This window comes from Dromaius novaehollandiae, chromosome 3 (genome assembly GCF_036370855.1).
Source record: "Dromaius novaehollandiae isolate bDroNov1 chromosome 3, bDroNov1.hap1, whole genome shotgun sequence".
Classification (NCBI taxonomy): domain Eukaryota; kingdom Metazoa; phylum Chordata; class Aves; order Casuariiformes; family Dromaiidae; genus Dromaius; species Dromaius novaehollandiae.
In genome coordinates, this window is record NC_088100.1 from 40,602,966 (window position 1) to 40,675,054 (window position 72,089).

Genomic DNA, 72,089 nt, shown 5'->3' on the forward strand with positions numbered 1-72,089 from the left:
GATCCTTTGAAATGAGCAGACTCTTTCTGTGTCATTGAGTGGGCTTTGGATCAGCCATTTGGGACCACAAAGAGATTTGAAGTGATTTTCAACCCTTCTTTTCAGCTCTAGATGAGCAGAGATGGGAACCCTTTAGCACAGCCCAAAAGCAACACATGGCTGAGTGCACTCTCCTCAGACAGCTTTTGAGCGTCCGCTTAGACTACTCCGTCATCCCCCACACATGCCTGGGCCTCTGTCCTCAGTGGCAGCGGCCAAATCTAGACTAACTCTATGTTTGTCTCGTATCTTTTATTACATTTACATCTACCACTAAATAATTTAGGTTTTTGTTGTTATTCGCAGCACTATTTTAGTTTGCATTCATGCTCTTCTGTGTTTTGTTTTTCCATAGTATATGGGTTTTTCTTAATGTGACATCTTTGTGCAAACATATGCATCTGATGAAGGCAAAAGAGATTTATTGCATTTTGGCTAATATAGAGGAAAGGGGAAATTGCCCAGATAACGGAACAGGAGATTCAGTTTTAACTATGTCATTTCTCTTGTCTCCATAGTAGTGAATACACAAATATATAATCTACCTCCTCCCTCAAAGATATCAACATACAATTAAAACCCACAAGGCTTGACAACCTGTTGTCAAGTTGTTTAAGCAGTTGTTTCAGAATCTGACAGACAAACTTATAAACAAAACGTAGAGCACCAGATTGTGGCATGAGGCGGCATCATCACGTGGCTTCCTCAGTCATTTCAAAATTTGGAAGACAAAAAAAGTAGAGGAATACTTTTTTTCCTTGAATAAATAACAGTTTAATTACATTATAGAAATAAAATATAATATGGTAGTAATACACTGGAAATCTTACAGAAATGCTATTCTGCTACTGGTAGGTAAATGGTCAAAGCTACTTTTAATGACAATCTGAACAGTACTTGTGTACAAACTATTATACAGGTTGCTAACGAAAGATATTGCAGCAGTTGCAAGGATGTTACCAGCTCAAACAAACATCTAATGATACAATATTCTTCTAAGAGGAAGTAATAATGTTAGATTTATAGACAATAAAGAGTTATGTTCTCCACTTCGAAACACTGGAAATAAAAAGCTCAGGTAATCCATTTTCTTTACCTCATATCATCACAAGGAAAGATTTTCCTTTCTCTATGAAACAGCATCCCAAGAGGCCCTGTAAACAGCTTATTCAAAGGTAGTATTTGAGATGTCACAGCAACTTCAACAATTGTCCTAGTCTACAATTACAGACTTTTTAGGCCACTGCTTGTACAGATGACTTTTCTATTTTTCACTTATTTACATACATTCAGCCCAATAACAGCAGGTAAAATGCGCTGTCTATCTCACAATAGACACACTAACATTTTTGTCAAAAGGCCAGTGCAAGAAAATATGGATAGTGATTGCACAGCATTGAGGAGATTATATTATACAAATATACAGTTAGACTGTTGAGAATCTTAACTCTGCACATGTGTGACATAGATGGTCTTCTTTATAGATACGCAACACCTGAAGTTGGTAAGTATACATAACTGGAACAATGGTTATTTGATTGATGACGGTATGGGTGGTTGTGGCACACAGTATCATTTGGCTGTGCTATCACTAAGTGAAGGTAGACAACTGCAAATTAGGAATATCTAAAGCAGAAATTTAAGTACAGCTAATCTTGGAACAGCAACGGATTTTCTAATGACAGAGTAGTTCTATTTAGTGTGCAACTTGTAGGGAAATTGTTGCCACTTCTTTAATAAATGGTTCTAAGTGAACCGACACAGTTCCCAGAGCGTTAAAAAAACTCATTATGCAGTGAAGATAGTGATGATAGACAGTAATGTTTCACAGGATGCTATTTCTTATTATATCAGTAAGCACCAAGTTAAGTGCCAAGACAGCCCCATTGTCCCATGATTTATCATGTAAAATTTAGAACTTGAATGCACAACAGAAATCTATGAAATTTGCATTTAGTTCACAAGAAGACAGTTTCAAAAATGGCTCTTAAAATACTTCTACATTTCAAGTGGGCTTTCCCCCACTCCTAGAGGATTGCTTTAGGATGAACTCTATCTAGATAGGAGAAAGATCTTTGAGGAGGGGGACTTGCATGTCGTCTGGGAATCTCCAGTTCACCACTCTTGACTGACTGCCTTGATGCCCTTACGGGCACCATGCTCTGCCCTACCTCCATGGCAAGCTGTGGGGGAGCAAGGCAGAGGAGGAAAATGCCCCTGTGCCTTTCAGCTGTTGCTCAGCACCTTGCCTGACAAGATCTTTAATACGTGCCATGTTACACCAAGTCTTTGCCCGCTGAGCTTGAACCTCCACTGCCCTGGTGTCACTTAGGCCAGTGCGCAGCTGCTGGCCGAAAGCAGCTTGGCCTTTTGTGCTACTGGCCGCTTTGACTCACATTGAGATATCAGAAAGGCCATGGGGACGTCAAGGCATCCAGGGACCCCCATGGCTGCCGCCATACTCGTTTTCCTTAAGTAACCCCCAAGGAAGGGCTGCAGGACAGCACAGATTGGGCTCCACTAGACGCGTGCCAAAAAGGGAGTCACCTCTCTTGTAGGAAGCGTCAGGCAGCTAAGCTGGCTTAACAGCGATTTTGGCAGAAATCAGCCAGAACAAGGATCAGGAGATGGTCCAAAATGCAAGGCAGCAGAAAACAAGGCCCAGTACCTCTGATTTCGGATGGAATTACAGAATATCCATGCCCCAAAGACTCTTCAAAAGCATGCTCTTTGAAAAAGTCCCAGATGGTAAAAAGCAATTCCATCATGGAACAAAGCTGCAATTTTCATTCAATAATTTCTCCTTCCTTGCCTTGAAGCTGATGGTGTCAGACCTTGCCAACTGTATCCTAGTTTCACAGTGAGACTCACCTCATTTCAAACAGCAAGATTTAAATACTGAAGAGCATAAAGAAATTGCCATTTATTTCTGGTGTTCTCAGTTTTCAGGAACATCTTCAATACCCATTTTCAGTTGTCAGTGCTGGCTCATGCCATGCTCTGCCTCCTGCTCTACCTCATTCTCAAGTGTAATTAAAAGGCTACTTTCCCTAACACATGCATGCATCTCAGTGTGGATCTGTATGTTCTTAATATGGTGTTTTCATCATTAGTCAGTTGGAAGAACTCAATTTTAGAAACAGAATTTGTGTGCAAAGCGTGCAACAAGAAATACAGTTTACATTTGGTCATAGTGTCCTATCTTAATTATGCTACCATGACTCACACTTATTAGTATACTTACACACACACGCACACACACACACACACGCACACACACACACATACACACACATAGATATTTACTTATATACACGCTCACACAGTAAGAAAATGTCTAAGTCTGACAATATTTCCTCCTCTTTTAGTGAAGACCAGAGTTTGGCATCTCAGGCTCTGAGTCTGCTTAAACCTGGGATACAGGAATGCAACACACTTCAAGTATACACCAACTGCACAGTGATAGCATTACACATTGTGTATGACACATGCTGTCTTCAGAAGTCCAGCACCAGCATGGGACTAAAAACAGTTGCCCGTTAAAGAAGCCAATATCCGGGACCTTCTCTTTTCAGGTTCATATTCACACAAAGCCCAAGAGAAGGGCAAGAGTCTGTACAACAGTGAATGTCCTTCTGTATAAACGCAGTGGTATTTAAAAGTCTGAACCAGTGCATTCCTCTCTTACATTCCTTCTCTATTCCCTTGTTGCTGCTATTCTCATAAGCATGTGAAAGTAAAAGGTAATGGGGAAATAATTTGAGTAGAAGAACACAAAGCCTCTCTTCTAAGTCCACAGAAGACCACTAGAAGTGTAAAATTTCCAAAATAACTCATAGGAATTATTCAAACACAGTAGGTGTTTTCAATGGGGTTTACATACCACATGTTTCACATTATTTCCACATAAGTCTACCTTATCACTTTGTTTAATCAGACAAATATCAATAACACGTAATAAAACAGCATACAGTTCACAGGACACAACACATTTTACAAAACCTCTAAAACTCAGCACTGCTGCTTTTGGAAAAAAAAATTAAAAATGCCTATTACTTACAGACAGGAAATACATTTCACAGTGAAATGAACAGCATGATTACATGGCTTTTTCTTACTTGATGGTATTGTTTTAGAATGCATTAGTTTTCAATTAGGTTTCACAATTTTTCTTCACACCCTCGAAAGGAACTTCTGCTAATTTGATACTTTCACTGTGCTCTTTCACAAAACTCATTATTATTCGGTAAATACTTTTTGAGAAAAAAGCTTTTGAGAATTTAGTTTGAATCCCTAATTGTAAACTTGAAGAACTGGCTGATGGTAATGCTCTGAACACAATTATTGTTTAGCTTACAATGACAAACCAAAAAAGTATTACAGGAGGGTACAAAGACATTAAGCCATGGGTTTGGTTTTCTCTGTTGTTGTTGATTTTTTTTTTAACTATTTCCTTTTCACACAATGCTGAGAAGTCTCTGGCTTACAATGCTTCAGCAGTTGTGTCTGTGGAGACAGACATGGTAACTTTGGCAATCTTAACTGTGCTCTTAATGCAGCTCTCCGCAGCCCTGTGAACGTTACCTGTGTTGTTGGCATGCTTGTGCTGGCAGTCAGACTCCATGCTGTTATCGAGAGGCTGTGCAGTTCCTTCGCAGGTGGGGAACATGCTCCGGAAAGCATGCCGCAAGTCCTTGCTCCTCAGAGCGTAGATGATGGGATTCACTGTCGAATTCAGCAAACAGAGCATGCTACAGAACGCAAAGACAGTCTTGATGAGCTTGTTCATTTTCCCAAAGACATCATACACCATTATGGCGAGGAGAGGGCCCCAGCATATGATTAAAACGACTAGAATAAGGACCAAGGTTTTGGCTAACCTGATGTCCATACGAGTTTGATCAGGCCTAGTGATCTGTACTTTCCCATCCTCCGTAGTCTGAATGATTATGCTTTTCTGAGTGCCACGCTGAATCATTCGAACAGCATGACTGTGAGCCTTCCACAGTATGTACATGTAGGCATACACAATGAACAGCAAGAGTACGCTGGTGACCCCAATCCAGAACATCAGGTAGGTCTCGTCGATGAGGGGGAATATGTCTGAACAAACAGAATTGAGTTTTTTGCAGTTCCAGCCGAGCAGAGGAAGAACAGCTATTACAATAGCGATGGTCCACATCACACAGAACGCTACGACAGCCTTTGGTCGGGTAACAATCCTTTTGTAAGCTAGTGGCCTGTGTATAGATATGTACCGGTCTATTGCAGTGAGGAAAAGGCTACCTACGGAGGCAGTGAACGAGGCTGTAACTCCACCCAGTTTGAACAAGAAGACATTAGGGCTGTCCTTCCGGTGGAAAACATGGAAATCAACAAAACTGTAGACAAAAATCACGCTGCCCAGGAGGTCGGCCACAGCCAGGCTGCCGATGAAGTGGTAGGAGGGTCGACACCGGAGGCTTCGGGAGTGGAGGATGACGCACAGGACAAGCAGGTTCTCCAGGACAGTGAAGGTGCCCAGGGTGAGGGACAGAACTGCAATAGCCAGCTGCTGGCTGGGGTTCAGGATCATAAAACACTCCATATCCATGAAGTTCTCTCCACACTGGATATTCTCATCATTATCCTTAAAGGTGGACAAGGACTTGTTGTAAAACTCTGTGATATTGATCTGATCAGATGGAATAATGCTCAACAGGGGATCATCTCCTGCAGTCATTTTTTCTTGGAAAGGATCACCCCTGAAGGAAGAGAGAGGGAATTTCTGGGGATAGTATCCCAGTTTGGATGCCATGTCACCCTTCATGTCTTCGTACTGGATATCGTTGGAGCCCGGGTAAAGGAGATCTGTGGTAATTGTTCGGAAAGTTGTGTCCGCGAGGCCATCTAGGATTGACTTCATAACCCCAGTCTTGTATTATGTTGGTTTCAGAGAGACTTGAGAAGGGAAAAATGCATTTGAGGAAATCCTGGAGGGGGAAAAGATCAAACTTCATTAAGATAAACAGGGAGACAAACTCCACAAACAACTTAGTTGAACTGTGTCAAACAAAGTTGACCTTTCTCCTGCATTCAGTGCAGGTCTAGCCACTGCCACCTGCAGTAGCCAGGATGAATCGAGCATTCAGAAAGAAAACATCTGAAATTTACCAGAATCTGAATTTCACTAGAAAGTGACTCAAAAACTGAAGGTGTAGAGAGTGGAGTATTCCACAGGAAAGTAATTTTCATTTCTCATCAAAATGCTTTGAGCCACTCCACCAGAAAGATATTTTTTCCTAGATCTGAAGTAAGGTTCTGATTGCAAAGTACCTTGTAGACCAGTATTCCTTGGGCTTGCTTCATTTAGACAACACCAAGTGCCACTGCAGGAATAGCCTTAAACTTAATAATCACCTTCACTGCGTCTCTTTCAAAAGGCATCAAGAGTGTTGAAATCCTAACAATACAGACAGAACAGGGAAAGAGCCATGCACTCTAAGTTTCACAGTTCACCCTGTATGCCTGTCTATTCACACTGCCCTGTTACAGTAATCCAAAGTCTACTAAGATCCTAGATTCGTTATTGCAAATTTATTAGCAAGTTGTTTCAGCTATAAATAAACAGATTTGGATAGAGTTTCATTACTCTATTCCTTATTTCTGCTAAGAAAACCAAGACAACTAGGATGCTTGGACTACATGGAGGAGGTAGTTTTTAACCCAGCTCTATCCACAATTCCAGGTAAAGTGAACAGCGCTGTTAAATCTGTGGGTGTGACAGAGACCCACTTTGTTCAGATCTGAAACCCCAATCAAGACTGTTCACTCTCACCTAGAAAAACAAGGCACAGTGGTGTCTGAACCAGAGTGCAACTCTGGTCAAAAATCCAGGCAAAAAGGACTAGAAGCCACTACTTATGCAAGGCTTATGGAAGTGTAACTCTTCCCATTGGGGATACTCTCAGAAAGATTCTGTCCCTTAGAAACTGGGAGCCCAAGAGAAGTACCCTGGGTAGTCATAGCTCTCTAAGTCCCACCATGCCCATCCTTCACTTATGGGTGACCACTTGTGCAAAACTTAAATCCTGATGGGGCTGCTCTTGGAGAACATGCTCACTGGCATCTGAGCATCTTACATGCATTGACATGGAAGAGATCCTACAGCTCTGCTTATACTGCTCTCCTTTATTTCACTTTGCACATATAACATGCCTTTAACATGCATTGAACGTCTCCTTTAAGGTGCCTTTCCATGGTCAGGGTGCATAAAGTGGTCTTAATGTAAAGAAGAGACAGAATTATTGCTTCTGTGTGCTACAGCACTTCTGCATCTGCTATGGGAGATTTAGACAATTACATCAGCAACAGTAATACTAAAAGCTTCTTCATGCATTTACAATGAAGGAAATTGTTTGAAACACCCAAGAAATCACTTATACCATGTACAGTCTCGTACTGATTTAACCTGTGCACTTCACACAGTTTGACAATAAATGACCGGAAAGGCCATGAGATATTAGAAGCCAAAATCCAGAGTACCGATCACCTCAACTCCTAAAGAGGAGACTTGCACAGTTACTGACGTAGCTCAGCTCTTCCTTAAAAAACAAAAGAAAGAAGAAAAGGCTTCCTCTCTACAACAATACAAATACCTAAAAACAGACAAAGTGGTTAGCATTTCCAAAACAAAGCAGAGATCATCTGGCTGGTGAGACATTTTTACTGCACTTATACTTGGCATCTGGACCCTCAAGACTTTTTACATAGTTCACTAATACGAAGCTTTCCATTTGATTCAGCAGGCCTGGACAGTGAGTCTTAAAGGAAGTGCATGAACCCAGGCCTCCAGAAAACATTGCAACGTCAGTGGTGCAAACAAGGCAAAGTATAAACAACACTTATCAGGATAGTCTAATACACAACACAGACACTCGCTGCGTCAACTTTTGCAGGCCCGTTTGCTCAGCAGAGCAATAAAGTAATTATAAAACAGACAGACAATCTTAAACCATATTAAGGAATTTAATTTTGAGGGTTTGAGCAGTGAGTGAGGGAAATGTCACAGAACTGCGCATTGAAAGTGAACGGCACTAAACTGATATGTAAGGCCCTCTTCTTCCAGAAGGTGCTTTACAGCTGCTCCTAGTAGATTTTGCAGATTCTACATGTTGCAAAAATGACCCTGCTAACAACTGACAAGTCTGCTTTGGGGTGAAATCTGGCAACTTTAAACATGCCATAGTAACACTAGTTTAAAAAGAGAAGTGAAGAATGTGTTATTCATTTGAAAACAACAACAAAAAAAAAAAAAATTCAAGGAGTTCTTTAAACATGTGAAGATGGCTGTGGTATTCTCTGTTACTCCAGCTAACTTCTGACAGAAAAAAGACAAGCATTTCAATGATTAAAGCCACAGCCCCACGTTGAGAAGATTATGTTTGAGTAAAGCTTCAAAAATCACATGCAACTGAGCACTTCTGTAGAGAGACAAACAAATTATTATGAGGTAGACAGTCCCTGCTGGAGTCATGTTAAGTATATACTTTCTTGTAATAAGGTGCAAACCATGGTTCTACCTTTGTTTGAAATACAAATGAAAGAACATGAATTCCTGTGCGCTCCTTTAAAGGTGTCAGTGAGTTATGTGACAGTATCACTATGCATGCACATGCTATGCTAACAACATGGTTAATGGGATCAGGAGAGGCAAGGCTTACTTTGAATTTCAATGATTTTTTTCCCTCTGTATTTTTACGTTGAGATTATTACAGTAATTTTTACCTTATTGCCTCTGCAAAGGGAGTTTTCTTTGAGAGTGCTTGGGAGTTCATTAGTGGTGTAGTTTAGGCTTTGGGGGATGCAGCTGACATTAATTTTCTTTTTGTTTGCTACTGGGAATATCATAATTGGAAATTTCTAGCAATATGTGTGCATGCACCTATTCAAGTAGCAGTTGATTTTTATTAAAGTTGCAGTAAAACAGCTATTCACATGATCTGGAATTGTACTTTACTGGAATTTAGTTTATTTTAATTTAGATACTAGCTTGCCCCAGTGTAAACTACAATACTGAACTGCACAGAACTGATCAGCAAGTTTTGTCATGACTGACTAGTGAAAACAAGACTGGACTTCTGGCTGCAAGATGTATCAGAAGGTGCCAGGTTACAGTCTGAGGTGGGTCATGATTTGACATTGTCTGAAAAGCTGATCGGAGCTTCAGAAACACCGGTCACTGTTCCTGGCCTTCTTCTTTGCTGAGAGGCATGTGTCAGGGTTACCCCGTTTGGGCTCCCAGCTGGCCTGTCTGAACGCCATGGCTGGACACCTGGGCGGAGGGCTGGGACTGCCCTGGGAAGGGGATGCCACACGCAGCCGGCAAGGTGCCATGCGCCCATGCTGCTCTTCGCAGCTGGTTTCGGTGCAACCCAAATCACGACTGCCCGCAAGCCATTGGTACCTGGTACGTGGAATACCCCGGGAGCCTCCGCAGCTGCTTCTTCTCCAGCCTCCCTAGGGGACAACGGTCCCCAGCACAAATCTCTTGTCCTTGGAGGCTACCGGGTGACGGCTCTGCACTGCAGCAAGGGTCCCTCCAGGACAGTGTGGCGACACGCTAAAGGGCAGCACGAGAGAGTCTTCCTGTGCTGTCTGGAGATACGCTCTGAACAGAGGCTGAGTCTCCACAGCTCTTAGCTTGGTCCCTGCCTTAAACGAGCTCGGCAACCTCACTTATTTTAAAATGGCTTTAAAAAGAACAGAAACATTGACTAAAAGTGAGCAAGAGTCAGCACTGGCACCAGCATGCAAAAATTTCCAGTGCAATTACATGACTGCATGCAGCAATTCACAGTAGTAGTGAATGTCAACCATGGATAAAGATTAAAAAAGAGATACAAATTTCAAGCATCTTTTATCTTCGTGAATAAAAACAAAAAAACACAGCTGTATGCTATTTTAGACTGCACTACTTTTGCCAGAAACCTGTGGCTTTTGATTGGCACTGCCAGGCTGGCTGTACAAAGTGGCTGCCACTAGATGGAGAGGCTTTTGCGAATGCATTGGTCAGCTGTCTTTCAGATGCAAAGATTTAACTTTGTCCAGCCTATTTTTCCTGCCTCCTCTACCGGGATTCGAACATATGAGGGGGTAAACACCTGATGAGCATTGAAGACACTCACAGCTTTGTAGGTCTTAGCCCTCAAACCAAAAGAATCAGTGAAGAGTAAGTAAATCTCACTACTACCCTCCACTGTGTGGTTACACATAGCCTATTAAGAGGCCCTGGGATGCAATCAGAATAGAGACCTCTTAGATAAAATGCCATATCGATAATACGCGAAAGGCTGCTAATTCATCACAGACATCATCAGGGAGAATTACACCTCATGCAGACTTTTAGTTGGTCCCCAGGACCAGTTTACTCAGAGAACAAGAACATGACTTTGGTAAGTTGCTATTGCCTATCTTCTCCTACTATTCTGGGCAAGAGGGAGAGCTGGAAAGTTTTTATAGCTATCCAAAAAGGGCTGAATTTATTATGTTTTTCAAAACAGGATGATTGATAGAGCAATTTTAATAGTCTGAATAGAAACAGTGAACATTTGACGTTCTTCCTCAGAAAGCAATTATGAGCAATACAATGATGCTACTGATAACTGCAAAAATGTTGATGTGGAAAGAAAAGGAATCAAAACAAGAAAGAAATCCACAATCAAACCTTCCTAGTTTCTATTTTAGAAAATATTTTGATCTCTGTGTTTATACATTTCTTCTATGACACCCACAGCTAATTAAGAACAGGTTAAAGGACAAGTAGGTATAATTGAAACATAGTTTATGAATGCAAAAAAAATATGTAAATGAAATCTCCTTACTTACACATGCCATAAGGCTTGTCAACTTAGGCTTGTAAGTCCTTCAGAGAAGGGCTATATCTTCTGGTAAGTTTGCATAGTGCCCAACACACTGCGACTCCAACCAAACTGGGTCCATAAAGTGCTGCCACAGTGGGGACAGCAGTAATTTATACTCATGTGCAGTCAACTGAAAAAGGGTGAAAGGAATGAGATCTGCTATAGTAAGCGTTGGCCTCAGGGAATTAGAACTGTCCTATAAAATGAAAATTTATATGGCTAATAATTGCCTTATCCCATATGGTGATGAACGATACTACTTTGAGAACAGAACAGGGTTTCCAAGCCGTAGAGAAGAAAATCAAGAGTCTGAGAAATGACGCTTTATGTCTCACTAACAAGAAACAAGAAAAAAAGTAGAAGAAAATGTGAAAACAACAGTACCCGTCTCTTATTTGTTGTTTTACTACTGCATCTCCAGTGCTGTGCAACTTTTAGGCTACAGATGGCAAATACCCTGTCACGCCTAATTCATGAAAACTTCTATTCACTTCAGCGGGAATTTTCTCTGAGCGAGGCATCAGGAAGGAGCACTGAAGCTAGGACATGTGAGTATCAGGGGCGGGATCCTCTTCTTGCAGCAAGCCACGATCAGTTGTGGGGGAAACCAGGGAATGCCAATACTGAACCAAGTTTCATTCTTATGTAACATGCTGGTATCTATTGCAAGTTGACTGTTAATTAGTAAGAAATCACAGCCACATGGTTAGTTATGTTTAATTAGTGTACTAACTGCACACTACCAGGATGGGAGGTGGACTGTTCTAATTTGGGGACAAACCGCCCCTAAGTGACAGGGGGGATGCGGAAGGGGGGCAGTGATGATCAGTGATTAATAGTGTTCTTAAATGAAATAACATTACTTCCTTCCTCCCTCCCAAGTTTCGTCAATGAGATGTGTGCACTAGTTTTAGCGCAGGTGGGACGTGCAGGCAGGAAGAACAAGAGGCTGTATCTTATCTCCAGCAGCAAATACACACATCCAGGCACAGAGAGGTTCAAAAACAAGGCTGAAGTCCCTGCTCTGTCCAATGCAGGCAAAGGCCTTGAACTTTGCTCTCCCACAACCCAGGTGAGCATGCTGGCAATCTCTATTCTGCCACGTTTCTGACTGTTTGAGTTGTTCGGTGTTTTCTCAATAATTAAATATCCAGAAAGAAAGGCACTAATTCATATTGCAGCAGCCAGGGAGCACACCTGGGATGTGACAGGCTTAGGTTGAAGCCCTTTCCCTTAATTAAGCAAACCCAAGATTAGGACTTTTTTGTCTCCCACATCCAGAAAAATACCTGAATCACTCAGCTGCAGGGGAAAGAGCAGTGAGAGCTACCCCTGTCTGCCCGTGAAAAACCGCCAAAGGTCTTGAGTTCACTCGATTCCCAGTCCTGAAACCTCAGCTTTTGAAATACAAGCCCCTACACACACATTTCCTACTGAGTTCTAGACAAGAAAAAGTACTGAAGTCACCAACGAGCAAAAGGGACCGACAGGGTTGTAGCGATGGAAAACTACAGCTACCCAGGCTGCCTGTCTTTTGGGGGAAAGGAGGGAACGCTAAGATGGCTAACTTAAAACAACAAAAATAGGGTACAAACATGGGATTTTAAGATCTTTCACTAATTACCTTATGCATCTTTACTTAATTTAAAGATAGAATTTTGGGATACGATGAAGAGGCTTGCTGAAGTGGGAAAGGCTCAGGTGAAAAGGAAACAGTGGAGCAAGAGTGACCTGGAATTTGCTTAAAATCAGTTCCAATTCAGGGACCCATTTCCCAGTAAAACAAAACGAATGGCAAGAAAACCAGCTTGATAAAATTCTATCTTCTATATTCACATCTAAGTAAAACAGAAGAGAATTCATTAAGCTGGTCAATTTTGAACTTGATCTTTTTCTTTAACATAGGGATTTATCTTGAATTTCAATGTTCCAACAAAAATTACTTTGTTTTCTGCATCTTTTCCAAGCATTCTCTAATGTCGAAAGGTGCAGACCCTTAGTACTGCTGAGCAGAATTGACATAAATTTTAAATGCAGAGACAGAGAAGCCCAGCAAGGTGCTGGGATGGGGACCAAGCACTGAATCTCCTGGATGTACCCAGAAGAGAGAGCAGCTTAACACAGAAAATGTAGTTGAAGTGACAAAAGTAATTTGAAAAGGCAAAGCAGGAGAGAAAAGACCCAGACTCCACTGAATGACAAATGTTAACGGTCTCCAGAAGAATGTAATGTCTAGAGCATGGAAAATGGGGGATGAACACATTTATTAGCAAAAAGAAAGCAATAACCACTCCAAGAAAACAGCTTCCGTGTAATGTCCAGAGTAGAACCGAAAAGGACATGAATTTGTCACGGCAGAAAGTACTACTGAACTTTATTAAAAGAGTAAATATTGGAGACAGAACGATAGTAAAAACATGATGCTCCAGGGGGAACTCTTAATAAACTGCAGAGAGTGCATGTCTCCCCCCGCAAAAGAAACTGTGGGCAGAAGCAAGTTTGCCAGGTAGTAAAGAGATGCTGAACGCAGAGGTAATGTAGGCTAAGTGATCAGTGGAAACAGGATTGGGAAGAGGGAGGAAAGATAACTAGCAGCCACATGCGGTGGTTAATAAGACACCTCCCAGTGAGACGGGAACAAAACAGGGAAAAGCAGGAGCTGAAGACCCAAGGGGAAGGTGCTGCTAGGAAGCAGGAGAGGCAGACGTCAGGGAAGAGAAGAAGAGCCTTTATGGTCAGCTTGGGGAAAGCTGAGCGGGTGAAGGAGAAAATTCTCACGTGAGAAGACTTCCCACCCCTTCTGCACTATGGGAACTTCAGAGACGCATTCACAAGCTCAAGGATATTCAGATCTCTTCGCCACGCAAGAGTAGACCTCATTGCTCTGCGGGCAACAACTTGCTCTTCTGAAAGCCCATTTCTGATCCATACGTGGGAGGTGAAGGAAGATGCAAAGGGCTCGGAGAAGCCATCTTGTGTAAGGACACAGAAAAGGACACGTATTGACACATGGGACTGAGCGGGGACAGCCAAGAGAGAACAGAGGCGCTGAGCTGATCTGGCTGGAGACATTAATAAAATCAAACTGGTTAAGAAAAACGAAGCACAGCATACATACCTCAGAGGTGAAAAGGAAGACAGAGTGCTCAGATGGAGCTGCTGAACGACCCGTAAAATGGATATAACACACACAAGGAAAAAGGCAAGAGGGGTTTATGAACGATGACAGAAAGTAAGCATGCAGAAGGTCAGCAGCATATTGCAAAGCCATATTCCTTCTACTTCGGTTCTCAGGAGTCTACTCCAAAAGTTGTTATTAGACCACCAAATACTGCCAGTCCTTAGAAGCTAGGATAGAAAGGCTTTTGGTCAACGTGATGTCCTATACCATCAGCATTAGCGAAGGATGAAAATAAGCGCTCCAATTAAAAAATGTAAAACACACTTTCATTTCTGGAGCTGTCTGGCCTTTCACAGAATTTAAATAAGCTCAGATAACTCTCTTTCTAGCTACACTCAGAATATAATGATATTCAAATATACTGCCTTCACACACACAAACAACTTGTGAAATTATTTGCCAGCATATTAAGCCACTACACCAGATTGCTTGGCAATGGTGCATGTCTTTGAAATATGCAGATGCTTTTCTTTTTTAAAAAAAGGGAGAGAGGGAGAGAAAAGGAGAAGAATTGAGAAGGAATTACAGTAGAATATGATATCAAAGTAGACAGAACAACAAAATGCAGAAAGACTCCAACTAATATTATAATTGGAGAAAGTCAAAAGATATTGAGGGATGAATTATGACTTTTTATTTTATACATATATATGCATAAACTTTCAGATAGACAAACACACACACGAACACATACACATGCCCACAGGAACAACTATGCAAAGTCTCACAAATGCTGCAGTAGTGTTTGTCATGCGTAAACTCAAATTCCGCTGCCAAAGGAGAAGCAGACAAGCTAAAAGTGTAGGTACAAAAAATACAGGCAAGATAACTGGAAAATATCATTTTAAATTCCCCCATACACAGCCTTTCTGAGAAAAAGCAAGAATCTAAAATTAGTATATGTATCACTGAGATCCTGTAAAAAAATATTATATATACATACATACACACACATATATATATACATATATATACACACACACTCCAAGCCTAGTTTACATAATTTTCCTACACTGAACTCCAGTCCTACATTGTGTTAAAGAGAAGCAGTATTGCCTAAATATAACGATTCTTCAGAATAGCAAGCACATTTCTCATTTTTACCAAAAAGGGGAGAGGGGAAGGGGCTAAGCCCTAAAAAACCCTAAGAACAAACTTTGAAAGGTTTCCTAAAATGCAGGCATGAAAATTATTCCAGCTAGGGCTGAAACAGAATTCACAGCATTCCCTAATCAACTGCTTCTGTTCAGTACTTTCTGGTGAGTAAACATGCTTTTCTTAAGAAGAATATACAACTGCCATAAAACAGGTTAGCACAGGATCAGGTAAAATTTGATGACATCAGGCCTTGATCTACAGATATAAGACAAAATCCAAAATGTATAAAGCATTCAGTTGCATTAACAGTCTCGCATAATGAATGGCATTTTATTAACTAACACAAAAGTGAAATATCTATTTTATCTGTACTCTGAATGTGGGTAGCTTGATCAAAAAAAGGATGTTCCCACTCAAGAGAGGCAGAACAGGGCTTGTTGTGTGCATATTCATAATGCCCCTGCATGAGGCACAAACGTCATAATAAAATGTGGTCCAACCTTATGTTGCAAACCAAATCATTTTTCATGGGTAACAATGGCACCTTCAGGAAAAAAAAAAAGTTCTTTCTAATGAGAAATTGATTTATAAGTCATTACAACCATTTCAAAAGGACAGGTCACTGCTGGTTTCAGTGATCATCAACAAAGCCAGATACTTCGAAAGAGCTTGAGTTCTGGGGGGAAATTCTGATCCCACCAGTAGCAATTAGATGTGTACTTTCTGCACCAGTTCGGTGTCAGTCTAGAAATGGAGACATAAAGAGCAATACTGAGAAGACAGGTTGTCACATTTTAACTTTGCATTAATAACAAATGCTGTTGCTGCCTATTCTGGCACATTTGCAAGCTTGCTTTTAAGTACAAGGGGCTGGCATGCATTTCCACCATAGATAGGAAAACAAGAGCAGCCTTGTTATGATTAAAAGGGTCTATTTCCCTCTGCCTTCTGTCTTCTGTGTCCATCTGCACAGCTGCTTTGAACTTGGCCAAATCCCAGTGTTAGGGTCGCCTGCAGTACATATTTTAAATCAGCAGCAGACTGTGTAAATTTGCTGCTCCAGTAGAGAAAAATCTCCAAATTCTCACTTAAAAGGTTGATGAGTGATTCTGGAGAACATTCATCATTTTATATAGCCTAAACTATTTGGAAAATTGCAGCAAAACATATCTAAAATCATTTACTGTTTCATGAGGAGAATCAGATAAAGCCAATATAGACATATGCAAATAAATGAGGAGAAATCACGGTGGACAGAAATGAATTCTGCAGATGCCAAGATCTGATTGAGTGACTAGAAGCAGGGCACAAAGTTTCCATCTGAGAAGTAATTTCTCTTAAAATGTGTGGAAGTAGAGAAATTAGGTGCGGGGAAGATGGTGCCTGAAACAGACCTGTAGAATTAGGAATGACAGTGTATTTGTAAAATTCTCGGGTGATACTAAGTGAATATAGTGGGTTGGGTTCTTGCTGGGCTTTTACTCTCCTCACCTACCTCTACTTATTAGAAAGGAAAGCCACGCGAGCGCTCCCTCTCTAGAGTGCTACACTTCCAGCACCAAAAACCTCAGTGGAAACACAGTTTGCAAGCCTTTCGGGATGGCCACGTTAAAGAGACCAAAGGACGAAAGTTCAGAAATGATTAAAAAGAAAGTTATGCCATTTCTAAACTTCCGTTGCCCAATCAGAAACCTGTGAACACAGAAAGAGAAAGAAAGAGTTGCATTGGCTAAGCCATGCCATTCCTTCAGCAGAGCATGAAAGCCCCTAATGTGGTCCTTTATGCAATGGAGCTAACATAATTCACCAGAGAACAACGGCCAGGATCAAAGGCACCCACCAACTCATCCTCACGATAGTATAACCTGGCTTTACTTTTACCATGCATTTTGTAAGTATTCTTATTTAATTTCTGTGCTTTTAGGCGTCATTGAATGGTTGATGAGGCAAATTCACAGCAAATGATTGATTTCTTTACCTAGCCAACTTTTTTTGTCCCCCCCCTAGGCAAGAGATGCCCGCTAGCTCTGTCAAACAATTATTGCTTTTATCAGTTCTGTTTTTAAATGTTTTTATTCAAATGGTTCTGCCTCTCATTCCAAAGACCAAAGTATAATAAAGCAAAGATGTTCCTGGTTGCTACAAAACTAATTTTAACCTCAAGCAAACCCGGAATTACACATTCACCTTTTAAAGTATTTAAAGATGTTATATGCCTTTTTTTTTTACAGTTAATTTTATAAACTCTTTCTGCACAATAAATATTCCCATGACAGTCAGAGGGTTCTTTTTTCTTTCTTGAGAAGGGAAAACCTGTGCTAGCAGTTGATAGTAGGTGTAATCTGAAAAAAATTACGTACTGTCAACTAATTTTTACAATGTTGCACATTTTATCATTAAATATTATCTTAAATAACACTGTGGTCCTTTGCATGACCGTGATACATGTGAACAGGAAAGCCACCCCTAGCAAAGCATGCTATATTCCTTTAAGAAAAGGTGAACAATAACAATGAAAACAATACGATACATCTACGGAAAAAAGAAACATTACTACACCTTTAACAGGTTAAAAAAGCCACACTACATTTTTAAAAAAACTTGCAAATATCCAAGAAGGAGTATTTTGCTCTCTAGTTCTATGTTATATACGCCCCTTTTTCTTCCAAAAGAAGAAAACATACGTTGAAACTGTCAGTGAATTCATTTACTGTCACGCAGAAAACAACACTCACGATAATTTTAAGCGAAAAGAGGAAAACTATGGATTTCATCTTCTGACACCATTTTACTTCTATCAAACTGAAATCACAGTAAAGAGCTGTCTCCTGCCCAAGGTTTGGTACGTACCTCATCCAGGGGTGTTCTCAATGGAGGTTAGCAGACGTCTTTGAAACAAAAAGATGTCCATTTAAAATAAGCCCCTTTGGTCACTCAGAATTATTTCTTAACATCTGCACATTTCACACGACAAACACTGCGTGAAGTTTAAAGACTCACTCTTTCTCTGCCTTCCCCCCCCAGACCTCGGGATTTCAGACAAAAACAAACCAACCAACCAAAAACCCTACTGGGATATTCTGAAGATGCCGGATGCCTAAGCGGCATCTCCCAACGGGAGCATCACTGCCTACGAAATCGCGAGTCGCCTTTTATTCCGCTTCCAGTCTCGACAGCAGAGTTTGGGGAGGGAAAAAAAGTGCATCGGCCGACGGGGACGGCAGCCCCCCGCCGCAACCCCCCGCGGGCCGGGCGCAGCGAGGGAGCCCTCGATGGCAGCGCGAGTCCCGGCGGAGCCGCGCCGGCTGCGGGCTCCGCACGCGGAGGCACAGAGGCGCCCCAGCGGCCGAGCCGCCCCTTCGCGGCGGGCTGCGGCCACCCGCGGCCGCCCCGCGCCCCCGCGGCCAGCCCCGCACCTCGGCGCGCGGCACCTCCCGCGCCGCCCGCGCACGGGGCGCCGCCGCAAGGGCCGGGAGCGCGGAGCCGCCGCCGCCGCGGGCTGCCCGGCGCGGTGTCCCCGGGGCGCCGTCGGGGCGGGCGGCGCCGCCGCGTCCCCCGCGCACACGCCGGCAACTAACTTTGCAGGGGGGACGGAGGGCGCCCGCCGGCCGCCTTGCCCCCCCCCGGCCGCGGGGAAACGCCCTCCCCCGCCGCCCCGCGGGCCGCCCTTACCCTCCGCACGGCACCGGCCGCGTCCCCCGCCTGCTCCGGCCGCGCCGACCCCCGGCAGGGAGCGGGAGCGCCGCCCCGCCCGGGCACCCCGGCACTGGGGAGCGCCGAGGAGGCGGCGCCGGCGAGGGGCAGGCGGAGGTGGGCGCCGCCTCGCCCCCCGCCGCCCCTTCCGCGCTCGGCGCCTCCTCTCCGCCCCGCTCCGCTCCGCTCCGCGCGGAGCCGGCGGAGCTCGAGCGGCGGCGCCGCCGCCTGCGCCGCCCCCTGGCCGCCTCCGCCGTGCCGTGCCGTGCCGTGCCGTGCCGTGCCGTGCCGTGCCGTGCCGTGCCGTGCCGTGCCGTGCCGTGCCGTGCCGTGCCGTGCCGGCGCGGGCAGGCAGCGCCCGGACCGCCGCCGCCGCCCCCCGCCTGCCGCCCCTCGCCGGTCCCATTTATGAAGCCCGGCGCCCATCACGTGTCAACGCGCCTTTTGTCCGGGCCTGGCAGCGCCGCCGCACGCGCGGGCAGCGCCGCGGAGCCGCCGCGCTCGGCCCCGCGCGACGGGTGGGCGCTGCCGCCGCGCCGCCCCCCGGCCCCGCACCCGCCGCGGGCCGCCGCGGCACCGACCGCGGGGAGGTGGCGCGGGGCCGCGGCGGGCGGGGCCGCGCGTGGGCGGAGGGGCGCCGCCCCACGCGGAGCCCCGCGCGGAGCCCCCGCCTCGGGCTCGCCACGGTGTTGGGTGGCGGCGCCCGCCCTGGGCATGCTTTCCAGCCCCCTCTGCCGCAGGGCGCGCCCCCCGGGAGCGAGCCCCTTCGCTCGGCGCGCTGCTGCCCGCCTGCGAACCACCCGAGTTCGACGCTCCCTTTCGCCCCACTGCCCCTCCGGCAGCGGCTGCTTTGATACTCCTGCGCTTACACCACAGCCATCATGGTGGCGGGCAGAGATACCGGGGAATCCCTCATCTCCCAGGGCTGAAACGGCTCCAAAGGCTTAAGGACGGCGGAGCGGAACTGGAAAGCTGGGAAGCGTTCGAAAGCCAGTTCTTAAAGAATAAAATATCCAGCTGGCTTTGCTCGGTGTGCCTCTGTTTCTGCAGTGTCATAAATATGTATTTGTCTTCACATGTATTAACACAGTAACGTGATAAATATTTATCATTTGACATAGTGTCTAAGGACATTAACTGGTCCACCTACTGCATCTCCCAGTTGCAGGAGCATGTGTACTCTGGTTCCCTCCTGTCGCAGGGAAGGAAGCAGAGGCGGAGGGGGCTCCACACAGCTCGGCACGAGTGAGGATTCAGGCTTCGGGGTGGACACATTTGGGGGGATGACCAACTTGAGACTTGCCTTCTGAAAGCGAATTTTCCCCTCCGGGACTTCTCAGACTGGACCCCCAAGGGCTGAGGCACCTGAAACGGAGGGCGCTTTCCCAAGTGGGCCTGTGCGTCTGCCGAGGACCACGGGGCTGGCTGCCGTCAGACCCACAGTCAGGCTGGCGTTTCCTGGCACCTAGCCCCCGTACCGAGTCTACTAGGTCATGATTAGCACCTGTTTTTTTTTTTTCCACTGCTGGTTCTTTCTGATGATAATCATTAAATTAACAAGAAAGGAAATATTTGCAAGTGGCGTTCCTGTGAGAAAAGTGGGAAGGAAGAAAGGCTAACTCATTTGTGCCCAACTCCAGGTTCTGGTATAAGTCAGCGTGTTTGGTAATTCAAAAGTGCTGGTGTGTAAAAAGAGCTTTATTTAACACTGCAGTAAATCAGAGCAGATTTCTCTTTGGCTTTACATTTCAGAAAGTACTGACTTTTCCTCCTCAGAGGACTAAGAATTTTTATTTGATTCTTTTTCTTTGAAAGGGGTTTGTACTTTTGCTTTTAATGCAAACTTACTAGGTTATGCTTCTCTTCCGCATGCACGGAGGGACACATCTCCCCTGCAAAGGCAAGTCACATCCAGTGGACATCACCAGCCTGAAATCAGCCTGCAGAGAGAATTTAAGGGTATGTGTTATTTGCTGCTCATTCCACCTCCATATTCATGGCTTGTTAAAGATCCCCATCCTGAACTGGGATTTACTCCAAAATCAGGGTAATCCTTCTTTCTGTCACTTATAAACTCAGAGAGTACCGGGGGAAATTGCAGTGTTGGAATATGTAGCCGTGCCTACACACTAAGGATTTTTTTCCCCCTAAAATCCCCCACAGTTGCTACTGCCAGTTCAGCCCACAGGCGTAGCAGTGGTGCAGGAGACAAGATGTATTTACTGGTAGCCAGAGGTGACTGAAGCACCAGCTTCTCAACCTTTTCCACAGTGGGGCATCCTGCGACCCCTCATGTCCTCTACTCCCCAGCCATTTATCCAGGATCTTCCTTTTAATTTACCAATTTGGCAGAGGGAGGGTTGTTGTGATCTTGTGACACCTGTTCCTAGTGGAGCTGGTTGGAAAACCACTGAAAGAACAGCTTTCCATTGGAAAATGCTACCCTGTCAAAATCGAAAAGCTTTGCAAACTTGTGTCGCTTTCACTGAAAATGTCATTTTAAAAAGAGTAAGTGGTAGAGGGATGTTCCAACAGTGTGGGAACATCTCATTTTGACATTTCCAAGCTAAATGTTTCAATTTCTTCTTTCAAAATCAGTTTTGGTTTCAAAATACTTCATTTTATATTATTATATATTACAAAATAATACAAAATTTGAAAAGCTGAATCACATGTTTCCATTGACCTGATATTAATTTTCCCCACAACTTCCCTAAGTTGGAGAGTTCTGCTGTTCTGAATTGGAGCAACATTTTAAGTCCCAAACATCTATGAAGACTAGAATATCAGCATTTTGTCTGGCTTTTTTTTGTAGACACATGATGGCATTCCAGAATGCATTGGTGGCCACCTTTAAAGTGTATGATTACAAGACACTTCAAATAGTGGTTAGCTATCTGTAGTCTTGCCCTTACTCATCCTTTGAGCCCTGCTGCCAGTGGAGAGAAAACCATTGCTAACAATGCTGATCTGAAAAAAAAAGATGGAGGTGAACATAGACTCCAAGAGTGGAAGTTCTCACTTCTCTTTTGGTTGCTCGCAGTTAATGTATTTCAAAGCAGTGCCTCAGTCAGGTGTTTGCTGTCCACCCCCAGTACTACTGCAACTGAAATTTCCTTCCCTTCTTATTTCAGGAAGGACAGGAAAGGGATAATGGATGAGATAAATTACCAGTCTACCAGATAAGGTTTTTTTTTTCAAATACTTGTATTTCACAGTTCTCTGAAAAATAAACGCTATCCATCCTTTATGAATGTTGTATGCTATCCAGGAAGCATTTTATTCATCTGTTTAGGTTGATCAGAGGTAGCTAATGAGTACTCTGGATCATTTACCAAGCTAAGATATGTACAAGAGTCAGGTATGGTGGTTTGGTAGTCTCAGAAAGATCGCTTACATTCTGGTTATAGAGACCCCAGAGGTCCATGGTTGTTCTCAAGATTTCCCCATCTCTTCTTTTCAAGAGGGTCACCTGCTGCTTCCTCATATTATAAGCTCAGAGGTTTGCTCACTTTTATCCCTTCATCCATAGGTAGATACAAAGATCAAACAAGGCAGAAATGACCTCCCAAAAGCTGCTTGGAAGTACTCTGCCATCTAACACTGATCCCGTGTCCTGCCCACAGATGAACTGGGTTTCCCAAGGTTTATTTGGCAGTTTCTTAACCTGTTTTGAAATGAGAGAAAAGAGCAGGTCTTATGGTCTTGGTACCAAATTTAGAAGACTGGCTGCGTGTTGTAACCTTTATTCTGTCCCCTTTAGGAGACTTCACTGGCAGAGAAGATACTGCCAGAACAGCGCTGAACAGGTGCACACATGCCTTTCCACCGTTTCACAGTCATAAAATCTCTGGAAAAGGTTGAAGAGAGTCTCCACCATAAATAGAGTTCTGCTTCTGTATGTGTATATGAGGGCCATAGTAGGAATTTCTTTGGACCAAGGAAGAGAGAAATTTCAAAAAATCAAGACCTTTAACCTTGAACTTTTCCTGTCTTAGCCTCCTCTTCCTGAACCCTGGAGCAGGGAGCGTGAGAACCTGAAATGAATTCAAGTCCTGCTGCAACAGACATAAGGAGAAGTGCTTTTCAGGGAACAGGATTTTTCAGCTTTCCAACATTTTCTCTGCAAGCTATCAAACACACAAGGTTAGGCTAAGACCCAAAAATTCAAGCCCTGATTCTGCCCCTCACTTGTACGATGTTAGCCTCTTTTTTTTTCAGAGATGGTGAAGACCTGCAACTCTCACTGACTTCAAAAAGGGCTACAGGAGCTCAGTGCCTCAGAAAGTCCTGCTGTTCATCTTTTTGTTCTGATGCTCCCCATCTGTGGAATGAGGATAATACTGTCTCCTCTCTGTCACCTCTGTCAGGCTTGTCTGTTTAAACTATAAGATCATCAAGGCTGGAACTGTCTCTTATTAATGGCTTGGGAGCGCCTATCACAACAAATCCGTAAGCTTGTCTATGACCTCTAGGCACTAGCAAATTGCAAATAACAACAGTAAAAACCCAATAAGAAATGATATTGTACAGGAGTAGCTTTACTACCAGCAAGCGAATAAAAAAAAAAAAGCCAGTGAATGACAGAGTCAGTGAGAGTGAACAGGTTACTCGGGGGCATTGCTGATTGTCTAACTCCATGTTTAGCCAAATGCTGGGGTCTTTTCTGAAGTGCTCCAGGCAAAAATTGGTACTGACCCTGGGAGCTGGAAGAGGGGGTTTGTTAAACTGAATGAATACTGCTGCTTTCCTTTTCTCTTTCAGTATTTTAAGAATTAGTTCTTGTGAAAGGGGTTGAACTGACAGTGGGCAGTTACTCTTCACGTCACTGGTGAGGTGACAACGTCCTCGTTTTGGGCTGCCTCAGCAACGCGCTTTGGCCCGTCCCCCAAGCGGGAAGGTAGCCCTGCCCCTTTCCCGAATGTGACCTTGGCTTCTTGACTCAGCCAGCCAGTGCGAATGGGAAATACGCCGCTGGGTTTTGTAAAGCAGATATGTCCACCTACGAGGAACAGACTGAGACCACCAACTCATCTCACACAGGAAAGCGAAGAGCTATCATATGGTAATGACTTTGTGTGACTACTGCCCCCGAACCAAATTAAAACCAGTGATGCAGGCATTCAACTCTCTCTGTCCCATCATTAACTATCCCCTGAAGCTATCCAGTTCCCAAAATATTATTCTCTCCAGGTTCTTGCTTTGTCCTTTTAAATTGGAGCTGAGCAATGATGAAGCAATTTAGCTACTGCTCTATGTAATTTAGATTATGAACTCAGTGAATTAGGAAGATGAGAGAGACATGTAACACAGTTAAGACCGCATATGTTTTTAAAAAAATGTCAGTTTACCACTGACAGGAGTGCTAATAGGCACACTGGACAGAATGTATTTGAGCTTAATCTTCTGCTATATTGATTTTTTGCTGTGTTTTGCCTATTCTGTTGTGGATGGCACTGTGGGGTACTAACGAGGTTTCTCCTTTTGCTCTGATGTCAGTGATACTGTGCTGTATCACGTTCCTGCCACCAGCTCCTGACAAGGTGACAGAAGAGAGAAGGGCCAGTAGGTTGCTGAGCGCTTGTTACGGGGAAGCCTCAGTTTTAAAACAGAGGCTTGCCTGGGTTCGGAGACGAGGAATTGCGCTTCTGACATCTCCTGCCTGTCACGCAGTTGCTGATGCTCGGGGAAGGACTCTCAGAAATCCCCTTTTGGGGATAAGCCCACAGTCCCCTCCTCCTTCCTTTCTCATTCCCTCTCTGATGCTCAGGTCTCGACTCCAGCACACTGGGAAAAAAAATGCTGTGTTCAATGAGAAACCCCGACACGGTGATCCCGTTCAAAGCGGCGCCTTATGGCTTCAGTGACTCTAATTGGCTCTGTGCTTTGAACCATTCGCCGTTGTGTGCTTTGCTCAGTGTCACTTGGTATCGACTCACTCTTCATCACTAGTCCCCGGAGCAAATGGCAGTAATCTCATGAGTGTAAAGATCACAATTTTGGAGTCTCTTGTTCTGCAGAGCTTGAATCTTTGGCTGCAGCTCTAGGTAAGGGTTCGTGAGCTGCGTCGTTAATGATGCAAGCAGCTTCCAGCACCTAGTACAGCATTTTTGCCTGCGCCTTAGGAGCGAAAAGCTGGCTAAGGCACAAAAGTTTCTTTTCTCTCCACCATCTGAAAATTACAAAACGCTGGTCAAGGTGGAAAAAGGAGGTTGCCAGGGAGGAGAGTGAGTGTGCTGTGTCAGAGAGGATGGGCCTCTTTGACCTTGGGGATGCTGCTTTTGAACCTTATTTTTTACATTTTCCTGGCACAAAGGAAATCACTGCTGCTCCTAAGTGATCTTTCAATACAGAGAAACACCCTCATTAGTTTTTTTTCACCTTCTCACCTTCTTTCATTAAACCATACTCTTTACAGTCCCGGTTGAACAGCAGGGAACATTATGAGCTGACTGAAAAGCATTTTCCTTTGTTAACATGTTTTTTCATCATTGAGCAGTAGAACAGTAATGAGGACACAGATCATCTTTCCATCATAAATATGCATAGCAAACTAGATAAAAAAAAAAAGTGGATTCAAAAAATAAATAAATAAACAGAACAAATGTGTGGCGAAGGGAAGGAACTGAAAAAAACAGGATGACAAAGCTTTTTCCTGATGCCGTACCTGTGCCTAGTGTACAGAGGCATCAAAGTCAGGAAGTCTCCAAGTGATGGTGGGTCCTCTGAATGTCACATTTAATGGAAATAGGCATAGGACTGTATCTGCGACTTCTATGCAATGCAAATCAACATCATTCGTCAGTATGGCAAAAGAAACCAACAAATAAACAAACAAACCCCAACTAAAAACACAGCATAAGATGACTCGAAAATAGATTGCTTCTTTCATGGAAATATACAGATTTGTTTTCTCTCTTGACTTTTGTTCACATTCCCCTTGTTCCTGCTAGATATAAAAACAACCCATCATGTCAGTTTTTAAATAGGGACAATATATATCAGTCAGTGTAGCATACATGTTCAGTTCCAGAAAAGAGAAAAAATTACGAGTTTGGATGAGAAATACACATTTTCCAGCTCGAGTTCGTTATGAGATGTAGCTGTGTGGAGGAGGCACTGTTTCTGTGTATGCATTTGTACGGCACTTAATAAAATGAGGCTGTCATTGGAGAGTGGGGGGAAAGAGCTCAACTGCGATCGTAATAACCATAAAAAACAGCAATGATAAAACACATGCTGAAAGTATTGGTACGTAAGTGCCAGCCCCAGGGAAAGGAGCACTGCTCTGCTGCTGCTGCAGCGGGGATTTTGTAGGTGATCATGCACTCCCTTCATCCCACCCCGGAGCTCAGCAGGGCTGCAGGAGGCCGTAGTGGGTTTTCTCCCCGTTGTCGGGCTCCTTCCGTGACGTGCTGGTGTGGCTGTGCTCCTGGGGGACCCAGGGTGTGCGGATCGAGGCTCCTCTCAGCTACCGCTCCCTCCCCAGGCTGGGGATTCCCACCTGCCTGCCTGGCCCAGGGAGGTGCGGGGAGTCCCCCAAACCTGCTCCCCTCTGCATTTCAGGGGTGACATGCGGTGACTGTGAAGGACTAAGAAACCCACACTTCCCTCTCCTCAACTGTGCCGGCCCTCAGGCAGTGTCACGGTCTGGTCCTCAAGAGGCAGGTCTGGCTATTTCTTTTACCTCTGCCAGCTATTCTCTGCCGTATCCACAGTTATTACGATTATGGTGTCTAAATTTACACGTATGGTCCAAGCATGCTAATGCTTTCACACATATCCATCCCTTCCCACCCCACAATTTATTCATTATAGTGTCGCTAGCCTCAGTGTAAAATGCAGATCTGTGTACACTCGCGTGCTTGTTTCCATTTAATAAGATGTTTTGGTAATGGAATCACTATCTGCTCAGGTTTTATATTACAAGACCTTTGACTTGAATAACTTGTGGCACCTGCGTGACTGAGAAGTCATCTAGCATTTTTAGCCTGCAAAAGCAGGACTGGTGCTTTACAGACGGCAGGTTTAAAGAACAAAACCACAAACACCAAGCTCAGTCCTGCTCAGTCTTTACTCCACCAAGGCAAGGGGGAAATCGGTGCAGACAGTTGATCACTTTGTAGCCCCACACTGTCACTGGACCCACTGGAAGAGAAGTTCACTTTAATTGCAATGAGGTTCTGGGCAGGGGTCTGTCTGGGATCTGGCCATGCAGTTCACCTCACAGCATGAACTATTAGACTTAATGGAAGGGAAAAGGACAAACAACTGGTGGGGCAGGGGCTCCTTGACTGAAACCCTCATGCATTTGTGTTTTGGCAGGACCCCATCTTAAAGCCCTGTTGCAAACAGTTAGATTTTCTCAAAGCATTTTGTGGTTGAGGGAGGGCTTTTTGGCTTCCAGAGTGAATGCACTTTATGAAGGCAATGCTAAAAAAAATAAGAGCCAGAAAATTTATTTTATCTTAAGGAAAATGAACAAAATCACATCTCCCTGAGAATGTAGCATCTCAGAAGCATCCCTTATGGTAAGCTAGGACAACTGACTCCTACCGGAGAGGACATTCAGAAATAAAATATGGTCTCTTCATAGCTGCTTCCCCTACAATATTTAGATTCACATATGATAGTGTATTAAAAATCAACAGGATCATTTAAGGACTCAAAGATGGCCTAGATTATTTTATTATCTACTTTCCAAATGCCCTTTTCCTATTTCTGTGAGGCCTGAGCTTATCTTCTACTCATCTATATTGGCTCCAGCTCAGAGAGTCATATAACCGTCTGAGTCAATAGCAGAGCTTTTAACACCCGCACCAGGAGCCATCTTGGATAAATGGAGTCCTGGACAAATTCTTCAATTTTCCCCCCTCAGTCATTTATAAAAGCTGTTTTTATTAAAACCTTCATGGGTACTTCTCCTGCTGCAGCTGGGAGTCTATGTGATGAGCATTTTCTATTAAACTATAGACAAAAGAAACAGAAGTGTTTTATTTACTTCAGTGTTTGCTTTCCTTTGTTTCTGTAATTCTTGTTTTCTTTGGGGTGAACAAGAATACTAAAAAGCAGGAGAAAAGCCCCTATGTATGCTGCAGCATCAGAATTATTCTGTTCAGAGGGTTGTTTTCAATGAAAAGGTGAAAGACATGTTTAGCCTGTTTGCCAGGAAATTGTTATTTGGCTAACTCTCTTAAAGAGCAACATAGAGAGACCATCAATTTAAAACTATTAGGTTATTTAGGAGGCTAGCCTGCTGGACTGCACTTGTCTAGCCTAGCAAGTAAGAAATTACGTGGTATGGGGAGGCGTACTCTTCTGTTGCCACAAACTGCAGGTGTCTTCTCCCATTAAAAGTGATGCAGTTGTGGTTAAGTTATTCAAGACAGAAGAGTGACAAAAGACGTGAAGATCTCCCATGCATTTACAGTGTCTAAAATGTGTAAGAGTCCTAGCCTGCATACCTTGCTCAGCTAGGTTTTCTGCTGGATTCAGTGAAATACAGATGACCTTAAAAGAAGAAATTCTGTAGCAAGGATTGCAGAATCAGATTCTGTGAGGCCTGATTTTTGTCCTTTGTGCCAGTCTGTGCAACCTGTGCCTCCCACTTGCTTTGTACTCGCTCCCCCCAACACACGCACCTTCACCCCCTTAGCAGTGGGTATTACTATGGAAACAATTGTGTCCTTGCTATTGTTAACGGCAGCTGAGTGACATCCAGAAATCCCATATACCCACAGAAAATTGTAATAGTAAATCATCTGACCAGCTATTCTTAGACATTCTCTTCCTCACGTAAGAGGAGGATGATATATAAAGGGAGATTATATGAAGGAGGTTTTTTTTTTGCTCGTAGAAATTTATGACCATTCAGCTAAAGCATAAGAGTAAAGGTAAAAAAAACCCAAAGCATTTCATGAGCAGCAGAACTAATGAAGCCTAGTTCCCTACAGATTTGTATCCCATGGTTGGATTCTCTGATGACTAATACCGTGCTAACTGTCTGATCACATTTTTCCTTTTAGCTTGGGTATTCAGAAGGTCTATGCCATGTGGCTCCTCAGGTATCTAATAATAATTGAGCTCAAATTGCAGCTTTTTATCAAAGAGGGTACTGGCAGGGTCTGTCTCATCTATCCATGCACCAGTTTTCATTAAACTTGTAGAAATCTAACATCTGTGATTGCTATACTTCCATCAGACTTGGTTGAAACAAACTATTAAGTTCAGAAATTATTAGTGGGGAACAGATAGACACAAACACACTGAAAGTGTAATCTTGGGAGCCTCTTTTTCTTGGGAAGTCAGCCTACAATTTTGCTTGAATTCTTGTTCCTTATAATAATGTTTCTGTGCCCAGCTTCTGCAGGCTTTCAGGTTGATAACCCTGCTCTGCTTCATATGGGATGATACAAAGGACAATTAGTTGAATGTTTATGAACTTTTATGTCTTTTGTTAAAACATTAAAAAAGAGTAAAGTTGCAGCAAGGGAAATTCACATTCAATATTTGGATTTTTTTTTTCACAATGAAGGTGGTGAAGCTCTGGGGCAGGCTGCCCAGAGAGGCCCTGCCATCTCCAGCTTTGACGATATTCAAGATGCTGGTGAGGAAGGCCCTGAGCAACCTGCTCTGACTTTGAAGCTGGATCTTAATTCAAAGGTGACACTGCTTTGCATGAGGGCTAGACCAGATGATGTCCGGAGACCCCTTCTGATCTAGATTTTCTGTGATTCTGTGTTGTTTGTTACTTTAGGTTCCTTTTCAGCAGGGTGAAGAATCATAATTAAGGTCAAATTCTCCAAGAGTGCATTGTTCAAATAAACAATGTGTGCGTGCTTGAAGGAATGCACCTTCTGTGTAAAAGTTAAGATTTTTACTGCCTGAGGCAAACTAGACATTTTGTATTCAGTCTCTACTATTTTCTACATGTTAGCTTCCTCATTGGTTCATTTTAGCTGTGTGCAAAAGTGCTGTGAAGTTTCATATTATATAAAAAACTCCAGGCTCTGCCACCTCCCTCTCCAGGAAGCTAGAGAATACCACGCAGGCAGCAAGACCACTGCACTCAGTGTCTCTTGCAGGGAAACAGCTATTTTATAAAAATCACTACTTTTCTTGTATAACTTTGGGTTGTAAACTCTGGAAAACTTGGCTCAAGCAGGGGGAAAAAAGTGAAGTCTTATTCTTATGAAACACAACGTTTTCTAATGTGATTGCCTGTCCCAAGTGCAATCAATCTGTCCATTGTTCTGGCAGTGTTTAGAAGTAGATGAAAATCTCTACAGATTTGAAGACTGCAAATGTTCCAAAGCCCTACATTGGGAATACATGGCCACATAAACATAAAAAAATACACACAGAAACATCATAAATGTGTTATTTTTACTCTGCTTTTCCTTTCATGGACAATGGTGCAGTGAAAGATGGTGAAATGGTACATTAATAAAGAACCACATGGCTATAATAAAATGTGTCCAGTGATAACACTAGCCTTAATTCTTCCTCCGTTTCCTATTCCTGCAAATGTATCAGTGCCTTCTCCCATGAAACCCCATATGCTTGGAACAAATTGCCAAATCTTTCCGCCAGGAATCCAACTTTGCTTAGCTTAAACCCTTTCACCAGCTCTGGCAGCTCTATTACTAAAATAATTGGGTGCTTTATTATTTATTGCGTACCTTGAGATAGCACTAAGGGGCCCCTCACAGGGTTGGCGCAAACGCACTGGGGAGAAACAGCTCCTGTAACACAGAGTTTTTCACAAGCTTAGACCAAAGACAACAGGTGGATACAACAAACAGACAGAGGCAGCACAAGGTATCAATAGGGTAATTATGAACAGCGTGACAAGCAGCTGTCACAGCACACCAGCTGCCTAGCCACTACCATTTTACATTTCAGAGAGGAAAGAAGAAAACAAGCCACCAATAACAGAAAAAGCCATTGAGCCTTAGTGAGAAAGATGTGTTTAATTGGAGCTGCTACATCATTGTTTTTCTGTTACTCATGCCCTTTTTCACCCCTACCCACTTCCCGGTGAATGTTACACCCTCATTTGTCTGTCATTTCACGAATGTATTTAGGGCTGGACTGTTCCACACGAAGGGCATGAAGCAAAGCTTTTCTAACCTCATCAGGCAGGAAAAAGAGATTTTTAGATATTACCAGGGAGCTTTAAGGGCAGAGATGAGGGAGCAATTTTTTTCCATAGCACATCCTGGTAATTTTAGCTCAGTTGCACCATTCACGGGGCTTCAGTGGCAGGGCTGCTGTGAGCAGAGGTGCTAGAGTTAGCAGGGTGCTTATGAGCTACCCATGGGGGAAGGCGTGAGCAGTAACCAGGGGTTGACTGGGCAATCTTTGCATCTTAGGTCAAGAGCTAGCAGGCTATGGAGCCAGGTCCCATCACGACATCTGGCCAGACTGACCTGGGCAGTCTCAAAGCAGGACTGAGCCATGGCCCTTTGGAAGGATAAAGACTCTCTGTACATTCCAAACTGCTGTGTGTTGTTTTACTGATGGTAGGGAATAAAAAACCTATTTTCAACTAGCAATGCTCATAATCTCTCTTAACTTGAACCCATGAGGAACTCAGTGAAGGAACTGTGTGTGCATTTGCAGAGGTGAGATTGGTAAAAAATTGGTGGATTTGCAGGAGAAGGAGGGGAGAAGAGTGGAGTACCCTTAACTGTGTAGGATACACCGCTGTGCACGAGAATGGGAAGTCACCATGGTCTACACCCTTGATACAGTCTGAGGCCACTTAATCTGTCCCACCAGCTCATCACAGCAGTGAGCACACTGGTCAGAATGCCGTAACCCACAGTCACACACTGGGACTGGCAGCCACCTTCATACTAAAACTAAATGTAAGTGTCTACGTGTAGGTGTCTGTATGTGAGGGGTCTGAGCTCCCATGATAGTCAGTGGAGACCCAGTCAATATAGTCGAGATCCCAGGGAGTGATTCAGGTGACCTATCACTGGACATAAATAAATATAGGCCTCAGATGCCATCCACTACTTAGAGCATCCTATGTTGCCTACAGCCACCTCCCCCAAAGTGCACGGGTCTCCTGTAGGTCCTGGGTCGTACTTGCCAGTCCAGGGCAGAAGTCTTGGATATCCAAGGCACTTCAAATAACAACATGCACCTAATTTGGGAAACTCAGTCAAGCTCTAGGTGTTTAATCTGGGGCTAATCAAATTACTCTGTGGGCTCCACTGATACATATTGGCTAGCTGTCCACTGACTTGTCCTGGAGCCTCAAACCTTTAATCTAAGCCTAAACACCTGCACATACATACCAAACGTAGGTGTCTTAACCTAGAGCTGATTCCACGTTGGCCTCTCTTGTAGCAAAAGTCTAAAAAGCAGCACATAATTTTAATAAAAATCATAGCAATTACTGCAAAGACTGAGCAGTTGGTTGAAAAGAAGCTTAAATTAGCACATGCAGAGCTCTGTGCCATTGCGGTAAAACAGTAGTAAAATAGTACCTGAGCTAATGTGTTTAAAACTAGCAGATATCCTCATGCTACATTGCTGTCTGCAGTGGCAGCACACCTGAAGATTGCTGGTCCTGAAGCTAACACTGCTGTTGGAACCACCTTCTCCAAGGTCATGAGGTTACTGTACCTTGTGGGAAAAGCATGATGGGAGGAACTGTGCCGTTTATTACTTGGTACCAGAGCCATCAAACATACAAGTCAGGATACAAAACAAAATGTCCTGCACTTCCCATGCAGTTTCTCCTGGGGAGATGAGGTGTCTGCATCCCACAGCTGTGAAGACTCAGGAAGAAGAAAAGAAGAAAAATGGCAAATTAATAATGGTAGCAATCATTTGACCCGCAACTGCTGCTGGAGCAGAAGGTGTCCCTTGCCAGCAGCTGATGTCAGTTTTATGATCTTAGCTTCAAGCTTCAACCAGCTTCAAAAATGTATGCAGGAGGAGAGAGAATGAGCCTCTGATGATGCTGTGCCAGGGGGATGGGCAGAAATAAGGTTAGCTTGGTGGTTTGAACTCATAATTTAAGAGGTTTTGGGAAGGTAGAAACCTAAATCTTGAATGCTGTCTTTTTAATAAGACCTGGTTTTCTCTTACTTTTTCTTGTGACAGAAATAAGGCAGCAAATCCTTCAGCATTGCCTGTAGGTTAACAAAGGACAAATCTACCTGTGCAAAGGAGTATGGCATGAGGGTGCCCATATTAATACCTGCACTGGATGCAGAAGCAATACAGCATATCATATATCATATACAAAGCAATGAGCCAGAACTCAGCACACAGAGGCTTTATTAGGACTGGTGGTACACAAAGTGGCCACTTCGTTTTCTGACCCCAGTTTGTGTCCTCACTGTGTGGGAACAGCTTCTTCAGGTGTCTTCAGCATTATTTGGAAGGAGTCTCTGCAGTGGGCTCCACCGTCCTGCATAGACATGGCCAAAACTCTTACATGTGAATTACAATTAATATGTGGAACACATACTGAATAGTAGCAGTAAATTGTATTTTCTGGATGTATCACAAAGTGTACACCCAACATAATCAATTACACAGAGACATGAGTAAATGTGGTTTCAAAAGAAGAAAAAGAGATTGCAGGACGGAAGGGCATTTGCAAATGACTTGCAAATGTCAGCCAGGCTTTATTTGCATTAACTAATTTTCAAATCAGAAATAAATGGATTTTTGATTGGTTAATTAAACAAGACTTGTGAAAAGAAAATAAGAAAAGAGAAGCATTTGAAAAATTTAATTGCACACTGCAAAATCCATGAACATTAGGTAAGGATTTACAAAATCAGTCTTGAATTACGTGGTAGTGGAGAGAAGCATTTTGATTTGTTTTTCTGAAACCATCATAGAGTTTGAAAATAATTTAAGAAGGATAAAAGTTGTCTCAAAAATGGTGTTAGAAATGTGCCCTCATATTTCAGTTTATAAGGAGCCTCTTAAAAATAATTCCCTGTCCTTATTATCCTCTGAAGCAGAGGAAACAGAGGGAAATCTCTCTTGGAATTCAATCAGATGGAATTACAAACACAGCTTTTCAGTTTGGAGATCAGACACTCAAACTGTCATGTCTTAGCAACTGAGCTCTCATCAAAGACTCCTGCTACTGGCTGGAAAAAGTTTGGCCGATGGAAAAATAAACCACCCAACTATGGGGGATTTCAGTATTGTAGTTAAAGGTTCAGATTACCCTCTGATTATCTGAAATAGATGCATTCTCAAAAGTTATATTCTCCTTAAGTAGTAGGTCTTTTACTTTGAAGCACAGGCTCTTTGTATTCAGTCCGTAGCTTTTCTTTTGCTGTTTTCTCCATTCCCTTTTGTGTGCATCACAGTGAGATCTTCTGTCTTGTTACTAGATGTAATCCCAGTCCCAGTTTATAACAACAGTGGTCACTAGTGGTGAATAGTTTTCCAGGGGAAATCCATTATCTGAGGCATTTATAACTGGGCTGGACAAAACAGTAGAAAATATACAGGAGGGAAAGGGAACAATTCTGCAGTGCCAAGGGTTGGACTGGATGACCTGGGGAGTCTTTTCTATCTCTGATTTCTATGCTGAGCATGGAAGGACACAGTCTAATGAGCCAGATATTCAAACATCTTCAGGCAAACCATCCTGGGCAGAAAGAATGTATGTTGGACATTCAACTTCATGCATCTAAAAAAAAATCAATCGTTTTCCAAAGGCCATAATAGGACAGAAATAGTTCTGGCAGTTCTGGATATTTCTCTGCGAAAATTTGTACCATCAGTTATATAAGCAACCAAGTATTTTTTGCATCAAAGGCTGGTAGTGAACAATTTTAGTTACTCTTCCCTTCAGATCTTAGGCTTGCTGTCTTTATATGGATGTCATTAGCATATCTCAGCGCTCCAAAGTCTTTTTCTTAAGTCACATGCTCCCCCCCACCCCAAATGTATTGCACTGTGAATTCACTATATTACAGAGTGTCAAGCAAAGTACCCCCAGTACTGGAAGCAACCATCACATATATATGGAAAATTAGGAAAAATCTGTTTGATGGGCTGACCCAGCTTCTTTCACCATGTCTGACTTTATACAGCATTAAAAGTACCAGCTAAAGAGCAGTCCATGGCAAAATCCTGTCCTGTTTGCAGGGAGATGTGATGAGAAAAGCCACTGTGCTAGTTCAGGTCATGACGATTCAATGCAGGATAAGGAGCAAGTGCTCCTTGGGGAGTCATGCCCAGGGGATGTGCAAGCAGGCACTGCTGGGGATGAGTTTTAGCAGGCCCAGTTCGGCCATATGGCTGCTGCCCTGCCTTATGATCCTGTGCACATCTCGTGGTCTTCATTGGAGGAGAGGAGATCCCCTAGCCATTGCCCCATAAACTCACCCCTAGTTTGGTAACCACTTAGTACTTTTTTCAAAAAGCACTTTTTTCAGTCCTAGCTATGCTGATGCCTTGGGGATATGAGTAATGTCACTGGCTATATAGTCACCTACAGACCTGCAGAGGTGCTTTTGCATCCTGCTATGTTATCTTGTGGGGCAGCAAGCAGGTGACAGACTAGTCTACAGAGGGTCTCGACCCCGCAGGATATTACAGTTAAGCCAGTCCAAACTTCTCCAAGAGATTATTTATTTATTGGAAAGTTTCTATTTGCTGAAATTGAAATGTTGAAATGATCTTGTCAGTTCCCATGAATTCCCATTTTAGAAAATCCCCTACAATTAGGAATTTTTCTTAAAATTGGCTTTTTTTAGTAAGATCGTTTTTGTATCAGAAACATCTGATCTTCAGTTTCATAAAAAGCTTTCACTTCAAAATGTCATATATTTTATTTATAAATGAATGTGTTTGATCACTGATTTGGTACTCACTACAATACCAATTGCTAAATCAATTACCAAACCAATTATCTATTACAAATGACCACTTTGCTCTGTTACCAATGAGCAAACCAAATATGAATTACCAAATCAATTAGAATACCAATTAACAATTTTCATTGTAATTACCAGTCACCAGTTAGAATTACCCCAATGGCCATTTTGAATAGCAGTTGCCAATTAAAATACCAATTACCAAAGTAAACACCAGTTACAGTAGCAATTACCAATTATAATACTAATGAATTATTACATTTCCCTATCTGATATTGTTTATAATTAGGATAATTATTATGCTCTATTCATATATAAAAATTAAATTAAAAATTAAAAACACCCTCCAAATCAAAATAGAAACAAAACTTCTCAGCTGACTGCAATTACATCCCCTCACAAAAATCTGCTGTATATGAAATCTAAATTGGAGGACTTTTATGCCAATGAGGAATGAAAAAGAAAAATGTTAGAATTCCACATCAAGTGGAAATGTTGACTTTCCACTTGTAGCAGCAAAGTCCAGACCTAAAGGAAAGCTGACCTGCTCTCAGGTGCTACTTTAGGTGTCCTAGTCCCAAATCCCTGAGCGGGCACTGGGGCTACTTCTAGAGGCTCCGTGGGAAAGGTGGGTGCTTGGGTCAGAGCTGTCACCAACATGGCTGCACGTGAGTGACCTGGAGGTGTGCAGCTTCTCCTTGACGCGACCAACCTGCAAGGAAACCAAAAAAGCAGCAGCTGCAAAAGGTGCCGTTGCTGCCTGCCCCTGCTTTTTCTGCACTAGGAAGGAAGCAGCAGCCCAGGGGCTTGGCCAGGTTTAGTCTGTGGGGATTTAAGCCCAGAAATCGTGTGTGATTTCCAGGAGAATTTTGTGGCCATCAGGATGTGAGGAGGGGAGGCAGTGCCGTCAGGCACACCGGCAGGCTGCCTGCGCTGGGTGGCCGGGCTCAGGGCTGCAGGCACGAGGAGGATGGAGGAGACCTGGGACCCAGCTGAGCTGAAGCTCCTGCAGATGTTGGATGCCAAGTGCATAAACCAGAGCAATGAAATCCCTTCCCCTTGCCATGCCCTGACGTAAGAGCACACTATTTTGGGGTGGGGAGGGTGTAAAACCCCTCTGACTGAGGAGGTGGCTAAGCCACCTCTGCCTCCTGCTTTTGGGCTGGGTGCCTGGCCCCCCCCCCCCCCCCCCCCGGACCTGCTGTTTCAGCGCCTGTGACCGCAGCTTTGCACTGACAGCAACGAGGGAGGCTCCTCACAAGCCAAGCTGGCCACTGTCCCCCTGCATCAATTTTGAACACATGCACTTACTGTCCCATTTCAAGTGCCTACGACGACACCTGTGTGGCCATTTGCTGGCTCTGCAGCCATGTAGCTGGCTCCCCCACCCCAACAAGGGGGCTGCACCCACTTGCATGCTGGGGAAGGTCCCTAATCCATGCCTGGCTGCTGTCTGGCAGCGTGCTAGTTGATCTACACCAAAACCTTTCCAGGGGCCCTCCTAACCATTCAACAAGGTGGACGAGAGCGTGGAAGTCCATGGGTCCGTGCCTTGGGCCTGCTTTACTAGTAGAGACGTAACCTAAGCCAGCTTTTGGTGCTAGCACCCTGCAAAGCTGGACTTTAGCACTGCCATCTCTAGCTTGAGCTCAGGGACTTGAACATACACCTAAAACTGATATTTTTATTCAGATGCCCATTTTTGACTAGTCTCACCTTCAGCAGTATCACTGTGGGACTGCAGCAGCTCCTCTATTTTTGTGGGGACATCTGAGCTGGAAGACTACCACACCACACTAAAAGAGTGTATAACCTACTCCCCAAGCTGTGCGAGATGCCAGCAATACAGGGACTATTGCTCATTACACAGAGTCTGCGAGTCCATACGTTCAAGTGATTGTGTGTGATACATTATTCACAGTCACTTTAGAATTACATGTATTGGATTTGTTGGGGCACGAAACACACCTCCCAGGTACTAGTCAGGATTTCAGAGACTTCTCTCAGAGGCCCAAAATATTACAAGCTAAAGTTTCTGTACGTGGCCAAGCTGCTCCCGTGGGATATTCAGTGCAGAACATAAGCCCCGGCAAAAGCCTATTGGTGATCCAGTCACATGTTAGCAGGTATTGATAATGATAACCATCCATGGCATAGCTTATGAAATTACAGAAAACACTGTTTGTGTGACTCAGGGATTCAGATATCCCCAAACTGCCCAAAAGTGATGTCACTTTGCATGAACACAGATCGCAGCAGCATATGGGAGGCAAAGGGATGGGACACAGGGGACCAACATGGGTGTGTGCCCTCTGGGTCCTCAGTTGCTCTGGAGAGTATAAAGCTCCTTGGTGATATTTTAGCACTCCAGGGGATTGTGGCATCTCCTCCAGGCTGTGCTGTGGCCTCATCCCTACCCTGGATGCCCACAGCATCTGAGCAGACCCTCCACTGCTTGGCACTGGCATCTTCTAGTGGTCTCTGCAGTGCTTGGACTTGGGGAATGTTCAAAGAGGAAGATAAGGGGCTTTTGGAGCTCTGCAGCATCTCCGTAAAATAAGTGGGAAATGGCAGGAGCAGAGGTAAACCTTCCCTCAAAGTGCCACAACATTCAGAAAATCCTGAGAGAAAAGTATCTGAGAAGGGAAATATTTATCTGCATTAGGAGTGAACATGTGGCACAAAAAAAAAAAAAAAGAAAAAAAAAAAAAAGAAAAGGAAATGATCAATGTTCTACTGCAGCTCTGGCTTCCCAACAAGGAAACTTAATCTTTCCTTGACACGATTTAAATGATCTTTGCTTGTTTCCAAACATGTAACCATTATTCTCTTTTTTTCAGAATTTCTTCCACAAAGGTGGAGGTTTAAGACTAAATGTTGGGACTCCTGAAGTTCAGCAGAACTTTGTTTTCCCTGTGTGCGTTCTATTTGTAGCCACAAAGCCAGCAAGTGATTTTCTGTAAGCATCTGATGAGAGAGAAACATACCATCACTTTTTGCTTACGTAGTAACTTTCATCCAAGACTGGCAAATTACAGTAGCAAGCTGGCAATATTTTCCACATCTTCACTGTCAAAGGCAGAGATTAAATGTCTGGACCAATCTCCCATTAAAGATGCAATATATCCCTATACAACATCACTGCTTCAACAGCTAAAGCAGAATGGACTTTTCCTGGACTCTTTAAATTGAGGGATGAATTATCGTGTTTTACCGTGCTTTGCATTATCAGAGCATGGTCAATTAATGGAAGTGTTCACAATGCCCCTTTATTTCCTCTCCAGTTTATGACAAGGTGGATTTAGGAACTGCAGAGTAGTTTGCCAGCTCAACAAAATACAATTCCACAAGAATTTTTGGTGCCTATCTGTCTGCTTCCACTCTCAGCTCTTTTAGAGATATTTAGGCAAGTGTAATGGATTCATAATGCTAATGGATCCATTCTGGTCTGCTCTTTATTACCACATCTCTGAAAGATTGATCTTTGTCATATTTGCAACTATAGTGCTGCCTAAGTTCTTTCTGAGGTCCATAATTAAGCATCTTTTCTTGTCCTACATTTGCTCATTGAATGAAGAAGCCCTTGCCCATCACTTGTTTGGGGAGATACAGGCTTGCCCTCTATGTTTACAGACTTCCCAGATGAGTTATCAGACTTAAAACTCTATAAATAATTCAACAAATGTTTGGTTGTTGGAAGGGCCACACACTGTGGGCTTACTGGTTTGCAAACATAAGTATTCATTGTATCATCTTAGTGGCTTTGGAGACCCAATGTTTAATTTAATAACCTAATGAGAATTAATAAAACCGATCAGCAATGGAGCCTTATTAATGTGCTATGAATAGGGCAAGTCTTGGGCCTGCAAAAGGATACAGGAAAAATTTTGGTTCCTCAGTCCAGCACTAAGAGTCTATAAACCTGAGCTTGCTCCTGAGGATGCCTCAAATCTTTCGCTCCATTTCTGGCAGCTATATTCTCTCACATCCTCAAGTACCTCAGCCTTATCACTGCTTAGCAACTCAGCCCGTATCTCATTCTTTAACCCGGCAACATCCACAAACTGTGTATTTTCTGGGTGGCCCAGACTGAAACATGGATTCTGAGCACAAAGTGGGGATAAAGAAAATGGGGACGTACCTGGTTTATCTTCTAGCAGAATGGCAAAAGCACTCACCCTAGCTGTGGCAAATGTGGGTTCAGTTTTCTGTCCTGCCTGCAGAAGTTCAAATCCACATTTGCCCACTTTCCTGGAGATTATCCTTGCCTAAAACAACCCTGTGGATCAAGGACTGGCATCTGCATCCCCCCATGCTAGGAGAGAATCCAATTTAACAAATTTCATATCCAGCTCTGGAAAATGAACAGCTTCAAGAGAAGGGAGTGGAGGTTCCTTCCCCTCCCTTTTGGGCTACTGCCAGGCAATTAGTGTCCTTGTTCAGAGAAAAGGGACTTGTGCTTGGGATCTCTGCCACCCTAAGTCCTAACCACAAGAATATTGTGCAAAAGGGGAAGGAGGCAGGAAGAAGGGAGCCATAAATGCATTCAGGTCTCTAAATTTCAATTGCAAATCTTGCAGCCCGTGGTTATGCATCCAAGTCCCACGAGGCAGGGAAGTGGTGGAGTTATGTTACACAGCCAGTCTCAGTGTTTCATATTGGGCAACCTTCACAGCTGCACGCTCGGCCCACTGCCTCTCCTGGCTCTTATTTAGAGGTGCCTCACGCCATGCAGAGAACTTAGCACCTCGTGTCTGCCTCTGGACTCTACCCAAGGACCAGGCGCCTCAAAGTCCAGCCTTGGGATTCATAAATGGTCTCCACTCCTAAATCTTCACCCTACCTCTAGCAAAGCACACAGCCCCTAAATCAGTGTCCAGCTTTACGCCTCCATGGGGCTTTGGCTTGTAGGAGCCGGGGCAGAGGAAAAACAGAAGATGCAGCTCAGCTGTAGCACCCCCAGGAACGTGGATGTCCCTCACATTTCCCTCCCCTGCTTCTGATCTCTGGTTCTTCTCTTGGATAGCTAATGCTATTTCCTCAGCTATCCAGGGAAGATTTAACAAGCTGAACCTGGAGCAGCTGCCAGCAGGGTTTGAACTTGTACTGAGAATGTGGGTCAGCAGAAAAGCACAATTACACAAATGCTATTTAGGGAGTTTCACAAAATCTAAAGGGCCATGGAAAAAAGGCAAGCAAGAAATCTGCCAGGTCAAGCCAGCAGCTCTCTGTCCATCTATGGAATAAAAAAATCTGTTAGAGTTTGCAGCTGGTGCCAGTAATGGAGAGGTGAGATGTCAGGTGGGAACGGTGTGCCCAGTCTCGTCCTATGTAGGTCAGAGCACTTCCCAGGAGGTGACAAGGACTGTCGGCAACCCCTGAAGTCAGCACCCATGAGGGGCTCAGAGCTTCGCAGGTTTGGGTGTAGCGTGCCTGGTGCCATAAACTCCCACTGATTGCAGCTGAAACGGAGGAACTGTGAAGCGTAGGACTGCCTGTGCCACACATCCACCCCCTCATTTCGCCACTACCCACCAGGCACCCTACACCCAAGCCTGGGAAGCGCCACAGGAGTGCTAAGATTGGGCCCCACGTTAGCAAGCTGCTTCTCACCTCTGTCTGGCTTTGCCTTGGTGGCTGAAGGCCTTTCAGAACAACAAATGCCACTAATTGCACTAATTTCTTACAGGGACCCTGCCAAGGTCAACAGGCCTAAAATTTCACACATGTGTCCCACCCTAAAAACATTTAATTTGATGTTGGTTCTGTTTTTCACATCTCTACTATAAAGGCGGAAAAATACTACTTTTCAAAAGGAGAGATGTTAGCCGTATTAAAATCCCAGCTGGGCGAGCTGCTCACAACAAATCCAGCAGATGCGGGCATGCTGATGGCAGAGTTTTGCATGCCAGCTGTGCCCTCTCTTGCCTCTCTGTGTCAGCTTTGTCACCGATAGCTGGCAAGGGATACGAATCGTCAGGATCCTGCACTCGCATGTTTAGAGTTCGAGATACTCATCTCGGGCAAGTTTCTGCTGGCTTGCATTCAGCACCAGGTAGGAGAGGACATCCGTACTACCGCGGCTCGCCAGCAGCATAACCGTGGTAGCAACGAACTCAGCATGCTGTCTTAACTCTTCTGCACTGGACTGACGAGCTGGGATTTTTATCCCAGCACACCCCCAGGGCTCGCTGCATGCTTCAGGCTGAAGGGGATTGTTTTTCCTTCTGCCTCAGCACACACTTTGAAAAACCCAGTCGGTTGAAGGAGAATCAAGTTTTGGTCTTGTCAACCCTGAAAATGTTCCTTTAGCTTCTCACCACCCACACATGCTGCATGTATTCATACACACAGGCAAATAAGAAAACAGTCATATGCGAGTGCATACATACACAAACACATACGCTTGCACCTGCATGTGTCATACACACACAAACACATACGCTTGCACCTACATGTGTTTTGCATAGTAAGCATAACGCTGAAGTATAGAAGACCAGAAGAAGGATGTATAACGTGAAAGTCTTTCTGATCTGTGCAGGGGGTTTGAGCCCACCGACCTGCTTTTTGTCATCTTAATTCTCCAAATCTTATCAGATACTGTGTCACTGTCTTCATTCTTTTTTTTTTTTTTTTTTTTCAGAAGTCCTGTGGTTACCTGTGGAATGGACAGATAATTATAGATATTGACTGACTTTAAGGCAGAGAGCAATAAAACATTGCCTAGGGGGAAAAAAGAACACTCCTGAAGTTGTCATACATTGCCCGAAGGGAAGGAGCCAGCAGAAAATACACAATCAAAAGGAACTATTTTTATCCAAAGACAATTTAATTTCCTGCTCTTATCCTTAGAGATGGTCACTGTTTGTTGTTATTACCTGGAGGTCTGGTGTACCCAAAGGCCCAGTCAGATCAGAGCTACCCTGTGCAAGGCACTGTACAGAATATGTGAACTCTGTTGATTTTCTTTTCTCCAAAAATTACCTTCTAGAGCAGGCTGCAGGGATGATGGCAAGCCATGAGGTCTTATCCTTTGCCAGGACCATTCTGTGAGGAAGGAGGAATAGCTGCATTTATCTACTGCTGTCCCATGTGCATGGAGAGTCTTTGAGGTTGCAGATTTTCCTTAGGAAGAAGGGGACAAAGGAAGGGCATGGCTGGCCTCCTTAGCCATGGGATTTAGATCAGTCTCAAAAGGGGCAGCTCTGCTGTTCCTGCTGCCACGGCTCCGTCCTCTGAATCCATGGCGAAGAACATGAGGGGAGCCGAAGAGATGGCAAAGAAAACATGTCTCCAGTCATCAGCGGCTGTTTCTGTACCCAGTTCTGGTTTCCTCACACAGCTGATACTTTGCAATCTCAGCGAGCTGGTATTTCTTAGCAGCATCTTCTTGCTGCTGGCACCTGCACTTTATGTTCTGAGTCAGACATTCATGCTATATTGGCACACACAGTACCATTCTCTATGGCCAATAAAAATGTGTTTATGCCTGTGTGCTTGGAAATGAGTCCCCATCTCTCCTTGACAGCACTTAGCTTCTGAGTTAGTGTTCAAATGCGAGGTAATTAGGTCCTACCGGGGGTCTGGATTTACTGCTAGTTGTGAAACCAAACAAACGCGTAACACACAACTCACGTTCTCCGTTCCTGAGACCTGGCTCAAGCATTTTCCCCTCTGTTCAGAGCTCTGCTCCCCAGGGTCAGGTACCACCCTTTGTGTCCTGGCTGCAGTTAAGCCACCTGGGAAAGTGAGTCAGGAGGATGCTGGCATGGATCTAACATATACTGTTAACACAACACACAATCACATCCCCCAGACTGTTTCACTGACATCTCTGAAGCAAGTGATGAAATCATTTATAACAGAAATGTCGTGCTCTTTCCCTTAGACCAAAAGGGAGTGGGTACATTAGCACGGTTCACCCTTTCATCTCCCTAGTTTGGACAGAGACCCACCATGTGCTTTTGTCTGTGATCCCAGATCTACGGTCTTGTTGATCAGAAAAGTAAAAATATTACAGCAAGCATTCAGGGGCTGTAAACCATAGTACTGAGATATCAGTGGACACCTGCAATGACTTCTCTGATACTCAGTGGTGAGTTCAAATAGCACAAGTGCTCGTTAGACAGCGATCGCCATCCAGCCAGCTGAACAATTAAAACCAAATGCAGAGTTATTACTATGAGCATGTGAGAACATTATCAGGATTACTGGATACAGAAGAGTACCCTTGTGCACGTTAATTCTTCTTACACTCTTGGTGCGTGCCTGTCTTAACTCCTGCAATAAATTCTAATCAGTTGGTGTTCAATAGATTGTGCTCCTTCAGTGATGCCCATTAACATTTTTTAACCTTTGTGGCTTTGCTTTTGTAATTAACTCAATATTTTGAAGCCTGGCTTGCCAATGTGTTGATGCAGAAGTAAATCTAAGGGATTCCGGTATGAATGTCCATTGTTCTGGCAGCCAGAACAAACATGATTTCTAAAAGTCATTTCAGCTTAGTGTACAGAGGCATTTGATTTAATTTTCATAATATGTAATTACAAATATCCACATATATATTTATACACATTTATCCACATGCACGCACATATATGTGTACATCTGTTACAGAAATGCAGAGAAATAGACAGATACCTGTCATGTGCAGAACCTACAATCCTAAGAAACTACACAGGGGTATTAATTTCAGTGCTATGGGAGATAGCTTATCAAGACCAATACTTTTTAAGTACAGAAACTCCTGGCCAGATAACAAGCCCATAATCTCCCTCTTTCCTCACTGAAAGAGTAATGCTAGAGCTCTGATATAAGCCTACAGAAATAGAAAAATTTGAACTTAAAGCTTCCATTCTCTGAATGTTTGCAATATATCATACTTTAACCTTAATACTGCTACAATATCTAGCCATGACTAACAAAATTAAGGTCGGAATGGAAGATGCATCTCTGAGGATTTTTGTACTGGGCTTAGGACTAAGGATCTTACTACATTTTGAGAAATAGAAGTAGGGGGGAAAGATATTTCCATGTAGGTATCAAAAAGAAAGGGATGCCCTTGCTTCATAACTACATGCACACCTGTACACACGCATACATGGGCTTGCACACTGCTAACAGAGAACATGCATCTGTATTTTTTAGATGTACTATTATGCATGCACTGAAAATTTGCTCTTAATGGTCATTTACAGACTTTCCCCATCCTCCCATTCAAACAACTTTACCTCTGTCTAAAATTTCCCCCTAAGGATATGAGTTTCTGTCATTAAATGATTGTTTTCATGGAATATTCCAGTATTACACTTTACTGTTCAGTTTGATTTCAGACTATGTAAAAACAAGGCATGCTGATAAAGGACTGGTTCTCTCTGCATGTTAAATCTATCATGCAGATCTCATAGAAGCAAGATTAGACCATACATTTTGGAATTAGATTATTTAATGTCAATATAATATTTCTTATTCATTTCAATCATTCCACCTCTGGAGCATACCCAATTGATAATGATGCTTAACATCACATTGAGATATTAACCAGCTGAACAAGAATGAAGATAAACATCTTGCTTAAATTTGGGAAACTGGCCACATTTCAAGGATTAAAAGAGAGTTGCATTTGACTGACTCTTCAGATAGTATAGTGTTGAAAATTTGCATGACTAGTGCTGAAAAAAAATCCTCTAGAATCTCCATCTTGCTAAAAATTCTGGTATCTTGATGCTTTTTTAATACTGCAGTGAAACAGGAAGTTTCCCCTGGAACATGTTGACTGGGAAATATTAAAGGTTAACCTTCCTCATGCTGAAGAAGGTCAAATGTACCTCCTTCCTGGGGATTAGCTCTCTGTTAATTCAAGCTACAGCAAAACATATGCCTTTTCCCAGCTTCTCCCCCCACCCTGGCTGTTCTTAGGGTTTCCTGCAGGACTTCCATCTGTTAGACAAGTGATTTTTGTGGTGTGTATATAGCAATAGCTATAATTATCTAAGTATAGATATGTAAAAGATGATATACATAAATGATGCAGATACATATATTCATATACATGTACCTACATATTTGTAATTCTGGACCCTTTGAAGTCTCTGACAGGATTACCACTGACTTCAACAGAGCCTAGATTTACATGCCTGAGCTTATTTTCAGGTGCAATTGAGTAGCGGGTTAACAGTAGCATTGATCTGAAATTTTCTAACAGAATATTTCGCCTTTAGAAAATGCCAGTTTGTCCAAAGGGAAATATTTCACAAAAATGTGCTAATTATGATGACATTTCACTTGCGGACAAAAATTAAAAAAGCATATTGAACAGGTCAAAATAACACCTATTTTGGACATTTTTGAAATGGAGCATACTGATACTTTTTCCAAACTACTTTTCACTTATAAAAGTTTATGTAGTGTCTGATACCCTTTTCTTAATTTCAGAAAGAAACATTATGATTTTATCAAAAAAGAACTACTTTGTCAAGCTGAAATGTGATTTTTTGTGTGGAGAATTTTTTTTTGTGAGAAATTTTAGAGGTTTGGTTAGCTTTTGCTACAGTTTAAGATATTTTTCTTTTTAGTGGTGCAATTCCTAGTGAAACTTAGCCCCAAAGAGACTAGTTCAAACACAGCTACATCTTATGTGGATTTACGATGTCGGCAGGCTTAAAATGTGTGATCTGAAATGCAAAGCTAAAGACAGAGCTATGGGCATGTTTTCAGTAGTACTGCCCAGTGCACTGGAAAGACACCTGGCTTTACCCTGGCTTTACCCAGCCTGGTGTCTCTGGATGCTCTGGGAACTACATCTAGGGGACCACTGACACCAGAGGGACCTGACTTAGGGTCTCACTTAAATGTGTTGGGGTAGAGCTCCTGCCCACCTGTATCTTATAAAATCTTCAGCATATTTTCAGTGCTTAGCCAATACCAATATCTTATCACCAAGAGAGAAAAAAAACTGCTTGCAATGCTTTTTAAAAATGGCATAATATAAAGCAACGGCCTTCTTTTCTGAGACACTTGCCAGTAAGAGGCTATTAGAATTTTTTCCTTTATCCTTTAGAAACCTTTTGAATAGATTTATTAAATCTCATTTGCTGTTAAATGTACTACATGGCACTTTGAAAGTAGGTTGCATTCATCGCAAGATAAAAGAACAGTATGTCACGAACCCCTCATTATTTTAATTTTGATATCTATAGTTGGCATTTCAAGTTGACAAAAGACGTGCTATTCACAACAAAATGGTATTGTTTTACTTCATTTTGTAACATTTGCACAGTAAAAAAAAATGACCATATTTGAGTCTTCAATTTTCCATTACAGATAGACATTTTATTGTCAGGTTGATGGTTATGGGATTATCTTTTCTGGAAATGTTGAAAACCCTGTCACATTGCAGATAAATTTCAGTCTCTCTAGCACTAGCAATGGAAATTCCAGAAAACACTTTAGTGATGTTATTATGAATAGCAGAATCAATCCATTAGTTTAGAAAGGGGTAGGGTTAGGGAAAAAGCAAAAAAAAAAAAAAAAAAAAAAAATTAAAGAAAATCCACTACTCACAAATGGAAATTAAACCAATCACTGAAGACTCCACAAAGAGACAGCTCAAATTATGCTCACAGTTATCAGGTAAAAGACTGCAAATTATACTCCCAGTTCACAAAGAAAAAGCAATCTAGAGGAGAAGTGCTGATTTACATAATCAATATAATACAAATTCAGGGAGGCCACTTTTCAGTATATAAAAAAAAAAAAAAAAGGTGGAGCAGGACAAGAGATTTGGCAGATAATGGAGGAAGAACCCTGTGGACAGAAAACTGAGATAAAAGAAAAGAGATGCTAGAGAGAGGAGGGAGGACAGCACCACTGTGCCAGTGTGACAGCCCAAGTGCTGGCTGTAAGAAAGCGCCACTAGGGGATATGGTTTAAGAAATCTTTTAAGTTGCAGAACAGCATCCAAAGTGGAGAGTAAGCCCTCAAACTGGCTTCCTGAAGTCTAAAATGTTCTTCGCTGGAAGTCACAAGCATTTGACATTTTCCAGGAGTTACGGGCAGATCCTGAACACCTCTTTTAATTATAATATTCAAGTGAAAAATTATAATATTTGAATTTGATTATAATATTCAAAGTGCCATTGAATGATGACGGTCTGATGTATCAAACCTCTTCCTTCCCTGCCCCACTTCTTTTTGTGGTGTACAGGTGCCAGGAGCAGATTAATAATAGCTCAAGCAACTGAGAAGTATGGCACAAGCTCAGTCACACTGAAAGAGTCCTTCCCCTGAACTTCGGATAGACCTGAAGGAATAAATGTCTTGCAGTTATTCTCGTATGAATGTTGCTACCTTTGTCCTCCTGTTGCTGGGGAGAGGCTGAGCATTCGCAGCTGTCACTGAAGCCAACCCCCATTTGGCAGATATGACCTGGAAAGATATGGAAAGCATTCATTTGGGGCCTGAAGCTGAAACTGCAAAACCCGTAACTGAGAAAGGACTTGACAGTTTGGGTCCTAACTTGGCCACTTTTACACCTGGCTTGATCCAAAGGCAGGAGGTGATTCCCATGGGATTGCGAGTATTGAGTGCTGTGGACTTCATCCTGCAAGATACTCTTTGGACTGTGTCCACAGTCCAAAACAAAGCTTGGACACATTTGTAGCTTTATGCCTATTTCTATAGTTTGCTGGAGTCACTGGGACTCAGTGAGCTCAAACTTGGGTCCAGACCAAACAAACTTCTGGCAAGGAGCAGAAGTGATGAAACAGAGTGTGTTGGACGGCAGTCCGCGCGCCGGGGTGGATCCCTTCCCTGCTGCGTACCACTGACCTGGCTTTAGTCCTTGCACGTGCCTCCCTGTGAAAATGTCCAGGGACAAAAGCTGCAGTGAGCACAGGCGTGTGTGTGTGTGTAACTAGGTCGCTGCTGACACGGTGCAGAAATAGGAGAGGCTGAGTGCAGGTCACCCAGTCTGAGCAACTGCAAGGGTATCCTTCTCTTGTTAGGCTTTTTTCCTTGCTCAGAAGCAACCGAAACACAGTGCTGGCGCCAGTCGAATGGGTTGTGAAAACATATTTTGGTGCTGTGGTAGAAACTCCCTCCTGCTTCCATTGGCAAGATGCCCTCTGCCTTCCGTGAGGTGGGCCCAGGCCCAAGCGCGCAGCGCCGCATCCTCTGAGGCTGCAGAAATGGGCTGTAGTCAAGCGAGCGGCTCCAAGGATGCTGCGGGTTGACTGCTGTGGTACCAAGGCAGCCTAAACTGAGCCGTCCGAAAGGTGACCGCTGCTCTTTGGCGCGCCGGACTGCAACAAATAATGCAATATTCACAACCTTGTGAGGAAACTAAAAATAGATTTATAGGAAAATGATACATTCTTTCTAATCTGAGTCAAACCTAAAAATTAATCAGCTATAATTATCAAACCTAATTTAATTAAAGTTAGTTACTCACCATCTGGTGTTATTTGTATAAATTTGGAAATCTACTATTTCATATTAAATTCCTCCATTTAACAAATTATTTTGGAGAATATATTTTTCCACTACAATCATTATGTAATTAATCATTGTACAAATTATATTTCCTTCCACTTGATAGAAATACAAGTTGTGTAATAACAAGGCAGATGATCAGCAACTTTTTTCTTCAAAACTGGTATCCCAAACCCTTTGGATTCAAAATTAAGGTTCACAACATCAAATAAACCCACCTCACTGAAGTAGAAAGATGTATAACAAAGCAAGATTTTTTTTTATCCTATTTCCCAATTTGGTAATTAAAAGTATAATTTAGAACTCCATTTGAATTGTTATGCATATGTAAGTATATATGTAGATATATAATATGCTATGCATATTATGTGTATACACACATTATATTATACATAAAGAGGAACAACACTGATTTGAAGAATGTTGTGTAATTTCCTGTTTCAATGTGGAAACATACAATTCTAGACATTTAAAAACACATTTTCAAAAATATATGTCTCTCTAAAAAGATATAACGGTCATTTATACCATAATATGTAAAACTGATGCTAAAATAATGATGAGAATGTCATGAGAAGACTGTGAATTGATTAACACTAAAAATGAATATTTGACACTGCTAGCATAGGAGTCATGGGTTTCACAGTTATTTCTTTAGAAATTTCCATAATTTTTTACATTTAGTCATTTCTGGAAGAAAGTAGAGCAATGCATAAGTGTCATTAAAAAATCCATTGTACAGACTAAACAGAGTGCGTTGACAGAATGATATACCCATTGGGCACCCACAGGGGGCTGCAAGATGGAAAGGAATAACAGCAAAATGTTGAGACAGATAAATGGGTGCAGTTTATGGCATAGGATATCAGTCAGATTTGGAGACATGGAGTTCATTCCAACTTGACTGCTGATCTGCTATATGAATTTGAGTTAATCTTTTCACATGTGTTTGTCTATGTAGACTTCAAGTACTTCTGGGCAGTGAACGGTTCTCCATCTGCATTTGCTCAAAGCTGGTGAAGAGATGGGAGCGCTTAGTGGTGGCCTCAAGGCAGTACTGCAAAACAAACAATAACAGCAAAACAAAAAAGACCAAATGCATCACTCAGACTGGATAGTGAGAGAATGGAGAGTAGGTAATGGAGAAAAACTGGAAGAAAAATATTCCTCTCTAAATCTTAAAAAGACACATTTTCAAAAATATGTTTCCACTCACAGTTTTGACGTGCCATCACCTGAGGATGGAAAAACCATCAGGTAATTCCTAGGTGTCCTATTTTTAATAGCACCTAATTCCTTAAAAATAAACTGAGAACTACTTTAGCTTCCAAGAGATGAAGCAGTGATCAATTTAGAGGACCTTATGTTGGCGGCAGGACTCTTGAGCAAAGGAGTTTGTCCCTGTGTATGTCCCTTCTGCTTTTGCCAAATGCATCTCTGGCACCACTTGGCTCCTTGTGAGACCACGTGAGCCAGCCACATTGCATGAGGCTCCGGTGACTGCCATCCCTGATCCCAGCCTCAGCAGCTCTGTCTCAGAGGCTGCAGCTCTGTCCCTTCCAAAAGCCACTGCAACGCTTAAAGCCGGTTGTGTCCACACTGACCTGAGACCGGGTCTCCCAGTTATCCCAGGCTGGAATTGCTGGATGTGCCACTACATGGAAAGTGTGTGTGCCTGGATTCAGGAGCATAGATGAACTCCTAACCTAACTGCAGTGACCTGAGAGCTTCCTCAGAGTAAAGTATTCATTTGAAACAGGACCATTTAGAAACAATAAAGAAAAGAGCACGTCTGTCTAGTTTGTTAGATATACAGTTATCTTCTACATAGGAATCTTGGCTGATTTAGGTTTCCTGGGGTTCCCTAACACACAAGATGCTTCCACTCATCTTTCCTTTATAACCGTCTAGACTTTACCATTGCCAGCCTAGCAAAACACCCTGGAGTCTTCCCAGGAGCCTCCTCATTGCAGTGGTCCACTGTGTTATACAGTAACTCTGTTTCACAGATAAATGCCTTGCAATATGCATCCCCTTTTTACTCATCAGTATTTATAGATCAGCACACAACAGCATCTAGTCCATCACATTTGGTACTTAGCTATTTGGCAATAAAATGAATCAGAGCAAGAACAAGTTTTGTTGTTTGACGCCTGCTGGACTCTGGTCTGAGGAGAACCTAAAACCACTGAGGGTCTCTGGGCATGAGCTGCTCTGCAGCTAAGGGGCAGAGTGAGGAGCATGAAGGAACCCAGATGATAGATTTCCAGATTTATGCAGAGAATGCAACATGACAAACTGCTAGATTTGGTTAAATTGGGACTGTTAATTATAGCAGTTTAAACTGAGTTCTGACTCAGATTTTGATTTCATAGTGGCAAGATGACAGCCTGGAGAAGGTGTTTGCAAATGGCTGACTCAGAGGATGATGATCAGCACGACGGTGCCTTCTGCCTGTGCTAGTACTATGTGTTTATAGGAGTGATGTTATAAGGTGACAGTTGCCAGTTCGACTCCACCCTTTGATCCGTTCACCAGAGACTATGAAGCCTGGAAAGACACAGTGAGCAAACGGAAGAAGGAGCAGACTAATTGGGTGAGTACAAAATGGCAAGCTGCCATCTCACTTAATGCTGAATCCCCTTCTTTCCACATGTAATGCTGGTTTTCGAGATTTTTCTGTAGGCATCCAGCTGCTTCTAACCAGAGTTGGCTTCTGACTGGAAAAAAAACACTATTTTGTAAATTCTTTGTGAAACAGAGCTGCAGAATTTCCACCTAGTCCTTCAAATTGTGAGCAAAGCTGACGGTGCGGGAAGCCGCAGCCCTCAGGCCCCGCTGGGAGCACCTGGGAACCTGGTGCCCTTGGTGTGGACAGCAGGAGCTTCGGGCTCCCAGGACCTCCTGCGGCAGCTGAGGGTCCCACAGCCCGGGAGCCTCACGCCAGAGCAGCAGGCAAGCTGGGGAAAAGCCGTCTGGCAGGAAGGTTGCAAAACCTGCCTTAATTTCTGGCTGAATTCCGTGAAAATCGAACACCGCTCCAGGAAATACTGAATGCTGACAGCTCGCCAGTGTCGGCTCTCCTCTCCCAAAAGAGCTTGTGCCCTTCCCCCCCCCCCCCATCAGTTGTGCTTGAAGCCCTTTGATTCATGCAAAATGAAAATGTCTGAGACTTTCTTGCCTGTGTACTCATGGTACAGATTAGCTCATATGTTCAAATAGTTGTTGAAATTAATTTGCAAACACTGTAGGTGACAAAGTTTTACAAATGCAATTTGTTAGTTACAAGCAGAGGCCAAAATTTAATACCACATGAATAATGTAGCTAACTCATGCTTTGATCTTATAAATCTTTATACCTGTGCTTTGCTTGGCACACTGTCAATTGGCCACTGAACAGTACGCAGTATTTGTTATGAACTACTTGCAACTGATCTACAAGCTAAGAAGTACATAAACTAAGATCATATATCCATTGCATGTAGAAATAATGCAAAATTTCTGAAACTATTGTTTTTGAATTTCTAACTCTGCTCTAGCAATTACTAGAATTGTGAGACTAATGTATTCAATGAGTTACTATTTTTCTTCCACCAAATAGCTAAGAACAGATTGTGATTCCTTGCTCTATTTGTTATTCAAATGAATTCAACAAATACCTTTTATAATCTTTAACTCTGGATTGAAAGCAAATATCCACAATACATAGTTGTTGGTGGTCTGATAAATCATATGCATCGTTTCTGTTTCCTGACAGGAATATTGTGTGAATACCTAGGCTGAATCCTTGTTTATGTAAACATACTATTTTTTTTTCCACAAAAACTTGCACATGTGGCTTTAAAAGCTGTTTTCTTATGCTTTTTTTTTTTTGTCACTAAAATCTATTTCCCGAACTGTCACAGAGAATGAACACAAAAGGAATTCAAATGGGGCCAAACGAAACTTATTGACTCTTTTTTCCATGGAATATCTATGAACAGACTGTGATTTAGGCCCTGATGCAGAAAGGTGATATATGGTAGGCTTAGCTTTAAAGGTGCTGCCATGCTCCCATTGCATTCAGTATGACTGTGCAAGCAAAGAATGAAGTATGAACATTGTCTCGGGAACATCAGGGCCTAACCTAAGACCATCTGAAAACTTCCTGAATTATTCAGTTGTAATAATCACTGTTTGGGTGCTACTCTTGAAAGAACTAAGTCCACCATCATTACTTCCACATCTTCTAGACAACCTGAACCAGGAAATATTATCACGGTTTCCTTGTACAAATAAAATAACAACAAAGATAACAGTGAGTATCCACAGAAAAATACACTCTGTAAGAGAGCATGTATCAGAGAAACAAACCCTGGACTAAAGAACATTCATTGTGGATTTCTTGGAGGTGGCCAATGGTGTTTTTCACAACATAGTTTATTTCACCAACAAATTCATCTTCAATTTTAATTTTTACATTTCAGAATAGATTTTATACTTTTTCAGAAGTAAGAAACAACATTTCTCAAGGGATCCCAGCAGGATTTCAAAGAGTTTTAACTACTTGTATTCGAGAGGAGGCTGGGTGGAGGTATACCTATTTGAGACTGTATCATTCTCTTAATGCACAGCAGAATTCCTGCAGATGTTGACAGGGAGCTTGCCCACTGGCAAGAAGAAGAATCTGGTCTTCATACGTTAACTGAACCCTTATCACTTCCACAGCAACAGTCTGCAATTGCCACAAAACTGTTCCTGTGCTGGGAGCATTCTTCTTGGTGTTCTTTGTGTCACCTGCTTTCCAGTTTGGAAGGCCATCTCTACAATCATGTAAATGATACATTACTTTTAGGTTTCTGAGTGTGTTCTATAGATAAGCTGTATAGATCCATCACGCAGACTCAATCAGATACTCAGTCCGTGCCACAAAATAGATGTTCAGAAGGTGGGGAGTTTAGTAACATCATAATATCAGAGCATATTGTCTTTCCCCAGCTGCAGGCTTATGCTCAGCCATGTGAGAAGTGTTCTAACCCATATTTCTGCCTGAAACAACTCAGTCAACAGAATGAACTACACTGTAGGCAAGGCATAGTTATGGAGCCTTACAATTTGAATGGCCCTAGGAATGGCTCCCTGCAGAGTGCAGGAGCAGCCGGCTCTGTGTCTGGCTGCTGTCAGCCTGTGAGCGCCCAGCAGAGATGTTCACGGCTCCTGCCCACACCTACCACGGAGGAGAGGGCCCACATGGTGGGATGCCCTGAGATAAATCACTTACAGTTTCTGACCCCTCTCTGTCATGAAGTTGTGCAGTGAATGGAGGAGCCTAGGTGGCTTCAAGATGCTGCTCAGGAGAATATAAAAAGGCATGTGCGTAAGAGGCAAATGGGGATTGTGGCGAGGAGTGCTGGCAGATGCTGGGAGTGGCATGAGGACCCTGGAGGACACAAGCTCAACTCCTCATGCTTGTTGCACTTTCTCAGGGTAGATGGCCTGGAGTGCTGTTCACAGCAAAGCAGCCATAAAAGCAGGCATTATTTCAAAGTGCTTATCCAGTCATGTTTAAAGGGTTTGTACATGTTTGTTAGAGGTTAGAAGTGAAAATGTGAGTAAAAACATAAGGTAAGCCTTGGGGGTAGATGTACTCTGCAAGACAAGGTACAATCTGGTCCAGCTGCTTGCCATGCTTGCACCTGGTTAACTCTAGGTCAGAATGAAGCTATATTGTCAGACCCCATGCAAGAACATGACCTTTCTATCTTTGGGTTCCATTGAGATGGCAATACACTGATTACAGAATATTTTTTAGCTAATTATGAATGCAGGCTCTACAGGTCACTGAAAGTTCATACTATTCCCTTGGCATAAGCAGATGTCGTTGAGATAAACCTGTCCCAAACATGTCAACAGCTCCACACTATCCTGTATGTTCCGGCGGGGGCGGGGGGGGGAAGGAAACAGCAGCTTTCCAAACAACTGAAGCGTCAGATGACTCTAAGAACTAGGTGTTAATTTATTAACATTAATTAAATAATTGCTTTTCAGGTATTGGCTCCTAGGCTTTATAGTATGGTGGCTACTGATTTGTAAGCAGGTCTTACTGATGAGGAATAAATATAGGGCAAGAAAGACCTGCCATGTAGCCTGCGAGACCTGTTGAGCTATGCTGGCTTCATGCAGGTCCAACAGAGTTTTCTGTACGATGGTCCCTAGACTGCACGAGAGCACCAGGGGAGACCTGCGCAGAAACACCTGACTAACGCTGGGCAGTTACGCCATCATCACAGGAGCCTGTGTGAACTTGACCACACCGACGTCTTTGTTCCTGCTTCTTCCCACCTTCTATTTTGCTCCTTTTTCCTAACTTTATTTTTTCCCCACAGTCTTGCTGCTTGCCTTTTATCCACTACCCAAATTCTCTCCATTCCTCTCTATATCTTCTTTGCCTTTCCGTAACATCCCTCCTTAAATGAACCTTCATTTCTTCTCCAAACTTTGTTCTTTCCTGCTCTGCTCTTTTCCTGATCCATTTTCCCATTTTTTATCTAGAGGTATGCCTTATTCCAATTGCAATATATCCGGGATCCTTTTTCATTCATTGCTCTTGCTGTAATTTTCTCCTCCAGAATTTTCTCTTCTCTTCTGCTCTAGAGCAAAGGTCTCCCTCAAGCAAAGGCAACTAGTCATGTGTCCTGGTGAAGTTACCTCTCTCTGCCCTCCCATCCGTCTTCTCTGCATTAACTGCTGTGATCCAGCTGGCAAGCAGCATGGCAGAGAAAGGGCTCCTTGCAGTCCGCAACCCTCCCCAAATACTTGCTCGCAGGAGGAGAGAGTGGCCAGAATTAGTCAGGAGACACAGCGGCCAGTGTTAGCAGAGAAGTGGAGAGAAGGGTTCTGCTTGCCTAGGAAGTAGTGATGACTCAATCAGTCCACAATTATGCCTTACTTCCCCAACAAATAGCACATATTTGATTTTGTTGGCCAAGTGGAAGAGCTGATTTGTTCACCTGCTCATAGCTTATAAATCTTCAATGTGACAGGGCATGATGCTGAAGGCATCTGCCATGCTTTGCTCTTTGGGAAGCAACTGGCTGGGTTTCAGCTGCTGTGATAGAGTGTGCTGCTTAGCATGGAGACAGCCTACCTCAGGGCTGCTCCCCAGGCTGTTTCCTGGAAGGATAATATCCTGCCCTTACGCATCTAGCCTGCACAATGGATGATATAACCATACGCCATTTATGTCATGGCTTTTATACTGCAGGATACTAAACCATTTGCGGTTTATATAAGTGTAGGACAGCACCGGCTATTGTTGGAGTGCTGAGCTGGAATTTTAGCAGCTCTTTGTCTGCGCTGCCACATGACTATTTTCACAAGAGAAAGAGTGATAAATAACTACCCTTTATGTGTCTCTGCACAGTGATTCATGGGTGAAGCCTCCTCAGACTTGTGTGGCACGAGCAAGTCTTAGACATGCAGGAGGATAAATCTGAAGCTCCCAAAGGGTAAAGGGTCTCTCCAAAGTCAGTGTTAGTTGTGTGTTGTAGGCCTTGTACAGTAAAGTGAGAAGGGAATTGCCAAAATGTTGGAATTAACGCTCTGCTTGAGGAATAAAGAAGCCAGGCTGTATCTTTGTGCTCAATAGCACGGGGAGACCAGCAGCACAGGGGAGGGGGCTGCAGGGGCTGCACGCTGCCGCTGAGGTCATAACTCAAGCCAATTTGTACGGGCTCGTCATCCCAGGGTCCACACACACACTGCCCTTTCTCTCTTCTGCACAGAAGAGCAGGCTCCTATGTCACCATGCCTCTTCCTTCAGCCAAAAGAAAAATCTGCACACAGCTGGTTGAGAGACAGGAGGGCCAGCCAGGGGCTAGCTATGGTACCTCTATTTTCCCTTTCATTAGCTGAAGCATCATCTCTAGTTCCTCCCTCCCCCCTCCCTCCACCCTGATTTCTTAGCACAGTTGCTTGCATGAATGATATTATGACAACAGCAGTATTGAGACATTGCTGTAAATAGGGGCACTTTTATACTCTAGGCCCTTTTCCTGTCTTTAAGAGGGCTGTTTAGATTGTTCTAAACAGGAAAAGAAAAAACAAGGCAGGGGACCTGTTTTTCAGTAGCACCTGTGATATCTGAAACACCTTATCTGTCATGTAATAGAAGTCAAGTGATAACATCTGCTGAGAAGTACAAACCAGGCACTGAATAGGACTTGTCCCTTATCTATGGATTTTTAATAGATATACTGTAGTGGCGGAGCCTTTCCTGATATTATTATATCTACATACCCTATCTTTTAAAACATAAACAAACACCTTTCCACAGTAAGACGACTGCATCGCTCCTTCACTGTTAACGGAGACAGAGTTCAACCCATTAACCACTGACCCCTGAGCCCAACTATCTGACCAGATTTTCGCTCATCTTCTTGTCCTCCCATGCAGACTGTGACATCCCAACTTGGATAGAAGACTTTTGTGGGAGAGTCAAAAGAGTCAAAAGCCTTGCTAAAGCCGAGCTAAATGACATCCACTGCTCTCCCCTCACCTATCCCATATCACAGAAAGCAATCAGGTTGGTCAGGGATGAGTGATAAATCCATGACGACTGTTCCCAATCACCTTCTCTTGCATATACCCAGAAATGTGCTTCCAGAAGACTTACTCCATGACTTTCCCAGGGATAGAAGTGAGGCTGACTGGTCTGTAGTTCCTCAGAACATACTTTTGGTCTTTTTTGAAGATGGGTGCAACACTTGCCCTCCTCCAGTTGTCATAGCCCTCCTGCAGTGTCCATGACTTTTTCAGGATGATAGAGAACAGCCATGCAAGGACATCAGCCAGAGCTCTCAGCAGCATTGGATGCAGCCCATGGGGTCCCATGAATTTGTCTGAGTTGAGCTCTCATGAGTGATCTCTGACTCAGTCCTCATCTACTGCTGGTAGCTCTCCTCCCTGATCCCAGTTTCTAAGCACAGAAGCCTGGGAGACCTTGTCGGTGAAGGCTGAGGCAGGGAAGGTGCTGAGTACCTCAGCCTCAACTGTGTCTGCTACCACTAAATCACCTGTCCCATCAAGCAAGGGGCTATGTTTTCCTTGTTCAGTGTGTTTTATTACTAACACAGAAGTAGAAGCTCTTCCTGTTGCCCTTAACATCCCTTACAAGCGTCATCTCTAGATAAGCTTTGGCTTTCCTGACACCACCCCTGCATGCCCAAGCAATGTTTCTAAATTACTTCTTTGTAACCTGTCCCTGTTTCCACCTCCTACATGCTGCCTTTTCGTGTTGAAGCTCCATCATGAGGCCCCTGTTTAGCCAAGTTCATATTTTGATGTCTGCTTATTTTCCTGGACCATTCTCGCACTTGGAAGAGGATGCACTTGAATACTTGCCAGCCTCCCTGAGCTCCTATACTTTTCAGAGCTTTGGCCCACTTGGTTAGGTAGATCTTGTTTCTCCCTAGCAACCCCTAAATCTCAGAGAGGGTCCTGTGCCTGTAAAAGCCAAATCCCTACCTATGACACCAGATACACAAACGGGTGTTGACCCACAGGTCCCTCCACTTCTCCCCAAGCTGACAGGATCAAGGAGGCACCACCAGGCCCCCATCGCCTTGACCCTCACCTCCAGTGCCGTGCAGTCACTCCTGATATGCTCCAGTTCCCACTGGCAGTATCATTGGTGCCCACATAGAAGAGCCACAGGGGGTAGTAGCCCGAGGGCCAGACAAGCATCAGCGGTCTCTCCACAGCATCATAATCCAAGCCCCTGGCAAGCAGCAAACATCCCTAGACAGCAGGTCAGTTTGGCAGCTGGGGGCGTTGGTCCCTTGCAGCACAGAGTTGCCCACTACTATCCATTGAAGCTTCATCCTAGCACTTCTCAGGCTTGGCCAGCTCTGATGCCTCCTGGACGTGGCTTTTTTACCTCATCTGCTACGAGGACATGGAGCTAGTTCTTCAGTTGCAGATCTGCAGGTGAAGAGAGAGCTGATTTTCCATACTGTATGGAAATTTATTTCCACAATATATGCAAGCACCAGGCAATTAGACTAGTGATGTCCCAGTGATTTGTTTGTTCTAGTCAGGCACTTATGGGTTCCTGCTTCCCCAGGTCTCTGTGTATTTTGGGGAAAACCCCAAATGTTTGTTTCCATTGTCATATTGGTCTATTAAGGAGTGACATCACTGTCTGCTCCTCTTCTGTCACAAAGAAAAACTGCTTATATAATCTCCCTCTTTCTCTCTGTGGTACTTAACCAGCCTTTGGTATCACAGTACCAGAGTGGGTTACAATATTTAATATAATTTACCTTTCATAGTGTTCCTGTGAGACAAGAAACTAGTTTCATTTTTAATTTATGAACATGTAAATGAGGCATAGAGAGACTAATTGACTTGCCCACAGAAAGGCTGTCACAGAATAGGAACTTGAACTTATAACTGCTTAGTTAACATGCCATATATTCTGGCTGCTTGTTCTTTCCTGCTCCTATTTTGGTGCCCTCTTGCATTCATGAATGAATTGACCTGTATCACTGCACTCTTTTAAGACACACTGCAAGCCGGAATCTGATCCCACACATGTATGGAAGTGGAAAAGAGCTCGGGCTAATCTGTGAGCTCATCAAAACCGAGAGCCCCAAGGGATGCTGAACTATGGCATCTCCTTTTTTTTTATGCTTTATCAAAACAAGTTGATCTTTCATGTTATACCATGACAACATAAAGCATTTCAGAAAGCTAATTGTTCGTGTACTGAACAAGGAACACCAGCAGAATAGGGAAAATGTGATCTTCCTTATACCTATTCCGTTTTGTTGTTGTTGTTGTTGTTGTTGCTGTTTTTGATGTAGAACCTTTCTAGCCTTTTTGGGGTAGATCGTACATAGATCTTTCCAGCCTCCACTCCCCTTTTCATCAAAAAATGAGTATGAAAGGTCTGCAGAAGCCCTGGAGGGAAGTGACACAATCCCAGATGTTGTAGGATCTATGTCCCAGCTGCAGCAAACCTGCATGTGGCAGCTGCTTTTGCACAGCCATCAACAACAACAGCTGGAGGGGTTCTGCTGCTAACGGCTAATCCCCTGGAAAGGAAATAGTGTGGGTAAAAGCAGCAGGCATTACAGAGAAGATATCACGTTGCCCCACTGCCACTTCCATTGCCATTACTTTTCCTTTTATTATAAAGCAGGCAAGAAAGCAATGAAAAAGAAAGTAAAATTAGAAGTATTCCCCTGCATTCCCCCTCCCCTAATTGTCCCATCTCAGATGATGCTCTTCCCTTTCTAGCTGAGTCTACAGGAGAGCTGAGGTATTTGCTACTGCTTGATCTACTCTAAATACTCTCCTTTAAAATGGTAGAGAGACTCAGTGCAAAATAAAGGTGGCCCATAATCCAAAACAAAAATGAAAAAAAAAATCATGAGCTCCGGAGCCTGTCCGGTGAAGACATATTCCTAGCAGGTTATTTCTCATCACCTGAGAAAAAAACATGCATTAGGATAACATGTAAGAAATAAAACAAAATAGAGGTTTATATCCTCACTAAGGAAAAAGAGTTTCTATGTTCATTGTCACTATGTTTTGATATAAGTTTAGTTATATTATGTCCTGGGATCATCTAATTTCCATATAAAGTGTAGCTACTTTCAGTTTTACTATATAGTGTTCAGGAGAGACTTTGATTTGTGTGCCCTAAGGTATATCTGAGAAATGCATAATTTTCTTTAAGTTCCTCTGTCATGCACCATCAGTAAATTCCTGTACAGATTACAACATGGATATTTAGTCAGAGGTCTGCACTCCCACAGAAGAGAGTGGGAGGAAATAATAACTGTGTGGACCAAAGTGAAAAAAAGGGTAGAAGAAAAGAGAGAAAGAGGGAGAGAAATTCCATTAAGAAAGGTTACTGAATCAAAAAGAATTTATCAAAAGTAGACTGGTGAGAGTGGCTCTTGAATTTTTATGAATTTGAGGGGCACAAAAATCAGTCTGCTTTGTACTGTATTTCCAAGTATTAGCAGAATTGGGACCACTGAGGAATACTCTGTCGCTGTTTCTAATCTCCCTTGCTCTGGAACACCAGTTACACATCAATCCAATTAATCACCAGCGATAAGAAAAGTTGGGGTTTTTTTTCCCACTTTAGAAATGTTGCTTTTTTTTTTTTTAGTGTAGAACTTTATCAGATGCGATTTCTTTTTCCCTTGTGAAGAAAAGCTTATGAAGTTCATTTATACCGAGAACATAAATCCTATCTCCTACTGTTTTCCCCTGTAACCTAGCATGAAATATGGCTTATAGCTATGCTAATTCTCAGCATTTAATGTGGACTGATGAAAGTAGTTCATCACTCACACAGATACACCGCATTCACACTAGGAAATACCGATCAGTATGCACACATGTGTCAGACCAGCAAAGATACCTGCAGCAGTGTCACAGTATGACATATACTGCCTCAGATATGCCATAACAGCCAGGTGTCTTGATACTTCTCTTTGGGGATCCACAGCATTAAAAATGAGTACTTTCCATTATACAGCAAAAATCTCTCACTTTCTTGTCACTCGTCCCCCTCCACAGATTTATCTTCTTCTGTTAATGACTCCCTTTTTTCAATTTGTGTCTCCCTCTGACAGATAATACTTTGTCTCACTGTTCTCCTGGCTTAGTCTGACTCTAGCCTTGTTTGCTGCTTGTTATTTGCACTCCAGCAGAATGTAGATACAAGAACTTTCCCATAATCAGTTCAATAATTCCACTTCAAACCGTGACTAGCCGTACTGCTGCCACATATAATCCTGACAGCTCATTATCCACCAGCCTCGGCAGGCCTGGCTCTTGCATATTAGCTGTGCTGTGACCTCTGCCTCCTTCCCTTGCCTTCTACACTTTAGTTCACTCTTAAACTCCCATGCTAAATTTTGCCTTTATTTGCATTTGTGCAGCTGGAAGGGAAGGAGGACAGAAGTGTGGCTGCATTGAGAGGCTGCCCCTCCTGTTGCAGTGCAGCGGGGCTGCTCTAGCAGAGATGCCAGACTCTTTCCAACTCCCTGAATAACACTTTTCCTGGTGGGAATGCATGAAATGAGAGCACGTGTTGTGATTCTTGCCTGTATTTCCAGCTAGTGAAATATTAGAATGAACATCTGCAATATCTTCCATCTGAAACCTTCAAGATACATTTACCAGCCTGGGAGTCAGGCGGGTATGATCATCCCTGTGTAATGGAAAGGTAAACTGAGCCACAGCATGAGGACAAGGACTTGCAAAAGAAGTCAGCCCTGGGCCCTAGACCATCATTTGTAGCTCCAAAACCAGTCTGCAGCAGAGCGAGATGCAGTTCAGTCAGGAACACAGACCAGAGTTGTCCCACCATTGCTGCAGTCCCAGGGCTGGCTGGTGGGCAAGGCAGAGTTGACAGGGTAGTGTTTCACACAGGAGCTGTGGCCTAGGGGTGACCTGGCTGCAGGGAGCCCCTGTGGGGTGTCCCCAGAGCAGTGGCCAGGAGCAGAGCAGACTGATGGCCCCAGGAGCCCTCCTTGGGCTGGGGAAGTTTTCCTGCTGCAGCATGTGGGAGGTTCTCACCTCACTGTTTCCTCACTTTGCTCCTGCCTGCCTTGCCTTCTCCTTTTCTCTGCTCCTTCCCTCTGCCTCTTAGTTTCCCTTCTTTCCCTCCTCTCCAAAGCCAGCTTTGTCCTTTCCTTGTCTCCCTCACAGTCCATCCTTGCCATTTTGTGATGCCACCTTGGCTTTGCCTCACAAGTGTTCTCCAGGATCTCTCCACTTTCCACCCACATACCCGTGAGTGAGTTTTACACGCAATGAAGGAACAGGGAGACAGCAGCAGCTTTGCAAGAAAGTTCCATGAGGCTCCCTGCCCAGAGCCCCCAAGCCCCACCATGAAGCCCATTTACCACACCAGCCTTGTCCTGCAAACAGCACTCTGGGCATCCTGCAGTGAAAGGCTGTGGTGAGTACTGACTGGCTGCTTGACAGGAAAAGGGAGGTGAAGCAGCACAAGGAAGAGTCCCAGCACTTGATAGATGAGACAGGGGCTGGTCTCCATGGCAAAGAGGAGTCTCTTGCCACATTCCTTGGCAAGAGACTGAAAAGTCAGGCATTTAACAAGCCAGGCAAGAACCTAGCCACAGCTTTCACAGTGAAGCAGGAGCATACATGCAACAACTACTGTGTTAATGCGAGAGGAGAAGATTGAATGCGAGGTTTACTAGGCAGCAAACAGGTCTGTCTTATATCTTCCTCTCTCCTTCAGTCAGGAAGGAGCAAGTCTTTCTAATCATGGAGACCCTATATATAACTAAATGTAATGTTTCTTCTTGTGCAGCAGAGGACAAGCAAAATTCCAGAGTGTGATTGCTCTCAGATGGCTTGTATAAGACTCAAGCGTGCACTTCAAGCTGAGCGTTCACGTATATCCCAAAAGAAGAATCAGGATTTTGGCTCTAGCTCCTCTTTAAAGACAGCAGCCCTAGTGATGACCAAAGTGGCGGCTCTTGCATCAGCTCTTCCAAGTGAGAAATGTCACTGAGTCAATGTTTGTGCCAGGCCATATAGCACCACCTGGCTCAGGCATTAAGGTACTGTCACAGCACAAGTAATATAAAGAGGCAGTGTGCTCTGAAATATCATTGGATACTGAGGAGAGGAGCAGTCAGGGAACAGTTACCACCACCTGAGATGGCTGTGTAAGGCATGAACAGGTTTTGTGCTTTCTGGCAGCATAAACCCTCAGGGCACATCAAGCTACTCCTTTTGTACCACTGATTCACAACAGTATTTTTTATGCTGCCCAGTATAAAGAATATACTGTTTGACCAGCACCATTCCTCTTCATCCCCCCAATGTGCAGCCCATGCAAGCAGAGGCAGGACTTAGACCACCAGTTTCCAGTGCATCACCAATAACTGATGTCCATGACAGCACCAGGACAACACAGAACCTAAGCCGTTGCAGGCATGCCAGCTCAGTGCAGTCCTAAGCAGGACAGGGAATGAGCCAGCCTTGCTTCAGCCAGTCCTGCAGCACAAGCAGCGCCTGCTACACAGAGCCACAGCATAGGCAGGCTGCAGCTTACATCTGGAAAGGTAAGAAATAGCTACAGTGCCAGTAAAACTCTCAACTCTGGTCGGGCACAAGTCACATCATGAACTGCATATATAATTACCATGATCTTTTCTAAAAGGCCTCTACAGCAATTTGTCCATTTAAGCAGAAGCTGCAGTTATCATACTCCAGAGCTGTCATTTTATCAACATTTACAGTTCTCCATTTACATCTTTGTGGCTCCCAGAGCTCTTGCAGGGCTGACAGCCCATACCACATGGGGCTCAATTCAAACCCCAGAGAAGCTACAAGTGCCTGCTCCCAAGGGTGTCCGAGGTAGATGGGTCCCAGGAGAAGGCAGGTGATATTTGCTCTGCAGCCCTTATTTTCAGGGGCCTGAATTCACAATTACTTTTACAAGTAGACTAATGCACTGCTGAATGAAGCCATTGAGGAGGCCAACTGACTAATGTCATCTTCTTGGCTATGTCTCTGCCAGGACAATATTGCCCGTTTAGAGATAACAGTGTTTACCTTTTGAAAGCGCAGGCAGCTGGCTCCAGAAAGCCTGAGGGTAGGAACGGGCTGTTCACACCTTTTTTTATGCCCTGAAGGCTTATTTGGTGGGAACTTTTGTCTGGATTAGGTGCAAATGCGCAGGTCAGAGAAGACCTGCTGTCTTGCATACCCATTCTTGTCCTCCTTCCTCATATGATGCCATGAGGCTGAAGAAACGTTCTCAGCTCTTTTGCAGTGATTTTGTTTCCATGCTGAGGCCACAAAGGTGGGAGACTCCTGAGCACACAACACAATGTTTAGTCTGAGCAGTGGGACCAGGATGTATGTGCACTCAAAACACCGATTTCAGGCAGAATTACACTGCTGAGCTGTATCACTGAAGCCAAGTACAGTAGTGTGTCTGAAGTCTTCACCTTTTGCTGCTTCTCTTCTGTCTTCTTGACAGGTCTTGACCTTATTGTATTGTGAGGCTTTTATTCTTTTCTCCAGCCATCCTTCTGAACACACATGCCAAGCTGACTGCAGGTTTCTCCATTTCTTCCTTCAAATTCATAAGCCATGTTTTGGGTTCTCTGTCATGGTTGCTCTTCCATGACTCTTGCACAAAACTTATATGACAAGAAAGAAAAAGGCTTTACAGTAGAAGAACAGGGTCACTCATAGCAAAGGGCATAAGTTCAGAAGGCCTTGGATAGATGGTTGCCGGCTGCACGTGAAAACCAAAGCGGCGTGCTAAATAACGGCGTGAGCAGCAGCGACAGTTGCCTGTGCTGCCTGCACCAGGTTCGAACACAGGCCACAGGCTGCGGCTGTGGCTGCATGTCAGGCAGGCTGGGTGCATCTCCCTGCGAGTCCTGTAATGACCATCAGCACTTCCTGAGCTACCCTCTCCTCCTGTCCCATGGGAGCAATGCTGTGTCCCATTGTCCCCTTCTTCTGGACAACTCTTCTTCTTGGCTGTCTTCCCATCATGGAAGAACAGAGCTCATCACCCCATCAAGAGGATTCAGGTCTGACACTGGGTAGGGACCTGCTGGCCAGACCTACCCTTCACAACCAGAAGCTCTTTCAAACCTTTTTTCTCTTGTCAAGTCAGGGAAGTTCATTTTTATGGAGGGTTAGGATAATGCTAATGAACTTTCTTCCCCCACCCTGCTCCACATGCAGTCTGCTGTTTCTCCTGGTGACTGGCTGCTTGTCTCCTCTTTCCTACCTCTGTAAAATTGGCTTTCACTGTCCCATGCAACTGATTCCGTTATGCACTTTACATCTCTCACTCCTAACACCACTTACCCACCTATGCTTTCCCCACATCCCATCTTCCCCTAAGGTTTAGGGTCCCACAGGAGTCTCTTAGAGCACTAGTTTTTCTTAATACATTTAACAGAAATCTGCAGGAAGGAATGGGAGAAATATGAATACAGAGATGACCAACACTTGGGTACGACTACTTGGGAACAGTAGCTAGCAATCGAGGAGCTACTGCAATGATCTGGATGAATTAGAGCAACTGTCAGGAAGGAAATGAAATGTAACAAGTATAAGCACAGCACAGTTAGGAGAATTACAAATGTGAATACAAAACAGGGTATCTGTGGCTGGACAAGAGCAATGCAGGGAAAGAACCTGAGGTAATCACTCATCAAGAAATAAGGATGAGTAGTTAATGAAAAGCCATAATTAAGAAAAGGCAAATGCAGTCTTGGGATGTATGAGAAGGAGAATCATACGAAAAACATTACCCAGAGTCTTTTGCCACAGCAGCTGCCATCAGCTAAGATGCAGTTATCAGCAGTGTTGGATTTGTAGTGCAGGAAGATGAGGCGAGGAATTCCTGCCTGAGAAACCTTACTCAAGAGCTCCCATCCCTCCCTACTCCAACAAAGCCTTTGTTTGTTGACCTTCACACATACGGCAATGTCAATCTATATTCAGGCTGTTTCAGAGGCTGAAAGAGCAGGAAGAGATTAAACCTCCTTCTCTGGATCAGGCAGGAGTTTTAACAGTTTTATATTTCACATCTGCATTTTTTAAGTCTCTTGCTAGTGCACATAGGGATGAGTCCTAAAGCTATAGGAAACGTAAGGGAAGGAAGAGTTTATCTTCGCTTCACAAAGTGCTGTTGTCTGTACTGTAAAAATTATGCTCAACAGTGGGCAGCACAAAGGGAGATGTAACATTACTGATACGCAAGTTGGAGTCAGCCAAGCTGCAGGCTGGGCAGCAACTACTGCCAATCTAAAACCACATGGTGACTCCTCTGATTTACATGGTGAAGTTCCTGCATCCGAGAGCTCCCAGACTGCGTGACAGAAAGGATGAGGAGCGACAGGAGGGAGAGCCAGGAGCAAGGAGGTTGTTAAGCCTCTGAAAGTAGCTGACTGGCAGAGAAATTACGAGACTCAAAGATGGGGTGCCCAAACCAGTAAGGAGCTCATTGCTAGTTGAATGCCTGCCTCAGCTCTTTTGGAAATCCCCCCACCCACAAAAGTTATCCGCTTAGGCTGCCCAAGCCTCCACAGTGGGGACAGTGGGAGCCTGGCCAATGGTGTGCATGAAAAGGTGATTTGAAGAGAATGGAGCTTTCACCTTCCATGGCTAGCAGCTGCTAAACAAAAAAATAATGATTTTTATCATGAAATAAGCATGACTTGAATCAAGCTAAAGTAAAAGCAATATTTTAAATGGGAAATACACTGGAAAATTGGCAGTTGGGCAGAGGCACTGACCATGTCCCAGACAGGCTAGACAAGATAGTCTAAGAGAACAGCAGACTCAGAAATGCCAGTAAATGCAACGGATGGTCTTCTGTTATTTTTATTAATGTCAACAGAAAACTCTTGTTGGTATCAAATTCAAAGGGAAGGTGTACATTTCCCAGAGTTAATCATTTTCAGATATCACGCTCTTCTCCCATCATGCTAAAAAAGATGAATCCCCTTAGCCCTGGTCTGACTGCTGTTTGACCATCCGTTGTCCACTTGTGCAGAAGTTGGGGTGCTTTGGGCACAATGGTAAAAAGGAAGGGCAAGGGTGCCTCCACGTGTATTGCAGTGAGGCTCTCGGGTCTGGTTGTACTTGCTCTCTTCTTTCCCCCTCTGTTTGCCATGTCAGCAGGCCTTCCTCTGGCTGGCAGATGGTGTATTGGGATACGAGCTGAAATGAATAGAAAAATAGTAGGTGGTCAGAAGAAGACAAAAACGATTAGGGAGACAAAGTGACTACCTATCTACCCAACTTCCTTAATACCATATTAGCAAGCAGCTATTTTAAAAGTCAATATTCCTTTTATTTTCTCACTCACCTGTCTTTTTAGTTAGCTTTTGTCTGAATTCTTTAGAGTCCCTAAGTGAAGAAAATGGAATATTAGTTGTCTTACCTCAGGAAAAATATCCATGCTGATAACCGTCTAGCCTAGCCTTTGATGTAATGAAACTTGATTATCTAAGTACCACTGCAGTAAAACTGGATACCGTTGGGCCCTGTGTCCATTTTAATGGCTTAGTAATTCACTTTGCCTGCAGCCGTGGAGAGGCCGTTACAAAAAATTCTTACTGCTAATAGATAGAAAGTCAGAGTCTTACCCTTCCTGTCACAGGTATATTACAACAGCTGAAACTGTCATCACAGTAATATTTTTTTTACCCTCAGATGCAGCAGGTCCCAACCCCCTCTGATATGCAGAAGGAAAAACTCAGACAAGTGGTTTTGTCCGTAAAGCAAATCTAATTCATTATTAATATAGTACTGTTAAGAGTGTGTTGCACTTTACAGGTATTAACTGATTGACAGGTGCCTGACCTAAGAAGATTTCTTTCCGAGTTCAAGCATCATAGGACAGGTAAGCGTGACAAGCAAAGGAAGAGGTGGAAGAATGAGGTGGAAAGGTTACAAAAATAATATTATGTGCTAGTGTGGTTTGTAATGCACAAATCTTACATATGCTGCAACAGCACTAAAGCCAAGAGCTCAGTAAGATGCAGAAAAGGATTTGGTGTTTTCACCGTTATGATGGAGTTTGAGTTATTTCGAGCAAGTCAGTCTGAACCAAGAACCTGACTGAAACCACTGGAGAGAATAACAGCTTTCCATGAGAACTAAGAGAAATAGTGATTAAATACTCCTTTATTCAATGATAGCTGAGCCAAGAGAAGCTGCTGCCCAAATTACAGACCAGTATGACAGGGTGCATAGTTAGGGTTCTTGATGAAAATGGCATGCTATGGGGCTGTGAAAGGGAGGTGAAAAGAAAACAAGAAATCCTTCAAGGGAGGGATGCTGAAGTCTGAAAGCTGCAAGTGGAGCAAACTGTAGCATGACTTTCAGAGAAATCTGTTCTGCCTCTTTGGGTAGAATTTTGGCTGCAAAAAGGGCTTGAAATTGTGGGTAAGGGAAACACTTGCTGTGTCCATGGCACCTAAACAAACAGGGTTGCTTCAGAGAAATATCTGATCATATACAGACAGAGACAGAGTGAGACTGATCATTGTGGCAAATACAAGTACAGAAGCTGTGGGAATTAGATAAAGGCATATCCAGCTACCAGAGTAATAAGATCTGTCTTAGCTTATTGCCACACTGCATCCTCACCTTGGGATCTTCATCATGTTTTAGCCCCAAATTGCCTATTACTCATTTAAAAAATCATTAGGCGTGTGGCTCCAAGCTCTTAGGTTTTAGGATATAGTTTAAAGTCGTCGAACTGCTCCAATCCACTGACTCTGAAATGGGCAATCAGCTACTGCCCATACCACAGACCTGGTGTCACCATCAGTGGGGAGGAGCAGGTATGACTCCTCAGTAGGATTCATCTCAGCTCTCTTAACTCCTCTCCTCGGGTGCACAAATGGCTCCCTGGAAGTGATTATTCCTTTCCCCTCTTCACAAGGAGACCCATGAGTACTCAGTGCTGATGTACACAGCTAACTTTTGGACCTCTCACCCAAGTGCGACAAGTCCCTCCACATCTGCTGCCCCAGAGCTGGGCTGGTGCAGGCCAAGAGGCCTCTGTGAAACTCCTGGGGAGGACACAACACACAGGAGGGCTCTCTCCCTCTCATGGGCAGCTTTCACCCTTTCCTGTACATTTTTTCTGTTCTCTGCCTATCAAGTTTTCTGAGACACACACCAGCATGTTTTGTTTTCATAAGCACAGAGTGCTTTTGTTCCAAAACCAATTTACCTTTTATTTATGGGAATCTGAATGGAATTGCACTAGATACATGTGGTCTTAATTGCCCTCACAGGCAGTACAAATGTTTATTCTTTGTTTGTTTACTTTTTTTTTTCATACAGCTATATTGAGGAGAAATATTAAACCTACACAGTGTATGCAAACACATTTCACTGTTTGAGCAGGAAGAATCAGAGCTGGGTGATAACTGTAATTCATCACAAGGTCTGACACTGCATTATCAAAGGATACTTTTCTGTATTCTGAAAAATCTTTTCCCAACAAACATTGAAGTGCATTATTTGATCAAACAACAACAATATTTTAATCTATATTGTGTACTTTCTTCACAATAAGGGGTCAGAGTATAATGGTTCTCTCTGTTTTTAAAATGAATCCATTTTGAACTGCTTTTAGAGGCAAAGATCGGGTGCCAGGATTTTTCTTAGTAGGAGAATTTAGCATTTTGTTGGAATAGTCTCTTTAAAGAGACTATACTCTTTAAAGTCCAAGATGACAGATAATGGGACTTATTGTTTTGGTGTCACAATTCTGCATCCCACACAGATGTACTCTTCCTCTGTCTTTCAGCAGAATCAGACAATCTAAGTCTCAAATCAGGGTCTTTTGAACTTACTCTGAACCTCTCCACTGATAAGTCAGCTCTGGATTAGGCCTCCTGAGGCTAAAGGAAGAAGTATCTGACCCTACCTATTTATTTGCATCCTCAACACCCATCAGCTCAATGTGAAGTGAAGACTTGGCTTAGGATGCTGAAAACTCAGCACCGTATGAACAGCAAGTGAGACAAGGGAGATGGATAAGATGCAGATGCAGAAGAGCCCAAGCAGCATGGAGATTGCCAGAAAATGTTACTAAGGTCCAGCACTGGTTTAACAGCACACTGAGAACTTAGATGTTTCTATCAATAACAAACAAGCCTGATCCTTTGTTCCTTTCTTTTTTGGCAAAAAAATAAAAACCTTGGGATTCCTCTCCCCCCATTTATCCACTGAAAAGAAAAGCACCGATTCTACCTTAGTTCACCTAGGTTCCCTCTATTGCTACCAGGCAGCAGTGGGTCCCTCCAGTCTAACCGATCTATCTTCCATACCTCCAGCTCTGGTTGGGCTCAATCCCTCCTCTCCCTCTCGAGCTGCATCTCTCTCTCTCTTGCTTTTCAAGTAAAGGGATGTAAAGCACTAGTTAAGGCTTTTAGACAGCCAATGTCAGGTAATATAAATGCCCCCTACAATGACACGGGCATTGGGCTGTGCTTGATCAAGATTTCATTTACTGTTTGTAGTTTGTAACTCTCAAAACTGTATAGCATTATTCTTTTCTTTCTTGGCTGTTTCTCTGAGAAAGATTAGGTGCTTGGCAAGTTTTCTTATTCATTTAAAAATCTAGAATGCAGCCAGATAACACAACAGTCAATCATGGCTGTGTTTTATCAGGAACTCATCTGTTTCAGGAAGTCAGTGGAAGTCCTGCTTAATCAAGCAGGGCAGAAGTTGCCCTACACATTTCCCCCCTCCCTCTGGCTATTATGTTCTTTTGTCAAAAGTTCCTGTGTTTCATCTATAGTTTTAGAAACAACATTTGCCAGAAGTTAAAAAAAGTGATAGCTAAAACTGGAAAGTTAAATTCAAGAAAAAGTTAATAAGGATAATTAGGCAGGAATGTAGACAGGCCACCATTTGTCTGAATCAAAAGCTGTAGATATGTATGACTGTGTTAGACAAGATACTGGTGGGAATGATATAATAAGGAACTCTGCAAATGCAAGGGGTCAAAGTAGAGGGCCGAGATGATCTTTTTCTACCTGTGATTTTTAAGTATGCCTAATGACATAGGATTTTTAAAGGAAATGAGGGGAAAGCGGATCTTTCAGGTTTGCCCATTTGGCAGATATTAATTCAGCTGAGCTAAGCAACCTGTAAATGGAGCTGACAAATGCTATTATCCCAGGTGCTAAGTTTTTCCCTTTTATTTTTAATGAACACAAGAAAGACCCAAAATTTCTTCCACGGAAGGCCATATTTGGGAATTTGCCAGAA

At 43.5% G+C, this 72,089-nt stretch overlaps 1 protein-coding gene across 4 annotated transcripts; it reads right to left on the reverse strand.

Moving 5' to 3' along the window:
* Positions 1–788: 788 nt before the first annotated feature.
* Positions 789–19,127, reverse strand: CNR1 (cannabinoid receptor 1). Of its 4 annotated transcripts, XM_064508766.1 has the most exons (3): positions 18,892–19,127; positions 18,070–18,107; positions 789–6,011 (listed from the first exon to the last, which is right to left on the reverse strand). In XM_064508766.1, the coding sequence occupies exon 3, from the start codon at positions 5,942–5,944 to the stop codon at positions 4,523–4,525; it is 1,422 nt and encodes a 473-aa protein (XP_064364836.1). In that variant the 5' UTR covers positions 5,945–6,011; positions 18,070–18,107; positions 18,892–19,127; the 3' UTR covers positions 789–4,522. The 4 variants fall into 4 exon arrangements, with proteins under 4 accessions (XP_064364836.1, XP_064364835.1, XP_025949187.1 ...); XM_064508765.1 differs by lacking the exon at positions 18,070–18,107; XM_026093402.2 differs by lacking the exon at positions 18,892–19,127 and having other exon boundaries at positions 18,070–18,449.
* Positions 19,128–72,089: the final 52,962 nt, after the last annotated feature.

What these genes read in the sequence shown, in the direction of transcription:
- CNR1 (XM_064508765.1), bottom strand. Translation starts at nt 5,944, where the DNA reads ATGAAGTCAATCCTAGATGGCCTCGCGGACACAACTTTCCGAACAATT.